Source organism: Balaenoptera physalus, assembly GCF_965194825.1.
Source record: "Balaenoptera physalus genome assembly, chromosome: 13".
Classification (NCBI taxonomy): Eukaryota; Metazoa; Chordata; class Mammalia; order Artiodactyla; family Balaenopteridae; genus Balaenoptera; species Balaenoptera physalus.
In genome coordinates this window covers 50,361,134-50,433,222 of record NC_138892.1, presented here as the reverse complement: position 1 = coordinate 50,433,222, position 72,089 = coordinate 50,361,134, and the positions used below count along the sequence as shown (strand labels likewise).

At 36.9% G+C, this 72,089-nt stretch overlaps 1 protein-coding gene across 4 annotated transcripts; it reads left to right on the top strand.

Annotated features, from left to right (window-relative positions):
- The first annotated feature begins 11,832 nt into the window (after positions 1 to 11,832).
- Positions 11,833 to 55,062, top strand: CAND1 (cullin associated and neddylation dissociated 1). 4 transcript variants are annotated; one of them, XM_082422680.1, is made up of 15 exons: positions 11,834 to 12,291; positions 26,991 to 27,134; positions 35,831 to 35,985; positions 38,128 to 38,251; positions 39,554 to 39,810; positions 39,933 to 40,038; positions 41,295 to 41,440; positions 44,655 to 44,947; positions 46,507 to 46,648; positions 47,009 to 48,502; positions 49,625 to 49,720; positions 52,094 to 52,263; positions 52,342 to 52,506; positions 53,636 to 53,743; positions 54,507 to 55,062. In XM_082422680.1, the coding sequence occupies exons 1-15, from the start codon at positions 12,224 to 12,226 to the stop codon at positions 54,729 to 54,731; spliced, it is 3,693 nt and encodes a 1,230-aa protein (XP_082278806.1). In that variant the 5' UTR covers positions 11,834 to 12,223; the 3' UTR covers positions 54,732 to 55,062. The 4 variants fall into 4 exon arrangements, with proteins under 4 accessions (XP_082278807.1, XP_082278806.1, XP_082278808.1 ...); XM_082422682.1 differs by lacking the exon at positions 11,834 to 12,291 and adding an exon at positions 31,157 to 31,286 and having other exon boundaries at positions 27,002 to 27,134; XM_082422681.1 differs by lacking the exons at positions 35,831 to 35,985; positions 38,128 to 38,251 and having other exon boundaries at positions 11,833 to 12,291.
- Positions 55,063 to 72,089: the final 17,027 nt, after the last annotated feature.

The following is a 72,089-nucleotide window of genomic DNA, read 5'->3' as shown; positions in this document are numbered from 1 at the left end:
GGCAATCCAGGCTCTCTTGGACCTGATGCTGCATCTGGAAAATGGGAGGAAGGGGGTGTGATGTTTCTCCATTTCACCCCCCATCCAGTGTTTTTAATTGCATACCCCTAACATGTAAAAATGATTGAGCACATCCCCCCAACATAGGTAGATGTATTTATTTACAAATTGTATACATACGTTATTATTCTAATAAATGATGCACATAATAAAACTTATACAAATAGAATTTTTTAATAAAAATACATAAACCAAATTTCTCCTATTTTCTGGCTGTATCTCAATGGGTTGTTTTCAGCAATCCCTGGAGTGCACACACCCACCCTCCTCCCACTGAGTGCACCACTGGCCTGGATGGGACAAGTACAGGCTGGTCTGTCCTTCCTTTCAAATCTACGAGTTCCCTGATTAGCAACTATCTTGATGGCTTTAATTGTTAAGAACAATATGAAGCAACATTTGAAAAAATTACCACACTTATTTATTCAGGAACAACATTTCTAGAGACTGTGTGCCATGGTGAAAAAGAATTTCCCTGGTATCTAAGCTATTGGTCACATTGTGAAACATTCTGCTCAAGACAGAGTTAAAGCCAGTTTGAGAGCAGCCAGTAAAACAGATTCAGGGCTATACAAGATTTTAATACAAGTTTAGTAAAAAGAATGTACTGGATAGAGAGATGGGACTAATGTGTGGAATTCCTCAGTTTTTACTTTAAAAGTAATTTTTGGCTAATTATATATTATAGTGAGTTTAAAATGTATGTATTTTGGGTTCTATCAGATCATAACTTTTTCACAGCATATTCATTTGGATATTTCACAAAATATAAACAGTAAAATGGCAGATTTATATATATATGTAGTCGTAAAATAACATTTATATTATTTAAATGTTTAAGTCAAATAATAAGGCATAAATATTTTTAAACTTTGAGTTTTATTCATAAACCAAACAATATTGTTTTTCTCCTGGCCCCGCTGCAGTTCCACCTTCTGTAGTCGTAGCCATGTTTCAAAGTTCCCCTCTAATTTTATTTCTTTATCAAGTACTTTGAAATCCCTCCTCACTATAGTCAGAACTAGCCACATCCCTCTAGTCCACATGTTGCATATTGTGGCACTTTTCATCATCAGCCTGAATAATATCAGCTATTTTGCTCAAGATCATAGTTTGTAAATGACAGATCTAAGAAAAGCTCGAGTCTATGTGACTGCAGAGGCCAAACCCCTCTGCATACAGCATCTTATGAAGTATAGTGACTATACTGGGATCCCCAAAGGCCTGGCATGGTAGTATTGCAGCATCTAACCATCTAACCACTAATGTATCATTAACCATCTACTGTGAATTGGGAAGAGTCAAAGAAGAACAAAAATTTTAGACATAGATTGTAAAATGAGCCCATTCTCTCAAGTAATGAATTTATTTTCTTTTCAGTATCTCCCCATCTAAATTGTATTCCCTTGTTGCCTAATATTTTTCTTTAGAATAGTACATTATTGTAATCCACTGATTTTCTCCCCATGTTCCTTTCCATATTCTTTTCCTTAAAAAACTAACAAGGGTGTCCCTGGTGGTGCAGTGGTAAAGAAACCGCCTGCCAATGCAGGGGACACGGGTTCGATCTCTGGTCTGGGAAGATCCCACACGCTGCAGAGCAACTAAGCCCGTGCGCTGCAACTACTGAGCCTGCGCTCTAGAGCCCGTGAGCCACAACTACTGAGCCCATGTGCCACAACTACTGAAGCCCGCGCGCCCTAGAGCCTGTGCTCTGCAACAAGAGAAACCACCGCAATGAGAAGCCCGTGCACCGCAATGAAGAGTAGCCCCCATGCACCGCAACTAGAGAAAGCCCGTGCAGAGCAACGAAGACCCAATGCTGGCAAAAGAAAAAACTAAGACAAGTATATTTAAGGAACAATATGCGTTTTAAGTGCCAATGCAATGACTTATTAAATTATACATTAATACATATAATTTGAATATATATATTCAAAGTAGTTTTTTTTTTTTTTTTTCAGTTATCATTTCAAATTACCAAACATTTGCGATTCCTCATTTTGTACAAGGTCCTATGCTAGAAGCTGCAATACCATGCCAGGCCTTTGCGGACCCAAATCTAGTCATTATATTTCATAAGTACTAGATATTAGTACTTGAACATATCTTTTGGGGGGATATAATTCAACCCAAAACAGTTCCCAACAGAAATGTGAGTTTAAGAGATGTTGGGTTTATTTACATGATTATTTTTATTATTATCATTTTTCCCTACTGACTGTAATGTGTATTATATATTTTGACCCCTCTCTGGCAGGGGCTGACAAATTACAGCCTGCACGTGAATTCCACCCAACCACTTGTTTTGATAAGACTCATCAGCTGAAAATAGATTTTTAAATGATTTTAAACAAATCAAAAGAAGAATATTTTATAACATGTGAAATGTGTATAAAATCCCAAAATAGGTGCCCACAAATATTATTCTATTGGAACACAGTCACTCATTTATTTGTGTATTTTCTATGGCTGCTTTTGTTCTGCAATGACAGAGTTGAGTAAATACAAGAGACTGCAGGCCCACAAAGCCTAAAATATTTACTGTCTTTACAGAAAAAGTTTGCCAATCTCTGATTGACAGTGATGAAGAAGAAAAGGGGAGGAATATAAAATGATGAATATGAATGCATAGAGAATTCTCCAGTGAGTTCATGAATTCATATTTAAGACTCCTGAAAAAATGTGAAAAGAAATATGAGGGAAAGGTTCATAAGAAGGAGGAGAGGAAGAAATAATTTGGAGAAGTAGCAGGAAATGTATGGAAATGTCAGTGAGGCTAAAAGCTCAGAAGATTCTGAAGCTTGTGACAACTATAAACAGCAAGAAAAATGACTCTTGTTTATAAGTTAACAAGAATGGTGTATAAGGCTACCACTTGGGGTGAATGGCACAATGCTACTGAATAGAGAAAATTAAGCTGATTACTTAACTCTCTAACTCTACTACCTCCCTAAGTATGTTTCTATCTTTTATATGATGATTTATCATCACCTGAGAAGAACAAAATTAATAGTAATAAGAAATGGAGATTAACAGAGTAAAATAGTGAAAAATACCCATCTTCTCTAGTTTACCTCAGGCTTGGGTGAACAATATCTCAAGATACCAAAAAGATATCATCATCTCAATCTACCAGAAAGCTATTGGTAATCTTCAGGAATTTGGAGAGAACTGAAAAGATGCTTAAAATATAGAGTTAGATTAAAAGTCTCATTAAAAAAAACAAAAAGATGCTGCAAACTATGGGACTGAGAGCTTGCTATGACTCCCAGTAAAACTGTACAATAAATTGTTGAGTCTTTAAGAACTGAGGAAGGAAACTTGTGATCAGGAAGAGGATAGGTTTATTAAGAAAATCATACCAGATAAAACCTCATATCAGTTTTAGATAGGATTATAATATATATATCTTGATTTTAGAAAATCCTTTGATAGGTTCTCTCAAAATATCCTTTGTAGAAGATTTAGAAGGGATGATGTTTGCAGATTAGGAAGTATCATCAGTGCAGTTATGTGGATTTGTAATTAAAGTACTTGATTAACGATATTCTCCAAAGTGCTGATTAATGAATTAATGCCAAGCTATGGAGAATTCTCCAGGAGTATGTTACTATTTCCCTCTCTCTCTCTGCCTCTCTCACACACACACACACACAAATGATTCGGTTAAGGATATTGCTGCACGATACCTAAATTTGCAGAAACTCAGTAGTAGCAAGGGGTAGCTAGCATGTCTCATGGTAAAATCAAGATCCAAATAAGATCTTCAGAACCTGACGCAAATCCTACAATTAGATCCCAAACAAAACAAAGCAAAACATGAACAACAAAACCAAAAGCAAACAAGCAAAACAAAATTGTGGTTCTCAATGCCAGTTGCACATTAGAATTAGAGATTATTATTTAATTGGTCTTGGGTGCAGCCTGAGCATCAATAATTTTTAGAGGCATTCCAGTTGATTCTAAGTTCAGCCAGAGCTAAGAATCACTTGGAATACACTAACTATGAAAGATGAGGAGGGCGTGGTAAGTGGAATAACCACAGTCCAGTGCAAGTATGGAAATGTTTAGAGGATTCTGTGGACCGTAAAATCAATGAAGCAATGGCGAGATGCGGCAACTGAAAAAGCTAAAATGACCGTAAGTTATAAATATTGAACAGAATTAGGAAATGGTAAAAGTAGCACCCATTTGTCAGGCAATTACTCTTGTATCAGGCACAGTAAAAAGGACTTTTAGTGCATTATACAGTCATCCCCAATTTACAGTGGAGAAAACTGAAGTTTAATGAGGTTAACTAACTTGCCTAAATCACCCAGCTAGCATCTAGTGTGGCTAGAGTTTACTGAATTACTATATAGTAATGAATTGACAGCCTGAAGAGACTAATTGCACTGGGAATTTATTAGAAAGGGAAAATCTAAGTGACATTTTAATGAAGAATTGGTATTAAAGTGAATATAGATAATGAATATAGAATGTAGAGAAATACAAAATTCAAATATTTTCCCAAGATTTTCAGTCTAGGAGATGGGAATATTTGTAGGACCTATGAAAAGAAATGTGGTGGTAGGCAAGAGGGTTCATTTCTTTGTAGAAAAATAATTTTGGTTTTTAATAATAGGTATTATTTATAAAGTACGTGTGCCAAGCATTTTACATTCATCTCATTGAAACCTCGTACAACCCTAGGTACTATTAGCATTATTCTATTTTAGGGAAGTTGTCCAGATGGAATAAGTGGTATAGCCAGGATTTGAACCTAGGTCTTTGTGAGTTAGAGCCTGCACTCTGAATCACCTGGCTATACAGTATCACACAGTGAGTGTAAGGTGACTGTGTAATATCTAAGCAGAAAAATGCCAGAACAGTTGGAAATATGGGAGTAGAACACAGGCAAAATGATTGGATTATATGTTCAGGTAACTAATAGTTTATAAATATATCTACTAAGTCCTTTTATTTATTTATTTACTTACTTATTTATTTAATTGAAGTATAGCTGATTTACGATGTGTTAATTTCTGCTGTACAGCAAAGTGATTCAGTTATACATATATATACATTCTTTTTTGTATTCTTTTCCATTATGGTTTATCACAGGGCATTGAATACAGTTCCCTGTGCTATACAGTAGGACCTTGTTGTTTACCCATTCTATATATAATAGCTTACATCTGCTAACCCCAGCCTCCCAATCCATCCCTCCCCCACCCCCTCCCCCTTGGCAACCACAAGCCTGTTCTCTATGTCTGTGAGTCTGTTTCTGTTTCATAAAAGTTCATTTGTGTCATATTTTAGATTCCACATACAAGTGATATCATATGGTGTTTGTCTTTCTCTTTCTGACTTACTTCACTTAGTATGATAATCTCTAGGTCCATTCATTTTGCTGAAAATGGCATTATTTCATTTTTTATGGCTGAGTAGTATTCCATTGTATATATGTACCACATCTTAAAAAACATTTTTTTGTTGTTTATTTTAATTTAATTAATTAATTAATTTATTTATTATTTTTGGCTGTGTTGGGTCTTCGTTTCTGCGAGGGTTTTCTCTACTTGCGGCAAGCGGGGGCCACTCTTCATCGCGGTGCGCGGGCCTCTCACTATCGTGGCCTCTCTTGTTGCGGAGCACAGGCTCCAGACGCACAGGCTCAGTAGTTGTGGCTCACGGGCCTAGTTGCTCTGCGGCATGTGGGATCTTCCCAGACCGGGGCTCGAACCCGTGTCCCCTGCATTAGCAGGCAGATTCTCAACCACTGCACCACCAGGGAAGCCCCTGGACCCTCCTTTATTAAGTCTATATTAGTGTACCACATCTTCTTTATTCATTCATCTGTCGGTGGACATTTAAGTTGTTGCTATGTCTTGCCTATTGTGAATAGTGCTGCTATGAACACAGGGGTGCATGTATACCAACACTTGGTATGATCACCCTTTTTGATTTTAACTATTCTGATGTAGTAGTGTCTCATGTAGCTTTAAATTATCGTTCCCTGATACTAATGATATTGAGTGCCTTTTCATTTGTCATCCTGTAGCTTCTTCTGTGAAGTGTCTGGTCAAATCTTGCTCATTTTTAAGCAGGGATTTCTGTCTTCTTATTACGGAGTTATATAAGTTCTGAATAAAAGTCCTTTGTCAAATATATGTTCTACAAATATTTTTTCCTGTGTTAAGTCTTGGTTGTACTGTTAAAAGAAATAGTTTGCCCCAATCAATAAACATTTTCTTCTAAACCAATTCTAGGCTGCAACATATCTTAAGCGTTAATAACTACATCCATTATAACAAAACTCTCACATTTAGACATTGATGGAAAAATATTATTGCATTCTCCATGAAGTAAAAAGAGTTTACCTGATCATACAGAAAAGTCTGTATTTTCCAAAATGATATAAATAGAGCAAAAACACATTTTATATAATTGGCAACTTTTTTCTAGAATGTGATATTTTTACCACTTTATCTAATAGTATAAGTAATAATGATGGACTTATTTCATTGTATAAATATTCATTGCTGAGGGAATCTCAGTATCACTTCATTAAATTTCTTTTCACTAAAGTTAGTATTTTTCCCCTGCCTCATTTTTTTTCATTTTTTTCCAATCCCTGATCCTGTGGGCTAATGATTTCTCTTTAATTAGTCTTTCACACCTTTTTTTCCCCCAATCAAAACTTTCACTTGGTGGTAAGCAGAATATCTTTGTAAGCAGTGCTTCAAGTCATCAGCAAACATCTGTATTTAAAGCAAAATGCAGCATTTGCTGAATTCTAGCCTTTTCTTCTGCCTCCTTCTGCCAAAACTGATAACCAGCTTTACATATGTAAAGTTATATTTTTAGTTGTTTGGAAATCCTGGACAGTGCTTTTATAAATTCATATCGGAAAATGTTACGATTTTAAAATGCCAGATGATGGTTAATACTACTATAAAAGTCAGAAGTGAGAATGAAATGGAAGATATTCCAAATGAAGCAACTTTGTGACTTTGTAATTTTCACTAATATGATGCAAATGTATTTCTAACTCTAAAAAAATAATTCCTTCATAGAGTAACAATTCCTTCATAGAGTAACAATTAAGTTTGATTTAGAGTGCCACTAAAAATTAACCAAGAGCTTCTAGCAGTTGTTTAGAAGAGAGTAAATCATAGAAAAACTCTAGTTGCTGGGCTGTTTTCAATCAAATGGAAATCTTCTTAAGATTAGTGTTATATAGCATTTACTTCCTTTAGCATCTAAGTTGAATTCAGTATTGACAAATGGTCTGTAACAGGAAGCATTTTGTGTCTGTTTATTTGTGTGCAAAGCTGTCTACACTGAAATGCAAATCAGAGCTGCCCTTTTCCTCCCTCATTAACATATCAGCTTTGACATTCAACAAAGAACTATGTTTCAGAAACTAATAACTAGTTGAATAAATAGCTCTATTTTATTTCCTTTAACTCAATTTATAGCAAATGTATGAAGTAAGCACAGTCCACATTTACTTTGCATAAGGCTGTGCTAAAGTGAACATCAAATAAACTTATTTTCTACCAAGACTCTCCTCCTCCACATCACCCATTCATCATTCAGTTCAGGAAAAAAAAAAAAAAAATTACCAATGGAACAGTGATTTCCAAATTATGTTTTATGGTACTCTCATCCTTTGAGATGATAATAGGTAGGACCTTTAAAAATTCTACACTTGAATATGTCAGGTAGCTGCACACTTGTATTAGTCAGCTTGGGCTGCCATAACAAAATACCATAGAGTTCTCTTCCTGGCTTTCAGATGGCTGCCTTCTTTCTGTGTCTTCATATGGCAGAGAGAGAGGGGGGGTGGGGGGGAACGCTCAAACCGAACTTACTTTGGAGGGAGTTGTCTACTTTGCCCGCTGGAGACCCATGCATCCTTGCCACACTAAATGGAGGGAGTTGGTGGTATGACGGTAACAAGTCATTTCTAAAAGGGGTGATTGGCACTCCCCTTGGTGTGTGTCTTTAAAAATAGGAGGGAGTGCAGCTGCTACAATGCAGTACCCCTCTCTATCCTCCATTTCTCTTCTTCCCTCCTCAAATGGGCACAAATCAGTAGGTGGCCAGCCAAGGGATGAATAATCTGAAGCTTTGAGGGTACCGAAGTGAAATATTTGTTTCTTGTTTTGTTTTCCAATTACTGCTTTCTAACACACTCCATCAAATATTTTCCTTCACCCGGAATAACATCTTGGGCAAACCTCAAAGCTTTCAAGGTCCTTCTCTTCCTATAGGGATTCTCATTTCCTCTGAGTGGTGGGTTTTTTTGTTTGTTTAGGGTTTTTTTTTTTTTTTTTTTTTTTTTTTTTTTTGAGTGGGAAGGGAAGGAAAGACCCAGCACCCAGCACTCTGCCAACTAATAACCATATTTCTCTTAGAATCCTCTCTTCCCACGGTGGTCCTGATATAGACAGGAGGGTGTGCTTGGCACAGTGTAGACACTCAATAAATGAGAAACAAGTTAAACTACTGGTTGATATTTGAAGAACCTCCCAACAGTTTGAAAGACTCCATTTTTTTTTTTTTTTTTTACTTTTATCAAATTTCTTATCTCAGTCTTGCATTATAACCACTAAACAGAAAGAAAATTCTTAGAGGATAGCCTTATCTAGACTTATTTCCTTTTGCACTTAACATTAATTTACCATTTACAGATCCTTAAAGGAAAACATTTTCCCACTGTTTAGCAACAAGCTATATTCAGTGATACACAAATCAAATTTCTAAGTGGTCAAGAATACAAAATAAAATTAAGTACTATTGAGTGCCTATTATGAATTTGGCACGGGCTAAGTACTTGAAAGAAGCAGAAGTGACTTCAAGTTGGTATAAGCTCTTAAGGAACTTAACACTGTAGTTGGAGACTAGCATATAAACACTATGATTGGTTCAAGATCTTAGAAAGTGAGATAGGGGAGGTGGGAGGCATTCCAGGTAGGGAGAGGCATTCCAGTTCAGAGGTTTGGAGTATGGGCTCTGAAGCAACACTGCCTGGGTTTTCATCCTGACTGCTCTTTATTGCTGATCTTTGGCAAGCTACATAACCAATCTGTGCCTCTCATACTTATAAAGCAGATTAAATGAGTTAATGCAGCACCTCACCTATAAGTAAGTGCTCATTATTATGATGACAATAATGATGTACAAAAACTTGGAGCTGGTTCTTTGAGGTACTCAAAAAAACTGACCCGAGCAATTCCTATACTGTATTAGAATAGTGGGAGAAAGATCAGAAAGGGTTAGGGACAGATGAAGGAGGTCACTGATTGCAAACATTTGGACTTTATTTAGTAGCAGAAACCTGCTGAACTTTTAAAATTGGTGAGTAGCACTATAAAAACAATGTTTTGGGAAACTCTAAACTGGCTATGTAGGATGGTTTGGGATAGGGACAAAACTGAGAATGTAGTGATAATAACAATAGCCAACTTTTATTAGATGCGTTCCATGACCTTTGTAAGTATGCAAAAAAATTAGTTATAAATATTATTATTATGTTCTGGACAATGTGCTGAGCACTTTATATGGGATATCTGTTACGGACTGAATTGTGTCGTTCCCGCCCCCCATTCATATATTGAAGCCCTAACCTCCAGTATGACAGTATTTGGAGATAGGGCCTTTAAAGAGGTAATTAAGGTTACATGAGGACACAATAAAGGCTAAATGAGGTTAAAAAGGTGGGGCCCTAATCCAGTATGATTGGTGTCCTTATAAGAAGAGAAAGAGATACCAGGCTGTGGGTGCATAGAGAAAAGGCTTTGTGAGAACAAAGTGAAAAGGTGGCTGTCTGCAAGCCAAGGCCTCAGGAGAAACTCATCTTGCTAGCTCACTGACCTTGGACCTCCAGGCTCAAGTGAGAAAATAAATTTCTGTTGTTTAAGCCACCCAATCCGTGGTATTTTGTTATGGCAACCCTGGCGGACTAAGACAATAGCTAATTTGACTCTTAAAACAGCCCTATGGAGAAATACTCTGATGATCATTGTGCTACCCGTGAAGAAAGAGAGGTTCAGAGAGCTTAAAATGAATGGCCTACAACAGCTAATAAGTGGCAGTAAACAGGATTTATATTTAAGCTAACTACAAAGATTATAGTTCAGTTGGAAATTGATAAATGAAAGATTTGTACACACAAAAGGAAAAAACATGACTTGGTTCTCATTAGATTCAGGCTAAAAAAAAGGGTTATCACTAGATGATTGAGACTTTAGGCCTTGGGGTTCACACAAGATAAATGACTGGCTTGTTTGTGTGTGATGTGTGTGGGGTGTGTGTGTATAGTTTATATTAAATACTGTGAAAAGGTTGTTCAGAGCAGAAAGGAATTGTGGCTGAAGCACTCATGGAACCTAATAATAGCTAACTTGGGTAAAGTAGAGGATACACGTGGGTAAACGAGTAATGAGGGGAAATTTAAATATGAATTACGAGGTCAGAAAGTGTTTCATCTACTTTGTTATTGCCTATAACTATGCCTGTCTTTTCTAAGACACTAAATAACATTTGGTGAATATAGGAAAGAACGGTAAAGAAATGTTGAGATTTAATACCTGGAAGAAAGGAGCTATTTAAATTCTTTTTTCCCCCAACTAGAGCAATAACAGATTTAGACTGAATTTTCCTCGTCTCTTAACTGGGCTTTCTCTCTCTCTCTCTTTCTTATTTTTTATTTTTAGGAAGGCCAGCTCCAATTCGAATGAAGGAGATAAAAACGTGGATACTGAAACACATGATTCGGTATTTCCGATTGCTGTGTGTGTATGTTTTAGGGAACAATAAAATAGCTGCAGGATTATTAATTCCACAAATGCTGAATACAGAGAGTAATCGTTTAGCTATTCCAGATAAAAGGAATAAGCCCTGAATACAATCATCGGTCATCTGCCCTTGGTCTTACTATGGTCCTTCTTGCTTTAGGGGGCTGGCTCTTCAATGCACGTGGGGAGTGCCCAGAAGAGGCTCAGCTGCCTTCGGAGGATGAGGTGACCATCACTCTCATGGATTAGTGCTAGGAAGCCGCTACTAGGCCTCTGCCAAGAACATCAACTCATCCGCAATGCGCCTGCCCAGACCTTAGCAGCCTAGCTCTGCAGACACCCCACAACAGCCAAAAACAACTGGAAGAGAAAATTCGAATCTGCTGCAGAAACCTAGTCCACCGTACTCCAAAGGATTTACTCAACACAGCTGCCTCGCCAGACTACCAGACTACAAATCCCAGCATTCACGACTCCCATGGAGCCAATGAGGAAGCTACAAGTTCCTTCAGCCAATCATACCTTGACCCAGTGTAACATGCGGGCTGAATTCTGGGATTTGTGGTTTTCACGTGGCAACATGACACCATCGTGGTTAAGTCAATGTAGGCCACGCGTCCGATTCAGAACGAAAGCTCCTTCTAATAACTCTTCTGTTGGCCCCGAGTCTAACCTGTTAAATAGCTTTACTCCTAGGCCTTATGCGCCTTAAAAATCGTAATCTTTTTCTCTTACTGTCGTACAGGAAAAACAAGTTATTTTCGGAAGAAGGCATCCTCGTCCCACTGGTCCCCAATCCTTTAACCGCCGCTTTCAAGGCTCGCGAGAATAGCGCCTTTTGGCCGTTGTCATACCTCCTGAAGGGCGGGTCACGCAAAGATTGACACAGGCTTCAGCCAACAGGACTGTCCTTTACCTAGCGTCTCCGCAGCGTGCGTGGGGAGACTTCCTTGAACCCTGACCTCAGCTTTCCGTAGCGTCCCGCGTCTGCCGCGCCCTCCCCCGGAGTGAAGGAGGCGGGTTTTGGCCTCTTGCCATAGGGAGCGAGTGCGGAGGGAGTGGGAGTGGGACGGCCCCGAGTGGAAGTGTCTGCCTCTCCGGAGAGAGCCTGCTGTACTCCTCGCTGCTCATGAGCTCGTTTTCCGGCGAGCAGCGCCGTCGTTAGGCCGGCCCCGTAGCCTCTGCTTCCCCCGGGACAGGCCCACGCCTCGCCGGGGAGGGGGCAGCCCGTCGAGGCGCCTCCCTTGTCAGCGTCTGCGTCGCGCTGCGACCCTGGAAGCGGGAGCCGCGGCGAGCGAGAGGAGGAGCCCCAGCGGCGGCGGCGGCGGGCAGCAGCACCAGCAGCGCCGGCGGGCGGGATCGAGGCCGGCAACATGGCGAGCGCCTCGTACCACATTTCCAATTTGCTAGAAAAAATGACATCCAGCGACAAGGATTTCAGGTGAGGCCGAAATCCGACCCTCAGCTCCCCTCGGGGTCCCCCATCCGCGGCCCTGGCCCTCACACAGGCCTTGCCCCACCCCTTTGGCCTTAACTGGTTGCTCGGCTTTGCGGAGGTCTCCAGGCCATCCTCCGCTCCCCGATCCCGGCAGGTCCCTTTCCTCGCCCACCTTCTAACCCCCTTCCCCCATTCTTTCCTCTAGGCCGTTGACCGTCTCCGGTGCTAGGCCTCTTCTGCGTCCCCCACCGCATGCTCTGCCCTCCCAGGACGTGACTTTCGCGTCCCAGGTAGCGTGAAGGGGCGAGATCACGCACCATTGTGGGCAAGGGAGTCGCTCTAGGCTTGGAGCCCCGGAGGCCAGGCCTACCCGCCAGCCTGCCCGAGGCGCTAGGCCGTTATGCTCCCGGGGCCAGAGCTGCTGTTGCTGCCCACTCGGGGTCCCAGCTGCCGCCTCCTTTCCCGCAGATGTGAGCGGGCCTAGGTGCATTCAGCTCGAACGATTTGCTTGCTTTTCCAGCCCTCCGGGGATTGGGCTATAAACTTTTCTTTGGATTATCCCTTTCGTCAAGGTGGGAAGAAGGTGGAGGGGGAACCAGGATGGTGGAAACTTGACTCGTAGGGTTTTCCCGCCAGCATTTCTTGTCATTTTCCCTCGTCAGGTAAAAACCCAAGCAGGATCTCGGGGTTTCAGTCTCGTTTCCTTATATCCAAAATTACTGTCAGAAAGGTGAATTACTGAACCTGAAACAAAAAGGTGCAACAAGCAAATGGGTCTTATTGAAAGGAGTTTTCTAATATGGGGATGGTGAATGTGGAGGTTTGTTATAAAGTTCTGTTCCAGGAGACTTGTACGGTTGGTTTCAAACCTTGGTCACATCCATATTGAAGAATTGTTATATTTTCACGGGTAATCTTGGTTTCTCTCCCTCTTTTTTTTTTTTTTTTTTTTTTGCACTACAGTAATTGTTACATTCCTTCCTTCCCGCCTTCTATCCCATCACAAAATCAATCAACTCCCGATCTAATTAGCTTTTTATAGCTTTGATACTTGTTTTGTTCTTTTGTGGTTTTATTTTCTGCATTTTAAAGGGAAGAACAAATAGTCTTCAATTTAAATTGTGGCTGACGGGCTTATTTGTTTTTTTTGTGTGTGAACGGTACGTTTTAACACCTGAAAACACGCCCAAACCTTATGTACTGGGGAAAAATTTTTTGATTTGTGAAAGGAGAACCAAGAAAAATGTAATAATCTGTTCCTAATTAAATTAATATGCTGGCATATTAAAATGGCCAATGAAATACATTTTGGTTCTGTGACTTCATAGCCAGAAATGAGTCTCAAAAAGTTTTGCTATCTAGGGAGTTTTTAAGGATTGTATTCAAAAGTTTTAAAATTAGTTTGCTAATAATAAAGGTTCGAGTGTTCGTTTTTGGAAGAGACGTGTTTATTTTGGGCATTAATATTTTTAGATTTGTTAGTTCTAGGGTCAAAATCAAGATTAAAATAAATAAAAGGTTTTGTTTTTAGAATGCTGTTTACTTCTCTTTGGAGCTTTGCTTGCTCCCAATGCAAGCCATTAAAATTTAAATAAACATTTGAATGGAACATATATAAAAAACTTTAAGTAGTGTAGAATGTGTGGTGTGATTTTACCCCCTCCCGTTTCTGTCAGTTTGGCTCATTCTGTAAAAGTACTGAATTTCATTCTGATGGTGTTCAGTTTTAGTCTAAAGATAGGACTTTCCGTATAATAGTACAGTTTTGTTCCACTAGTCAGACTTGTGTATGGATAATATGTTTAGAATAAAGAAGTCGAGTCATGTGATAATACTGCATATGTGATTATTGACTGAAGCTTCCTTTCTTATGTTTCTTCTAGAGGAAAGGTAATACGCACATGCTTGAGGAGTTTTTTGTTTTTGTTTTTTGTTTTTTCTAATTATATGGAAGAGTAATGCTCTGATGTTAAGGTATACTAGTGTTGAACTTGATAAGGATTATCTACTAATGTGGGCTTGAATAAATTAAAACATTGCTTGGAGGATTACTCCTAAAAATGTGATACTGATATATTTCTAATAGTTGATGAATATTATAGAAGATATGCCTAAGAACAGTAAGTGACTTCCAGTAGTTTGTCATTAAGATATTTTTAACAACTATGTTTTTAAGACTTAATACACTCAAGCCATTCAGTAATAGACAAGTCTTGGGAACCAAAGCACTATATATATTAAATTACTGACATTTAAGAGATTAATTAAAATAGCATTTGCAGTCAAGTATCTTGAAGATTTTACTGTATTTGAATACATGTGTTCTATTTTTAAATGATGCTTTCTAATTTCTCATTAGAAATTTATTTACTTGTTTATTTTGCTGTAAATATCATAGCTATTGTTACATGTTTTAAAATACCTAGTGCTAGAAGGATCTTGAGGACAAGATTAATTAACATTATAGAAAATCTAATATGTGCAGACCACTGTACCTTGTGCTAAGGGGAGAAGAAGATAGTACATGTAAAAGGAAGAAAAAACCATTTTTCTCATGGTGGAATCCAAAGAGAATATGACCTCCCGGTTACAAATATGGGTTCTAGTCCTGTAGGATTCTTTGCTGTGAACTATCTGATATCTTGGGCAGGCTACTTAGTTTGGGATTAAATTCACTTTCAAGAGACTTGTACATGGGTGATTACAAAAGGTCCCTTATAGGCCCAAATTTTCAGGTCTCTGAATAACTAAATAGTTTTTTTAATGTAAAGAAGGTAAAGAAATGGATTCAGACTTCAAAATTTTGGAATGTCAACATTTTTCAAGATTTTTTTTTTTCGGTAGGACTTAAATTATATAGTGTCCTTTTTTCTTTCATGTTTTAGTGTTCTGTGTTCTTCGAAGGTAGGATACTATGGTTTAGTGCCAGTAAGTAGTGATTCTGTAGATAACAGAATGAAAACTTTAATGTGTATAAACAAAGTGAATGCTGCACCTATAAATATTAATACTGAATATTCAGTGGGTTGAGGTAACTAATAAGGTTCTGCTTTTATTTTCATATGCCTCATCACCAGCTGAATTCCAGTACTCCAAGGAATCAAGAGCTAAAAAAAATTTTTTACCGTTCTTTTATTTCTCTGTACATAATTGTTAATGCTTTCTGTGGACTTTATACACTTGATCCTTACAACTTTAGTAAAGTGGATACTAGCAATCTCTGTTTCAGCTGAGGAAACTTCAATCTGGTGATGCTAAGTGCTTGCCCAAGGCCAGTTAAACAGTAGTAGATCAGGGATTTCCAGATACCCCCAGAGCATGAACTCTAAACTACCATATTCTACTTCTGCAAGATTTTGACTAGGGGACATTAAGAGTAAGACCTTAAATTTCAGTTCCCTCTAAGTTAGGCTTAGGGGGTATTTTGTGCTAGAAGATTAAATAATTCCCTGAGAGGGACTACAAAAAGTTGACGATAGTGCTTGCCTTCAGTATTGTCTGCATGCTTGTTGAGTGGTTAAGGCATTTGTAAAAACATAAATAACCCAGGGCAGTATGTAGTGTTCAGGCTTAAGTGGCAGAGAAGATGAAAGCAAGGAGATTCATTCATGTTCAAGGAGTGATCTGAGCTAGGTCTTGAAGTTCTAGGTAGGTGTGAAAGCACACAATACAAACACCACTCTCGCGGTGGGGTAGGAATGGGTAGGGACCTTGTCTTACTGAACTGAATCCTCCACTTTATTTAGTGCCTTGGCCAGGTGGGTTCTAAATAGATAACTTGTTTTAGTTGAATTTGATTTTAATTCCAGAGTTAAAAAAGCATGTAAGGATTGGGGAAGTTTAAGAAGTCATTGTAAAATCTACCAATCTATTTTTTTAAAATACCATTTGATACAATGTTAAAATAATTCACTGCATTGTAGAATTTCCTAGCTTGATTATGGTTTATGTCACCAAATATATTTATGTGTTTTGACTATTGGAAGGCATTTGCCCTTGGAAACTGTTTAAAATGCTAATAAAAATCTCGGGCCTGTTACAGAATCATCAGTTTTCAGAGTTGGAAGGGAGCTTAGAGATCCTATAACATAGCTGAAAGTACTGTGTGGGCACTTACAATAATGTAACAGGAAAGACTACATTATCTGGACTGCTTGTGCTTGAAGAAAAGTAAGTTTAACCAGAAGAAATAGGTTTGTAGAGATTAAGAAGGTGATTACTGAGCATTTTCTAAGTTCTTTGTGCATTGATGGCATTAAGTTACATGATTTCACTTGTGATTTGGTGGGGAGGGATACAGGTATAGTACTGCTAACACTCATTATCAGCAATGATTAGGGCTCACTACTGAAAAAGAGGAGAAAGGGACCTCACTGAGGAAACTGTGAAGAAGATGACTAAAAATTAGTTTTATTTATGTGAACGATATTAAGACTGTCCCAAGTTAATTCATAACTCTAAGAGAATAAATGAGAAAAAGTGAGACAGCAGTGGGGTGTGTACAAGATATATGAAAGATAATTGGTTCACTGGGTGATGCAGTTGGCCCATAGCATTTAGATTTCTGTTGGAAACAAGGGTAAAATTGTGTTTATATATTAGGGGAAGGGTTTTGGAAACCACTCATTGTGCAGTACAAAGTATCTATTTCTACCATTATTTTTTCTTCTCTAATTGGATTTACTAAAGATGAATAGGTTCTCTCCTCAGTGAACTTTCAGTCGCCAAGTGTGTGTGTTGCAGTCTGACTGTCTTGCTCATACCTTTTGCAGAGCCTGGCACAGTTTCTAATGATGGTACCCCCAAAATACTTGAATAAATGAATGAGATGGCACTGCCTGTAGGTTAATCCACCTGGGACTCCCATAAAAGTCTGAAAGTTAACATCTTAACTTTCTCCTCTCCCACCTTAAACCTCTTTTATTCTTATTTTGTTGTGTCACATTACCGTCTACCAAATGTCCCAGTTGGAAAGCTTGATGTCACCCTTTCCTCTTTACCTTAGTTCCCTGATGAGTATTTCTCAAATTGGTCTCTATCTCAGGCCTCTTTTTAATCCAATCTTTTGGTAATTCTTCCATTAGAATTTTCTTCCTAAATATCACAGCTGATCATTGCCTTCTGCACTAATTCCCATAGACTATGAGATAAACTCTAAACTTAGAGGTTGCCCGCCTAGGCTTACTGAAATTACTCTCCCTCAAATCCTTAACAATCTCCGGGTAACTAATTTAGTGGGTGTTTTCTTTGCTCTTTTATTTGGTATGTAATGATATGTAATGTAAGCACTGTTTACCACTTTTTTCTTCTTGATATTCTCTTATATGTATAGATGTCTCTCACACAGGTTTGGTTTGTTACCATTTAGTGAGGGAGAACACATACTATGGGATATCTTAGTAAGAGGGTGTTAGGACCTATTTGGGTAATTTTGGGAAGGAAGCAGAGGTTTGCTTTAGATTGAATGTTGTCAGAAAGGGGCAATTCTTTTTTTTTTTTATACAGCAGGTTCTTACTAGTCATCAATTTTATACACATCAGTGTATACGTGTCAATCCCAATCGCCCAATTCAGCACACCACCATCCCCACCCCCCCGGGGTTTTCCCCCCTTGGTGTCCATACATTTGTTCTCTACATCTGTGTCTCAACTTCTGCCCTGCAAACCAGTTCATCTGTACCATTTTTCTAGGTTCCATATACATGGGTTAATATATGATATTTGTTTTTCTGTTTCTGACTGACTTCACTCTGTATGACAGTCTCTAGGTCCATCCATTTCTCAACAAATGACTGGATTTCGTTCCTTTTTATGGCTGAGTGATATTCCATTGTATATATGTACCACAATTTCTTTATCCATTCGTCTGTCGATGGGCATTTAGGTTGCTTCCATGACCTGGCTATTGTAAACAGTGCTGCAGTGAACATTGGGGTGCATGTGTCTTTTTGAATTATGGTTTTCTCTGGGTATATGCCCAGTAGTGGGATTGCTGGATCATATGGTAATTCTATTTTTAGTTTTTCCAAGAGGGTTCTCTTTTCTCCACACCCTCTCCAGCATTTGTTGTTTGTAGATTTTCTGATGGTGCCCATTCTAACTGGTGTGAGGTGATACCTCATTGTAGTTTTGATTTGCATTTCTCTAATAATTAGTGATGTTGAGCAACTTTTCATGTGCTTCTTGGCCATCTGTATGTCTTCTTTGGAGAAATGTCTATTTAGGTCTTCTGCCCATTTTTGGATTGGGTTGTTTGTTTCTTTAATATTGAGTTGCATGAGCTGTTTATATATTTTGGAGATTAATCCTTTGTCCCTTGATTCGTTTGCAAATATTTTCTCCCATTCTGAGGGTTGTCTTTTCGTCTTGTTTATGGTTTCCTTTGCTGTGCAAAAGCTTTTAAGTTTCATTAGGTCCCATTTGTTTATTTTTGTTTTCATTTCCATGACTCTAGGAGGTGGTTCAAAAAAGATATTGCTGTGATTTATGTCAAAGAGTGTTCTTCCTATGTTTTCCTCTAAGAGTTTTATAGTGTCCGGTCTTACATTTAGGTCTCGAATCCATTTTGAGTTTATTTTTGCATATGGTGTTAGGGAGTGTTCTAATTTCATTCATTTACATGTAGCTGTCCAGTTTTCCCAGCACCACTTATTGAAGAGACTGTCTTTTCTCCATTGTATATCTTTGCCTCCTTTGTCATAGATTAGTTGACCATAGGTGTGTGGGTTTATCTCTGGGCTTTCTATCTTGTTCCATTGATCTATGTTTCTGTTTTTGTGCCAGTACCATATTGTCTTGATTACTGTAGCTTTGTAATATAGTCTGAAGTCAGGGAGTCTGATTCCTCCAGCCCCGTTTTATTCCTTCAAGACTGCTTTGGCTATTCGGGGTCTTTTGTGTCTCCATACAAATTGTAAGATGATTTGTTCTAGTTCCGTAAAAAATGCCATTGGTAGTTTGATAGGGATTGCATTGAATCTGTAGATTGCTTTGGGTAGTATAGTCATTTTCACAATATTGATTTTTCCAATCCAAGAACATGGTATATCTCTCCATCTGTTGGTATCATCTTTAATTTCTTTCATCAGTGTCTTATAGTTTTCTGCATACAGGTCTTTTGTCTCCCTAGGTAGGTTTATTCCTAGGTATTTTATTCTTTTTGTTGCAATGGTAAATGGGAGTGTTTCCTTAATTTCTCTTTCAGGTTTTTCATCATTAGTGTATAGGAATGCAAGAGATTTCTGTGCATTAATTTTGTATCCTGCAACTTTACCAAATTCATTGATTAGCTCTAGTAGTTTTCTGGTGGCATCTTTAGGATTCTCTATGTATAGTATCATGTCATCTGCAAACAGTGACAGTTTTACTACTTCTTTTCCAATTTGTATTCCTTTTATTTCTTTTTCTTCTCTGATTGCCGTGGCTAGGACTTCCAAAACTATGTTGAATAATAATGGTGAGAGTGGACATCCTTGTCTCATTCCTGATCTTAGAGGAAATGCTTTCAGTTTTTCACCATTGAGAATGTTTACTGTGGGTTTGTCGTATATGGCCTTTATTATGTTGAGGTAGGTTCCCTCTGTGCCCACTTTCTGGAGAGTTTTTATCATAAATGGGTGTTGAATTTTGTCAAAAGCATTTTCTGCATCTACTGAGATGATCATATGGTTTTTATTCTTCAATTTGTTAATATGGTGTATCACATTGATTGATTTGCGTATATTGAAGAATCCTTGCATCCCTGGGATAAATCCCACTTGATCATGGTGTATGATCCTTTTAGTGTTTTGTTGGATTCTGTTTGCTAGTATTTTGTTGAGGATTTGTGCATCTATATCCATCAGTGATATTGGTCTGTAATTTTTTTTTTTGTAGTATCTTTGTCTGGTTTTGGTATCAGGGTGATGGTGGCCTCATAGAATGAGTTTGGGAGTGTTCCTTCCTCTGCAATTTTTTGGAATAGTTTGAGAAGGATGGGTGTTAGCTCTTCTCTAAATGTTTGATAGAATTCACCTGTGAAGCCATCTGGTCCTGGACTTTTGTTTGTTGGAAGACTTTTAATCACAGTTTCAATTTCATTACTTGTGATTGGTCTGTTCATATTCTCTATTTCTTCCTGATTTAGTCTTGGAAGGTTATACTTTTCTAAGAATTTGTCCATTTCTTCCAGGTTGTCCATTTTATTAGCATAGAGTTGCTTGTAGTAGTCTCTTAGGATGCTTTGTATTTCTGCGGTGTCTGTTGTAACTTCTCCTTTTTCATTTCTAATTTTATTGATTTGAGTCCTCTCCCTCTTTTTCTTGATGAGTCTGGCTAATGGTTTATCAATTTTGTTTATCTTCTCAAAGAAGCAGCTTTTAGTTTTATTGATCTTTGCTATTGTTTTCTTTGTTTGTATTTCATTTATTTCTGCTCTGATCTTTATGATTTCTTTCCTTCTGCTAACTTTTGGTTTTGTTTGTTCTTCTTTCTCTAGTTCCTTTAGGTGTAAGGTTAGATTTGAGATATTTCTTGTTTCTTGAGGTAGGCTTGTGTAGCTATAAACTTCCCTCTTAGAACTGCTTTTGCTGCATCCCATAGGTTTTGGATCATCGTGTGTTCATTGTCATTTGTTTCTAGGTATTTTTTGATTTCCTCTTGGATTTCTTCAGTGATCGCCTGGTTATTTAGTAATGTATTGTTTAGCCTCCATGTGTTTGTGTTTTTTACGCTTTTTTCCCTGTAATTCATTTCTAATCTCATAGTGTTGTGGTCAGAAAAGATGCTTGATATGATTTCAATTTTCTTAAATTTACTGAGGCTTGATTTGTGACCCAAGATGTGATCTATCCTGGAGAATGTTCTGGGCACACTTGAGAAGAAAGTGTAATCTGCTGTTTTGGATGGAATGTCCTATAAATATCAATTAAATCTATCTGGTCTATTGTGTCATTTAAGCCTTCTGTTTAAGGCTTCTATTTATTTTCATTTTGGATGATCTGTCCATTGGTGTAGGAGAGGTGTTAAAGTCTCCCAGTATTATTGTGTTACTGTCAATTTCCTCTTTTATAGCTGTTAGCAGTTGCCTTATGTATTGAGGTGCTCCTATATTGGGTGCATATATATTTATAATTGTTATATCTTCTTCTTGGATTTATCTCTTGATCATTATGTAGTGTCCTTCCTTGTCTCTTGTAACATTCTTTATTTTAAAGTCTATTTTATCTGATATGAGTATAGCTACTCCAGCTTTCTTTTGATTTCCATTTGCATGGAATATCTTTTTCCATCCCCTCATTTTCAGTCTGTATGTGTCCATAGGTCTGAAGTGGGTCTCTTGTAGACAGCATATATATGGGTGTTGTTTTTGTATCCATTTAGCGAGCCTGTGTCTTTTGGTTGGAGCATTTAATCCATTCGCGTTTAAGGTAATTATCGATATGTATGTTCCTATTACCATTTTCCTAATTGTTTTGGGTTTGTTTTTGTAGGTCCTTTTCTTCTCTTGTGTTTCCCACTTAGAGAAGTTCCTTTAGCATTTGTTGTTTGGTGGAGCTGGTTTGGTGGTGCTGAATTCTCTTAGCTTTTGCTTGTCTGTAAAGCTTTTGATTTCTCCATCAAATCTAAATGAGATCCTTGCCGGGTAGAGTAATCTTGGTTGTAGGTTCTTCCCTTTCATCACTTTAAGTATATCATGCCACTCCCTTCTGGCTTGTAGAGTTTCTGCTGAGAAATCAGCTGTTAACCTTATGGGAGTTCCCTTGTATGTTATTTGTCGTTTTTCCCTTGCTGCTTTCAATAATTTTTCTTTGTATTTAATTTTTGCCACTTTGATTACTATGTGTCTCGGCGTGTTTCTCTTTGGGTTTATCCTGTATGGGACTCGCTGCGCTTCCTGGACTTGGGTGGCTATTTCCTTTCCTATGTTAGGGAAGTTTTCGACTATAATCTCTTCTAATATTTTCTCTGGTCCTTTCTCTCTTCTCCTTCTGGGATGCCTACAATATGAATGTTGTTGCGTTTAATGTTGTCCCAGAGGTCTCTTAGGTTTTCTTCATTTCTTTTCATTCTTTTTTCTTTATTCTGTTCTGTAGCAGTGAATTCCACCATTCTGTCTTCCAGGTTACTTATCCATTCTTCTGCCTCAGTTATTCTGCTATTGATTCCTTCTAGTGTAGTTTTCACTTCAGTTATTGTATTGTTCATCTGTTTGTTTGTTCTTTAATTCTTCTAGGTCTTTGTTAAACATTTTTTGCATCTTCTCGATCTTTGTCTCCATTGTTTTTCCGAGGTCCTGGATCATCTTCACTATCATTATTCTGAATTCTTTTTCTGGCAGGTTGCCTATCTCCGCTTCATTTAGTTGTTTTTCTGGGGTTTTATCTTGTTCCTTCATCTGGTACATAGCCCTCTGCCTTTTCATCTTGTCTATCTTTCTGTGAATGTCCGAAAGGGGCAATTCTATCATTTGACATCTTAATAAATGTTATAAGGAGGGCACAGTAAAGCAGAGGAAAAGCTATAATTGGTAAAGCAGTAGCAGTCACTCATTTAGTTAGGAGGATGTTTGGTATTTTATGTTGCTAAGTGAACTTACCTGAAATGGATGTTCTGTGTGTTTATGCCCAGGAAAAAAATATGCTTTCCCTGAAAGCATCAGATCTGTTTGGGTTATTCATTTGGATGTTATCATTGAAGTTCAGGTATGAGCCTTAGAACAGTTCCTGGACTGTAGGGGCTGCTGGGTCACCCCCACCCCCCCACCAGTCCTTACTTTTGGCCAAGGGCAGACAGAGTTGGTCTGCAGGGCACTAAGTCACATTGTTGATGTCTTCACTTTGGCTGGGATTTTGCTGATCAGGATCAGAGGAGTGGCCATTCAGTATAGTCTGTAGTTGAATCAGGCTTGTTAAATCTCTCTTCCTGTGTTGTAAGATGAGTGGTTGAACCGTCTAATGTGTGACAGTGGTTATTCAATAACACTAAGACTGGACAGGATGTATACCGACTATAACACCCAAGTCCTGTGGTTTCCCTTCTACTTCTTTGTCCTTTTCCTAACTCATCCTTTACCATCTCCATATCTAATCCATTTCAAAGACCTATAAACTTTAACCTTGTAAATCTCAAATAGGGTTTGTTCTCATTATATTATTCGCAGTAGTTACTTATCTAACATGTATTTTTTCTGGAAGACACATCATGGCCTTCGTGTATTTAGGAACACTAGATAGCACTTCATCACCACGCTTGAGGGTCATTTTAAACAGCACAATTACCAACAAAAAGCACAAACGTGCAAAAGAAAAAACAACAAAAAACGTGGCACCAGATAGACTGAGAAGAGGATGCTTGTTTACAGTATGAGAGCTGAAATAGGCAGAGTGTCACCTGGTGCAGTGTCAGCTGGGAGTGTGTGCGGAATGTGTGCTTTGGGTGATTCAAATATTTCCTGGTTCTTCGCATGTCTGCAAATGTCATGAAAGCGCTGGAGAATTGATTTGGGGGTTACAACAAATTTTACTCTGCTAATAATGAGAACTGACTGTGTGTCCATTTTTTCCATCTCCATTTACTGTCGTAACCCTTATTCTGGCTACCATCATTTCTCACTTAATCTGCTCCCATAGCTCTCCTAACTGTTCTCTATCCAGTCTGCTAAATGAAGTTTGGTTCTCTCAAACTGTTTTCCACAGTGTAGCTGGAGTAATACTTCTGAAATGCAAATCTGATCATTCCATTTACCCCCCCATCTCTACCTCAGATGAGTAGCTTTCCATCACTTTTATTTTATTATTATTATTATTTTTTAATTTTAAAAAACTGTCTGGCCACGCTGCGCGGCATGTGGATCTTAGTTCCCGGACCAGGGATCGAACCTGCTCCACCTGCATTGGAAGCGTGGAGTGTTAACCAGTGGACTGCCAGGGAAGTCCCTCCCATCACTTTTATTTATTTATTTATTTTAAAACATCTTTATTGGAGTATAATTGCTTTACAATGGTGTGTTAGTTTCTGCTTTATAACAAAGTGAATTAGCTATACATATACATATATCCCCATATCCCCTCCCTCTTACATCTCCCACCCTCCCTATCCCACCCCTCTAGGTGGTCACAAAGCACCGAGCTGATTCCCTGTGCTGTGTGGCTGCTTCCCACTAGCTATCTATTTTACATTTGGTAGTGTATATATGTCCGTGCCACTCTCTCACTTCATCCCAGCTTACCTTTCCCCCACCCCGTGTCCTCAAGTCCATTCTCTGCGGCTGCGTCTTTATTCCTGTCCTGCCCCTAGGTTCTTCAGAACCATCCTCCCATCACTTTTAGAATAAAGACTAGAATCCTAGTAAGATCTTCAAATCTCTTTAATCTTTTGGCCCCTGCCTACTTGGCCATAACCTCCCCACTCCCCACACACAGTTCCTTTTCATGCTTAAGATCTCAGTCTTCCCTGATACACAACTTTCATTCCAGTCTAGGTCATGTTACTTTGTTATCCCATTATCTTTTCTTTGTGCCACATTCCTTTCCTTCATAGCATTTATCTCAGTTCATAACTACATATGTAAGTACTCATATATGTAGTTTTAAAAAATCAATATGCCTCTATTCAACTGTTATGTAAGTTCCAAGGTAGCAGGAAGCAATTGTGTTTGCTTTTGCCAGCCCTTGTATCCATAGCACCTAGCACAGTACCTGACAAATAAAAGGTTCTCAGTACATAGTGAATGAGTATATACAACCTTTCCCATCTTGACCTCAGCCTACATTTCCATCTTCCTGTTAGGTTTCTATTTCCCTGTGCCTCAGACACGCTGAATTGCTTCACTCTGAGGTATTATGCCCCTCACCACCACCACCACCATGCACACAAATACACTTAAAATCCCGAACTAGCTTTCCCCATGCAAGCCCTGGTAATCCTTTGAGATCCAAACTAACTATCGGTTCTTTGGTGTGATCATTGCCAAACACCCTTGAGTGTTTTAGAAAATTTGTGTGAGATTCTTCCATTTACCTGTCTGCTGTGTTAGATGAATAAGTTAAGAGGAGGGGACTGAGTATAAATTTATCATCTCAGTCCTTAGCCCCATACCTAAAGCAGTAAATGCCTAAGAGATGTTTTACAAATTGACTTTTGAATCTTCCATAGACAGCTTTCAAACTGGTCAAACAACTTCCTTATAAGATTTATAGTGCAAACCTTTTAACACATGAACAGAAGGAACTTTCTGGTTTCAGGGTCACAATTAAGTTCTTCTTATAACCTCATAGTATCTCGATCCAGGTTTTCTGAGTTTTAAAAATATTATCTATTGCTAATTTTGCTGGTGCTCATTTCAACTTTTAAAAAATGTTTAACCGTTAATTACTGATTTTTGAAAATCAGTAGACTTCTTTATTAGAGTATAAGCTCTCTGAGGCTAGGAGTCAAGAGACTCCTATCTTATCTGTTCTTTGCTCATAGTCCAGCCTTCGTAGCATCATTACAGGCAGTGAATAAATAAATGGTAAATAAAGGAAGGATTCTGTGTACCGGTATAGTTTCTTCAGAACTATAAAGTAACTTTTTTTTTTTTTTATTGGGATTACATGCTTTTTTTACTTAAATTGATGATCACTCTGTTTTCTCTTCAACCAGATGATTAACATTTCAGGGGTTCTTAGAGGTCCTAACTGGTATGGTTGTTTAATGGATTTTATCTAAGTAAAATAGTTAAGGTGCTTTTCATGCTTTGTGTGTAGAAGTGCCTGTATTAGTGTTCTGTTCAGTTTGTTTTTTTAACTTTCTGGAATATTGTGTGGTTTTAATTTCATTTTGTCATCATATAAAATGGGGAGCGGCTTCCAATTAGGAGAACAATGTTAGTTTTTAAAAGTCCCATGCTTAATTTACCTTGTATTATCCCAATTGGAACGTATGCTTTTCTTTATAAGCAGTTAAATAAGACTTGATAAGAACTGTGCTAGCGCATAGTTTAAAACTTTGTCCTTTGGTAGTGGTTCTTAAGGAAAGGGGGCTGGATGTCAGTTGGAATAACTTTTTGGAATCACCATTTCATCGTTTTGAAAATACATTTGATCCTGTTGGTGGGAGTTGGGGTGGAGGTGAGAATTTGCATTTTGGAATTTTCCCAGTGATTTGTAATATGTAACCCCCAATCCAACACAACAGTATTACACAGGAAGGTATTCTTAATGTTAGTTAAAGACTTCTAGATAAAATTCAAATCACATGCAAAGAAAAAGTAAAGAGAAGCTTTTCTTTCCCTAAAAGCAGTGATGCAATTACAGCTGACCCCTGAACAATGGGTTTGATCTGTGTGGGTCCACTTATATGGGAAATGTTTTCAATAAATACGTACTACATGTACTACACGATCTGTGGTCAGTTGAATCTGCAGATGCGGAAGTGCAGATGTGAACGGTGACTGTAAAGTTATACATGGATTTTTAGCGAGGTGGGGGGAGGGTGACCCCCTTGACCCCCACGTTGTTCAGTGGTCAACTTTATTAGAATGAAAGAGCATTCATTGAAGGTCCGGTCAGTAAATTTGAAATCAAGACTAACCCGGGGAAAATAATTTTAGCCATGATACCTTATTTAGAAGAGTAGATCAGGACTTAGATATGAATGATAGCATTGGATTTGAAAACGGTGATTTTTTTTATTAGTGCTTAAAAAATTTTAATTACCAACAAATTTTAATTTTTTCGTAGGTTTATGGCTACAAATGATTTGATGACAGAACTGCAGAAAGATTCCATCAAGTTGGATGATGATAGTGAAAGGAAGGTAGTGAAAATGATTTTGAAGTTACTGGAAGATAAAAATGGAGAGGTACAGAATTTAGCTGTCAAATGGTAAGTTGTTTTTTACTTGCTTCCTACCGCCTTCACTTTCCGTTAAAAAATTCAGTATAACTGGTAAATTATCTTAGTCTTGTACTATGTCTTTCTGGAGTTTTTCTTTAGAATTTGTAGGTGATTTGGTTTAGTATTTGTACTTGGTACATGAGACACATTTCCTTATATGTAGTTTCTGTATTGGCTGGACATGTTATTTTAATTCTTATGAAATACATGTAGGAAACTCCAGAAAGAGTAGTTCTCTTACTTGTTTGGCCAGGTTTTTAAGCTAGGTTAAAAGGCCTGTCCATCTCTGCATTAGTTAAAAGGCTCTCCATCTCTGTATTCCGGGGAGGAGGGGTGGTTTTAAGAACCAATGACAAGGAAGTAAAAAATAAGACTTGATAAAGGATAACAACAGTTAAAACCATAGTTAAATTAACACTGATGATACAATAGTTAGAAAGAATCTTTCCTAAAAATTGAGAATTTCAGTTACCTTTGTGTGTATGGGGGAATTGATGGCATCTTGTTAGGTGTGATTTTGACAGCTGGACTGTTATTCTTAGTTAAAGGTACAGAATTTGAGTTCTTGGTAAATTGTATTAGTGCATCTATTTAATTTATGCGTACCAAATATTAGAAACCCTTAAAAATTTACAAGTAAGTTATTAGTAAGTATAACTTCTGGTTTCATATAAAAATTAAAGTATAGAATTTTATGTCATTTTGTATGGCATATAATATCTGGTATCAATTTAAATAAAGTCTTGTCATTATTACCTTTGTTGGATTTTCTTTTTTTTTTTTTTTTTTTTTTAAGAAATTCACGTTCTTTTATTTATTTATTTATGACTGTGTTGAGTCTTCGTTTCTGTGTGAGGGCTTTCTCTAGTTGCGGCAAGTGGGGACCACTCTTCATCGCGGTGTGCGGGCCTCTCACCATCGCGGCCTCTCTTGTTGCGGAGCACAGGCTCCAGACGCGCAGGCTCAGTAATTGTGGCTCACGGGCCCAGTTGCTCCGTGGCATGTGGGATCTTCCCAGACCAGGGCTCGAACCCGTGTCCCCTGCATTGGCAGGCAGATTCTCAACCACTGCGCCACCAGGGAAGCCCGTTGGATTTTCTTATAAAGGTTTTACATTTATTTTAGGCTAAGGTTTTACATATCTGCTGTAAAAACAGGCAAAAGTATGAGAAATCATTGGTCAGCATAGAATTTCTAGACATGTAGTACAACTTTCTTTAACTTGGGACATTAGCAAGTTTAAAATCAAACGGGTCTTCAGAAAATGGTAAGTTGCAGAATAATGCGAATGAGTCTAGTTTTACTTAATTATTTTTCATCTTCTGTTTCTTTTGCCATGTGCTTATTAATAAACAAAATTGTTTGGTTCAAATTATGTGCTGAGCAATAAGCAGCCTTTAAAAATGGTAATAAAATGTAGGCTTTGTCCCAGATTGAGAGGTGAGAGGTACGAGGTACACAGGTCTTCTTTATTCACTTGAGTATGAATCTTGTTAGAAACCTGAGCGTTTGAGCTTTTGATGATCTTTTATACTTAAAATTTAACAGGTTGGGGGGAAAATGACGTATATTCAGGAAAATAAGAAAGGAATTAAGATATTAACAAAAGTAATATATTAGGTGATAAAACCCAAGAACTGATTCTTGGAGGAGGGAAAATCCTAATAGATAGAAATTGGAAAATTTATCAAAGACTCATCACCCAAAAGAAACTCATGCCCAGAAATCTTTCACACAACTCTTTGAAACCTCAAAGAGCAGATAATTCCAGTATAGATAGTTTTTGAACTATTGCAGAACATAAAGTATGAAAACCTTGCAGTCTTTTTTTTAAACCAAATACTGATGATAAATTCTGACTAAATACAATACTAAAAAAGAAAACTACACACCAGTTTCATTTAATTGTTCAAAATAAAATCCAACAAAGTATACTTTGACCAAGTGAGGTTCATTTATCCCAGGAGTATAAGGACAGTTTAATATTATGTGCTTTATTAATATTTTTATTCCATCATGTTAGTAGATCAGAGGAAGAAAAATATAATGTAAACAATAAGAATTCAGTGAAGGAACTGGATGTAAAATTAATGAACAAAAATAAGTAGCCTTCACATAAGCAAATAACCAGTTAGAAGATATGGAAGCAAATGTCCATTTATTATAGTAACAGAAAGACAAAATGCCTAGCAATAAGTGTGACAAGAAATGTTACATTGGTGACCTTGGGTGAGGGTGTTGCGTGGTTTAAGGTAAGGTTATAATTTTCTTTTTAAAAACTTTCTTTTATAGAAGAAAAACTTTACTCTTGACCAATAACAAAAACGTACTTGCAGAAAAATGTACTTGGAACCAATGGAAAGACATCTCAGGTCCTTGGATAGGATAACTCAACAGGGTTGTCAGTTCTCTCCAGGTTATTTTAATGCTAACTTAATTCTAAAAATCAGTAAGTTTTTTCCACAAGCTAGACAAGTTGATTCTAAAGTATATTTTGGTGGAAGGGAGAAGAGGGACAGGGTATTTGCTCAAGATAGACAAAAAATTCCCTGAAAATTTCTGGAGTTGGAGGTGTGTTGGCTAGCCCTACTAGATACGAAAACATACTCTTATGTTGATCTAAGGAAAGCAGTGCGGTAGTGAGGCATTAATAGACCAGTAGTGTAAAATGGAATGGAAAGTATTCGATACATGATGCAGTTGGTGGCATCATGAGAAAAGCTGGACCTTTTTTCAAAGCACTGGATAACCATTTGAGAAAGATAAAATTGTGTCCTTACCTCACAACTTCCCTACTTAAGGTCAACATTGTTCACCTTAAATTGGTTTTATGTTGGATGTATTAGTGTTTTGTGACTTTTTATTACTGATTAGTAGTTCATTGACAGCACAATGATATCTTCCTAGGTTTGGCTATTGTGAATAAAGAGACAGTGAACATTCTTGTGTGAGTCCTTTTCAGGACCTGTGTCTTTATTTCTTAGGAAGAGTGAAATTGCTGTTGTCCATTTAGATTTTTAAGAAACTGTGGAATTGTTTGCCAAAGTATTTTTACCATTTTACATGAAAGTACCAGTTTTTCCACATTATCATCAGCAGTTGGTTGTGTCACTCTTCTTTTTTTTTTTGGGCCGCGGCATGCGGGATCTTAGTTCCCCTACCAGGGGTGGAAGCGCGGAGTCTTAACCACTGGACCACCAAGGAAATCCCAGTTGTGTCACTCTTTAGTTTTAGCTATTCCAGTTGGTGTATAGGTGTAGTTTTAATTTACATTTCCCTGATGACTAATGATGTCTAATGTTATTTTGTTTATTGGCTATTTATTTATTTTTTTTGTGGACTTTTCACTGTTTTTAAAGTTGAGGCTGTCTTTTTACTGTTGAATTATAGGAGTTCATATATTCTGGATATAGGTCCTTTGGCACATATATGTCTTATAGTATTTTCTCCCAATTTGATGATCTTAAGTTTTTAATTTATTTTAAAATTTAGTTTGGTTTGATTTAATTTATAAATTAATTTCAACTTTTATGGTTATTGCTTTCTGTGCTGAAGAAATCTTTGTTTATGTTGCAAAGATTTTTCTCTTGTGTTTTCATCTAAAAGCTTTGTAGTTTCAGCTTTTATTTTTAGTCCTGTGATCTAGAATTAATTTTTGTCAAGTGGGAATTGAGCTGTTTTTTTTCCATATGGAAATACAGTTGTTGAAGTACCAATTTATTGAAAACATCTTCGTTTTGGTACTGAATTGCTTTGACATCTCTGTCAAAGTCAGTTGACTATAAAAGTGTAAGTCTATTTCTAGACTCTATTCTGTTCCACTGATCTATTTGTCTGTTCTAATGCCAGTACCATACAGTTTTATTAGCATAGCTCAGGCTTTTTCAGGCTTGGCGCTGTTGAGTTTTGGGGCCAGATAATTCTTTGTTATGGTGAGGTATCTTGTGTATTGCGTGTGTTGTTGGATGTTTAGCAGTATCTAAGCCTTTACCCACTATTTTTGCCAGTAGCATTCCTTCATCCTCCAGTAGGAACAACCAAAAATGTCTCCAGACTTTGCCAAATGTCTGTTGAAGGGCAAAAGTCATCCCTGGTTGAGAAACGCTGGTGTAGATCTATAGAAGTCTGAAGTAAGGTAGTGTAAGTTCTCTAGCTTCATTCTTTTCTCAAGAATATTTTGATTTTTTAAGTTCTCTGTATTTCCATGTAAATTTTAGAATGTTAATTTCTGTTTTTAAAAGTAAGCTTGCTCAAATTTTGATTGAGATTGTGTTGACGCTATAGAAATATTAGAAGAGAATCAACAATTAACAATACTGAATCTTTTAACTGCAAACCGTAGTATCTCATAATTATTACTGTAATTTTTGTTGATTCCTCGGGATAGTCTGTCTAAACTCGTCATCAGTGAATATCCCCCTCTTTCGATCCTGATTTTGGTAATTTGTGATTTCTCTTTTTTTTCCCCCTCAATTCATTAATCAGGGATTTATCAACTTTACTAATCTTATCAAAGAACTGACTTTAGGGTTTGTTATTTTCCCTATTGTCTGTTGCCTTATTTAACTGATTGCTTCTCTTTTATTATTCCTTCCTTTCCACTCATTTTTTTCCTTTCTAATTCTTAAACATTTAAAGGTATATATTCTCCTCTAAGTAAATTGTGGTATTTTTATTATCATTCAGTTTGAAATATTTTTAATCTCCATTGTGATTATTTAGAAGCAATTTTCAAATACTTGGAGGCTATCTAGATCTTTATTTTTATTTTTAATGGTTTCTAACTTAATTGCATATGGTCAGAGAACCATACTCTCTAAGGTTTCAGGGAAGTTTATTTCTTTGTTTTGGTTTCTTTTGTCTGCTCATTGAGATTGGTTTTATGGTTCAGCATATGATAGGTCTTGGTGGACGTGGACGTTCCCTGTCCACTTGACAGCGTATTCTACAGTAGTTGGGTATGGTATATTATAAATGGTAGGTCAGGGTAGCTGGTAGTGTTGTTCAGATTTATATCCTTTGTGATTTTTTTTTCTTTTCTTAATATTAAATACTGAGAAAAGAGTGTTAAAATTTCCAACTATAGTTGTCAATTTATCTGTTTTTCTCTTTAATGCCAATTTTTGCTTCATGTATTTTAAAGTTGTATGATTAGGGGCATACGCATTTATAATTATGTCTTCCTAATGTTTGATGTTTTTATGAGTATAAAATGTTTCTTTTTAAATACATTTGGAATATATTTTTCCTTGGAATATATTTTTTCTTATGTTCATATAGCTGCTCCAGTTTTTTTTTTAAGATTAGTGTATTCTTCTATTTCAGTTTTTAATCTGTGTTTGTATTTGTTTATTTTTTGGCTGCATTGGGTCTTTGGTGCTGCTCACACGGGCTTTCTCTAGTTGAGGCGAGTGGGGGCTATTCTTCGTTGCGGTGCACCAACTTCTTTCTCATTGCGGTGGCTTCCCTTGTTGCGGAGCACCGGCTCTAGGTGTGCGGGCTTCAGTAGTTGTGGCACGTGGGCTCAGTAGCTGTGGCTCATGGGCTCTAGAGCGCAGGCTCAGTGGTTGTGGTGCATGGGTTTAGTTGCTCCGCAGCATGTGGGATCTTCCCGGACCAGGGATCGAACCTGTGTCCCCTGCATTGGCAGGCGGATTCTTAACCACTGTGCCAGCAGGGGAGTCCTGTGTTTTAAAATTATGTGTCTTGTAGACAGCAGATGGTTGGGTCTTGCTTTTTTTCCTTCTATTCAGTTTCATAATTTCTTCCCGTTGATATGAGTGTTTTAGTCCATTGTTGTTTATTGTAAGTATTGATGTAGTTAGATTTAGGTGTGCCATTTTACTTTTTTTCATTTGTTTCTTTTGTTGTGTGTTTTTTTGGGGGGGGTGTTTTTAATTGTTTTTTTCATGCCTTCTTTTGGGTTAATCAGATATTTTATAGCAGCAGTTCTCAAAGTTTGATTTGGGGGTCCCTGGGACATCTGTGACCATGAAGGTTCAAAACTGTAATATGAGTAATACTAAGGTGTTATTTACCCTTTGATGCTCTTTTTCCCATAAGTATACGGTATAATTTCCACAGGCTACGTGACATGTTATATCACAAAAAATTGAATGCAAAAGCAGATGTGAGAATCCAGTTGTTTTAAGCCGAAACATTAATTTGCAAAAATGTGAAACAGCTATTTTTCTCATTTTTTGTTATTTGGAAAATATAGTTATTCCTTAAAAATGTTAAATTTATGTTAACATGTGCCTTTATTATTGTTACTTTTAATTTTTAATGTGGTAAGCATTGACAGATACATACAGCCCACATAAAGAAAAATTCTTTGGGGTCTTCATTGATTTTCAGAGTGTTAAAAGGGTTCCTGAAATCAAAAGTTGGGAAGTGTCTTGTTTTATAATATTTAATTTTGATTTCGTCTTTTGACTTTTCATATACATCATCTTTGTGTTATTTTTAAAATTGTCACTCTAGGCTATGGATTATAAATTGCATCTTAAATTTACCACAGTCTTAAAAGTTAATATTGTACCACTTGATATAAATTATGTAAACCTTGAAGTAACATTTTTCCATTTACCTTCCTCCTGGCTATGTGCTACTATTGTTTTTTAAATTTGTGTGTGTGTGTCCATAATACAGTATTATTGATAGTTGGGAGAAAAAATATATAGTCTCTTAAATGTAGCCTTTTCTACACATTTACCATTTCTAGTGATCTTTATTCCTTTCTGTAAATCTGAGTCATCATCTGGTTTAATTTTCCTTTAGCCTAAAGAACTTCCCTTGTCAATTTCTGTAGTATAGGTCTGGTTGCCATGTAGTCTCAGCTTTTATCTGAAGTTGTCTTTAATATAAATTTTTATTATTCTTCATTTTTAAAGGGTGATTTCATGGAATATGGAATTCTGGGTAGACACTTTTTATCCATCTGGTTTTTTTCTTTTTTTAAATTAATTAATTAATTTATTTATTTTTGGCTGTGTTGGGTCTTCATTTCTGTGCGAGGGCTTTCTCTAGTTGTGGCAAGCGGGGGTCACGCTTCATCGCGGTGCGCGGGCCTCTCACTGTCGCGGCTTCTCTTGTTGCGGAGCACAGGCTCCAGACACGCAGGCTCAGTAGTTGTGGCGCATGGGCCTAGTTGCTCCGCGGCACGTGGGATCTTCCCAGATCAGGGCTCAAACCCATGTTCCCTGCATTGGCAGGCAGATTCTCAACCACTGCACCACCAGGGAAGCCCCATCTGTTTTTAGTTCCATCATTATGCATTCAAATTGTTGTTTTCTAAAATACAGTTTTAGAGATTTTGTAATTGTTATCTGCAGGAGGTTTAGTCCAGCAGAGCTATTTTGCCATTTTAGAAGCTAGAAGTCTTTAAATTCATTTTTGGAATTCCTTTTATTTTCAATCCCAATTTGTATTATTTCACATTAGGTCTCTACATATATGCCGTGTCCCTTATTATCATTTCCATCCATTTGGATTGAGCTGTTCATGGATTTCTCCAACTTCTCTGTTTATTTTTCTTCTTTCTTAATTCTCCAAATCATACTGCCTTCTACTTTTCTAGTCAAGCAGTCAGCTGTTATTTATTGAGAATCTGTATGTGAAACATTGATCTGAGCATTTATCAAATTAAATTATTTTCATCATGTCACTAATGCTTGAGAAAATGCATTGGCTCCCAACTTTACCATATCACATTTAAATTCATTGGCCTAACTTTAAAGATTCTCCTTAATGTCCCAGGTGTTTGCCTTTCCTATTTTGTGTTTCATCTGTCTTTTGCATCAAGCAATTCTTTTGACTTCTCATTTCTTTCAGCATGTATTCTATTCATTCTAGTCTCTCATTTGAAATGCTCTTTTTTTCTAACTATACCCCATAAATACAAGTACCTAAAAACTTGTCTCCGAGGTGCAGTCTCCTGTCTGTAAATAAATACTAACATTGAATTTAAAAGTTTTTTTTATTTTTTTTAATTGTGCAGAGTAGTGGATGCCTGCATAATTTCTAAAGTAGTTATGTGAGTTCCTTACCTCACCAACCAGATGGTAAATTTTTGAAGATGGGGGCCATACTTTTGTTATTCAATACAGTCTTGAATACAGTGGCTCCTCAATGAATAGTCATGCACCAAACATTATCTCCGATGTGCTAAATTCTGTGGAAAGGACACAGTGGAAGAGCTTTTCCCAGTTACTTGATGCTTTTAAAATTTAAACAAGAAAATAAAAAGAATATAAATTTTTTGATTCATGAGTTGGAGTTGGTGATAGATGGTAGGAAGGAAGGGTCACAGTTGGCAAAATGTGATATACTGGATGGAATTTCTATTGCAGGTAAATCATAGGATCCTTGTTAGGAGCAGACTCCTAATTAGCCTTTTTATTATTAAAAGATGTTGTGTGTATTTGAAGTGTTTGGCGGGAGAGGGTGAAAGCATCCTGAGTTTCATGATACTGTGATGAAAGTAAGTGGGAAAAAAGTGGGAACTGCAAAGAGCTTATTAAGAATTTTTTTAACACTCTTATTCGTATACTATCTATGTTACAGGCATAGCATTTATTTCGTGTTGACAGTTGCTAGGCAGAAAAGTTAATGTTTTCACTCATCTGTTTTTCTGTTTTTGTTTATCTAGATTAAAAAAATGTTTTTTCTTTTTTATGTTACAGTCTTGGCCCTTTAGTGAGTAAAGTGAAAGAATACCAAGTAGAGACAATTGTAGATACCCTCTGCACTAACATGCTTTCTGATAAAGAGCAACTTCGAGATATTTCGAGTATTGGCCTTAAAACAGTAATTGGAGAACTCCCTCCAGCTTCCAGTGGTAAGCAAGAATGCTTTTTTCTCCTATTTCCCTTTTATGAATGGAGGTATTTCTCCTCCACCTTTTTTTTTTTTTCCTCCTGACCAGGGAGGGAGAGAGGTATCTATCCCTAAAAGATCTTTGTAAGCATCCCTTTGAATAGTGAAGAAAAAAAAGTCTGGAGTCTTATTTTTGCTTAAAAATATTATTTTGATTGAATTTAAGTATCTCTTTGGAATACCAGTTCTGAAGGATTTTTATGTTGGAGCAAGATTTTATATTGTATTAACGTGACTTGCAGAATAGAGTTAAGCTAGCCTATGCAATGAGAGAGAAGATAACCAAAATCATGAGTTATTTCCGATTAGCTTTCTATTTTCAGTGTTAGTTTTGCTTTGCTTTAGAATTTATGATGTAAAACTTAGCACCATTAAGACAGCTGTGAAAGAGTTCAGTTTACTAGTATATTTAATTAAGGCTGAGCCTTTTATAGCTACTTATAATTTTTTTTAAATTTAAAACTACAATTAACGAATTTGTCAAGTAATTAGCTTTTGACCTCTGACAGATGTTTATGTAATGTAAGTTTTAGAATTTGTCTTGACTGCTAAGCTATAGGCTAAAATTGCAGGCTAAAGTTACTGTCTCATCTGCAAATGGGGTGAAATTACTCTCTCTTTCATGGAAAGATATATATTGGTAATAATGTAGTCTTAGTATGTAGTTTTCACTCATTTACTTAATAAATATTTATTATTCTCTATGCTAGGTATCATGCTAGATAGTGCGTGTATATTATTTCACTTTGTCTAAAAATGTCAGTCATATGGGAGGTCTTAATGTAGATTGTTGATAAGGGAACTGAAATTCAGAGATTAAGTTAATTCATCCAAAGTTTTGATTACCTGGTTGGATGAAGATTCATACCCATTATCTTTTTTTTTAAAATTAATTAATTTATTTATTTTTTGGCTGTGTTGGGTCTTCGTTTCTGTGCGAGGGCTTTCTCTAGTTGCGGCAAGCGGGGGCCACTCCTCACCGCGGTGCGTGGGCCTCTCACCATCGCGGCCCCTCCCGTTGCAGAGCACAGGCTCCAGACGCGCAGGCTCAGCAGCCGTGGCTCACTGACCCAGTTGCTCTGCGGCATGTGGGATCCTCCCAGACCAGGGCCCGAACCCATGTCCCCTGCATTAGCAGGCAGACTCCCAACCACTGTGCCACCAGGGAAGCCCCCCATTATCTTTTAATGCAAAGGTGATGGGTTTTTTTCACTATATCATGCCAATGTTACTTTATTTCACCAACTCTGAAGTATGTTATTTATAGTTGTATTAGCTACATTGATATTTTCCTCATTTTTTCCCTCATTGAAACATGTTTGTTTTTAGCTGATTTCTGGCTCTAACAAGAATTCTATTAACCATTCAGATTTTTACTTTCACAGTTTCTTGTTTCCTTTTTTTTCCTCCCTGGTCAGTAACAACACAGATCTACTTTAAAATAGTCATAATCTTTATTGATGAGTCTCCTGGAACAACATTTCTACTTTGTTTGGATTGGAAAGGATCTTATTAGGTTATTAGTAAAGAGGACTTAAATAGAGAAAAATGTCATCGCTGCTTTCCAACCTAGAGGTGTAAGCACTACAGTTACTATTAGCTCCATAGCTGGCATTTGTGCCAGTGCACAGAAATAGTTGTCCAGTAGAGTTTACTGAATCGATACTGTTTTCCCTGTGTCATGTACTTCTGCAGCGGGGTCTAATTCTTACTTATGTCTAGTAAATTATTTGATTGAAAAACAACGTGTTTTGAAACATATTTTTCTTTTTTAAGATTTTTTTTGATGTGGACCATTTTTAAAGTCTTTGTTGAATTTGTTACAATATTGCTTCTGTTTTATGTTTTGGTTTTTTGGCCTCGAGGCATGTAGGATCTTAGCTCCCCAACCAGGAATCGAACCCTTGCCACCTGCGTTGGAAGGCGAAGTCTTAACCACTGGACCGCCAGGGAAGTCCCTTGAAACATATTTTTCTGACATGGATCTCTTGAGTCAGTTTTAAAATCAAGTTTAGAGTTGCTGAATATTTGCTAACTAGCATGAATATGAGGTGGAATTCAACATACTTGCCTTGAAATCATAATCGGTTTCTTATTCATGCAGGCTCTGCATTAGCTGCTAATGTATGTAAAAAGATTACTGGGCGTCTTACCAGTGCAATAGCAAAGCAGGAAGATGTCTCTGTTCAGCTAGAAGCCTTGGATATTATGGCTGATATGTTGAGCAGGTAAACATGACTATTGTTTGTATTACTTATAATACAAATCTTTGTGCATTTGTTAAGAACCCTTTCTGATAAATATAATAAAACTTGGTCTAAAATTATTCATGTTTAAATTGTGTCTGTTTTATAAATGTGTGTGGTTAGGAGTGAGGGAAGAAAAAAGCTAATTATATTATCATGTAATGCTGCATAGCAAGCATATTTCTTGTAGTTTTGAAAAATAATAAAATTTGTGATTTAAATATTTCAGCAGAGTTTTTATATTTTGTTTTACTCTTTGGTATTCTTGAATACAATGATCTACTTGGATAAGGAGATGTGCTGGTAGGAGTGGCAAGTTTTCCAGTTAAAATAATGCTGGTATTCTTCAGCAACCATGTTTTTAGAGCATGTGTTGTGAGGGTGGAAGGAACTTGGCTTTATATATTTGTTGCTTTTCTACTTTTCCTTTGGAAGTCAAACTTCGGAAGATAGAAAGAGATCTAAGCAAGTCCAAGGGGGAAGTAACCTTAAAAGACCTGTCAGCTTCAGTTTGTCCCTGATTCTTATAATCATTATATGTCATCATTATTTGTCTGTTATTTGTGGCTAATTCACTTGAACTTGAAAATAATCAAGTGCCTTCATGTGGTACAAATATATAGTAAAAGTGAAGAGCTATCATCCTAGCACACAAAGAGCTTATACTTTGCTATAGGAGGTAAGAACACAAATGGCTATAATGTAAGGCAGAATTGGACTAAATATTAACGGAGAGTATAGTGTATTTGGGGGTTTAAAATGGAAGGATCCAAGAAAGTTTGTTATGGAAACAGTGGCGTTTGAATTTAGTTTTGAAAAGTGGGTAGGACACTGGTGTCTATGCTTAAACATAGAATATATCAGAATATGTAAGTAGTCTTGAGTTGGGAAACATTGTATTCTAATTTTCCAGAATATAGAATGAATAGAAAAGTGGTAGGAGATCATTTTGATATATTGGAGTCTTGTTGAGGAGGGTGAGGAATTTATGCTTAATTTGATAAATAGTGAAAATTCAGTTAGACTTTGTCCTGTGTGTGACTTGATCACTAGCACTATCCTGGCAGGACACAGATGTTTGACTGCTGTTGAGTCATTGAACTGCACATGTGAAATGATTTGAAAGAGAGGGTTGGACCAACAAGATCGTTGAAACTTAGTGTGTAGATTTGTAGAGGAAAGACAATAGGGAGAAGGGGTAATCAAGAGATGGTCAGAGGGCCGACATTTCAGTAGTACTTGGACATCTTGTATTTATTTGTTTTCTTTTTATTTTATTTTAAGGCAAGGAGGACTTCTTGTTAATTTCCATCCTTCAATTCTGACCTGTCTGCTCCCCCAGTTGACCAGCCCTAGACTTGCAGTGAGGAAAAGAACCATTATTGCTCTTGGCCATCTGGTTATGAGCTGTGGAAATATAGTTTTTGTTGATCTTATTGAACATCTTTTGTCAGAGTTGTCCAAAAATGATTCCATGTCAACAACAAGAACCTACATACAATGTATTGCTGCTATTAGTAGGCAAGCTGGTCATAGAATAGGTAAGAAATATTTATGTATTGAAAAGTTTTCTTTAAAAAATATTAACAAATATTTATATATTGAAAAGTTTTCTTTAAAAAATATTAACAAATATTTATAAGAACTAATATGTTTTTCTTAGGTGAATACCTTGAGAAGATAATTCCTTTGGTGGTAAAATTTTGTAATGTAGATGACGATGAATTAAGAGAGTACTGCATTCAAGCCTTTGAATCATTTGTGAGAAGGCAAGTTTTTAAGATCTATATTTTTCAAATAAAAATTTTTCTTAAGAATAGAGTAATAATTAAGATCTAGATTAGGTGGGTGAGGAGAAATGGGTTTTACTGACAGCTGGGATTGAGTTTTGGATTTCAAATGTGTTTTAATTAAGTTTTTATTAAACAATAACTGATAACCAATACAGTATTTGAAGCGAATATCATCTTTATTTTAAAATAAAATCCTTACATTTATTTTGAAATGTTTCCTTCTTATTGTTAGGACTTTTCTTAAAAAACTTGGGAAAGGTATTTATAATTGTCTTTCAGTTTACTTTAATGATGTAGTCTTTATCCTGAGAGAGTTCCAGGATAAAATTAATCTGGTCAGAATTAATTAATTTGGTCAGAAATTAATCTGGTCAGTAATGTATACTAGTGAATTTCATATCTCTTCAACAGTTTTTGAGATGTGTTACAGCCATTTTGCTAGGGCAGTGATTCTCAGTTTTGGAACCTTGGTTCTAATAATAAAAACTGTATTTATGTACAAGAAGGCCATACTGGCTAAGTAGTGAGATTTGGGGTTTTTTTTTTTTTTTGCTTTTGGCTAGAATTGACAGTGTAGTAGCACAGTGTCTTGAGACTTCACTGTTGTTATTTTCAGTAATTATAAGTAGTTATTTGCCACTCATGGTTTTTGATAGGGAGCTTTTATAGTCATATCAAATTGTTAAAATCAGAAATTGTGGGATTCATTTCTGTCCTTTTAATTGAGAAATACAAATTATTTATTGTTGGGCATTTATTTATATGTTCTGTCTTTTCTCAACATAAAGTTAGAAGACCAAGCCTAGATGAATGTACACTGGCATTTTCACCAATAATCCTAGTTACTGAAGAATACATTTATCTGGACTTGGTGTTCTAGTCGTGTGTTGAGAAGATGGAGCATATTCAGATTTCTCTCTGTAGGACCCCACACTAACTACGTCATACCATTTATTATAGGAATCATCTGACTTCAGAGATGTTAAAGTGTGTGTGGGGGGGTGGAGTTCATCTTAAAATTGATTAAATAAGAGTAATGTGAAAAGTAAATCTTTTTTAAAACCTGAAGTCAGTGGGAGGGAAAGATGAAGGATCATTGGTGTTGAGGGCTGGAAACCACTTTACTATGTTAAAGGGAAGGGAAAAAAATCTGGTAATAAAGCAAAATTGGCAGATACTGAATCAAGGAGAAAAGTATAATTATTCAAGGCAGCTTTTGTTTTTTTCTTCAGATGTCCTAAGGAAGTATATCCTCATGTTTCTACCATTATAAATATATGTCTTAAGTATCTTACTTATGATCCAAATTATAATTACGATGATGAAGATGAAGATGAAAATGCCATGGATGCGGATGGTGGTGATGATGATGACCAAGGTATTTCAAATTAAGTAGAAGGAATTTGTTACATTTTCATGAAAGACCCAGTGTTATAGATGGAGGTGACTCTTACCCAGATTGTACTGTGTTTGTTTGTTTGTTTGTTTATGATAGTGAAAGTGGAAGTAACCACAATATTCAACAAGAGCGAATTGATTTAAAAAATTATGGTGCATCCATGTATTGAACTGCTATGCAACATGTTCAAAATCATGTTCTTGTTAAAGCAGTTAATAAGTTGAATGAAAAGTGGGTAGCAAAAATTACTCTGTCCCAGTTTTCTTTTTTTAAATATGGTGAAAAAAATGTTACTAGTGTTTTTCTCTTGGCAAGCAATTATAAGTGACTTTTGTTCTTTATTTTTCAAATTTTCTACAGTGTTTTTGTAAGGAGGGAAATGAATGTTATTTTAAAAATTATACCTATAGATAACATATTCATAGCAGTTTGGTTGGTTTCATACATAGTTACTTTAATGAGAAATCCTAAATATTGTTTGAGGCTCCATTTAACTTTCATGAATAATTTTAGCATTTCTGAGGCTCGTATGATTGATGTCATTGTGCTGTGATTTGTGGTATTTACTCTGGAAAGGAGTAGCACTTCAAGGACACAGGGTTGCTCATGTTTAGTTGTTTCTGCTAGTATTAAAAGAATCATAATAGAAATATTTAAGTTATTGGGTACATGCATCTGTGGATTTCCTGTTAATTATACTTTTAAGTTTGATTCTTTGAATGAATTTAGGTGATGACTTTGCTCTAAAGTCTGTAATTTCATCCATCTTTTTTTTTTTTAAAAAAGGTGCAAAAAACCTCTCTTAATCCCATTTTAGAGTCAAGCAGATACTGCCCAATTTCTTTCCACTACAACAGAACTCTTCAAAAGAATGAATGCTCTCCAGCTCCTTTTTTCCCCTTTTCTCTTAAATCCAGTCTTCCAGTGATTGCCAGTGACCTCAAATGTTTGAGTCTGCCTATTCCTCAGTTCTCAGCAGCATTTCTTTATTTAACTTCCAGGATACCGCACCCTCCTATCTTTGTGATTACTCCTTTTCAGTCTCTGTGCTGGTTCCTCTTCATCACCCTGACCACTATACTTTGGAGTATTTCTGGGCTTAGTCCTTGACTTCTCTGTTATGTTCTTATGATCTTGTTGATCTCATCTAGTCTCTTAGCTTTAATATCAATATGCTGAAAAGCCAAATTTTACCTTTATCCCAGACCTTTCCTGTGAATTCCAGGTTCATATATGCAACTGCTTAATTGAGTTACTGCTTAGATGTCTAAAATATCTTCTCTCCACCCTTCCCCCACTGCCTGCCCGAACCTGTTTCTTCTTTAGACTTCTCCATCTCAGGATGGCACCTCCATTCTTCTTAGTTTTTCAGGCCAAAAACTTTGGGGTTATACCTGATCACTTCTTTTACACACCCTCCTCATCCAGTCTCCCATCTCAGGGCTTTCCCCTTACTTCATACTCATATCTATCTCCCTTTGCAGCATTTTTATTTTCTTCATTACACCTAATCATTTTCTGATACACTGAAATTATTTTCTACCGTACCAGGTTGTAAGCTTCATGAAGGAAGAGATTTTAATTTTAGTCTTCTTTATCAATTGCTTTATCCCAGTGCCTGGGACAGTGCTTGACACACATTAGACACTCAGTAAATGTGTTATATTAACGAAGGGAAACCTTAGCTTATAATAGGAATATCCTTTGAAAAAGGAGTAGCATTTTATGTTCCGGATTTTTTGATTGTTGGTTTTTTTAGTGTGGTAAGTACTGATGTTGAATAACAAACCAGGTCCTTCGGCTGCTTTATCAGGTACGTGGATTATACCTAATATCTTTTTATCATAGTGTTATTGTAACTTATAAAACCAACATAATTTTCGTGATTAGGCTATTTAATTTTTTATAACCTTTAAGTATATTTCTGTAAAGTAATTCCTATAGTTGGGTTGCTATTGGAAATTTTTCATTTATTTATGTGCTTTAAAATAATCTATTTGGTAGTACCCTATAATTTTTCTTCAAATAGGTATTGGTGAATAAATCAAATGCCTTGGTTTAGCAGTATTTGGTTGGGTTTTACTATAAAGTGCTAAGATGAAATTAAGTAAGCCTTCTGGAGATTGGAAAATTTTCCAAGGCATAGTTGGCTACATTTAGCTGTCACTAAGCTAATTGGAATATAAGCCAAAGAAGTGATGATATCTTTTTTCCCCCACTGAGGAATCATTTCAGGACTATAGTTCTTACATCTAAGAATAACGAAATTATTGTTAGTAATTTTAGACTGTCCTGAGAACTGCTAATATGTAGGCCATCCTCCTGACTTCATGTTACCCAACTGATTCGGCTTGATGGTGTTAGAAGGAAATAATTTTCAGAGATTTCACACACACAAAAGTTAGCAAGAATATGTAAGTGAGAGAGAATTGTTAATGCTTATGCTTGGAATATTGTTTTAAATGTTTAACAGGAGTTTGGAGAAGCTGGTGCTCTGTTATGTGGGCAGAATTTTCTTGTTATAATTGAGAAAGTATAGTTTATTTAAGCTATATTAAGATAATATCTTGAAAGGTTGAGAATATGCATATTTGTTCCTAATAGCCCATCAACAAATTTAGTGAAAAGCCTTGTAGTCACAGAGAAAGCTGATGTCAGGATTCTTTTTCTCCCCTGAAAAATTAGTTTCACAGCATGACCTGGGATTGGTGATCATTCTTTTTAACACATCATCTATACCACAAATCTATTTTATAGTTTATCTTATAAACTCCCCAGTTGTTTGTTTGATTTTCCTGTAGTGTCAAGTGAATCTTTTGAATTGAACTTCTATTCACATTATTTTAAAAGGCTGGGACATTTATGATTTTATAAATATTTATAATCTGAAGAAGTTTCATGTGTTAATAAATGATTTTAAAGAGTTAATAAGCAGCTCATTACCCATAAATAAGAAAATGTTTAACAAATTAAAAACACAATCAGATAATTTTTCTTTAGAGGTTTGTTTATGTGTAAATTTTTATAAGTAAATTCTGCCTACGATTTAAGTACTGGTTCTTTTTAAACCTATCTATTGCTGTATATCTTAGTGGAAAGTTAGAAAACTATCTTAGTTATGAATATCAGTTCACTTTCTATATTAAACTTTTCTTATGATTAATAGCCTGTTAACATTAAAACTTCTCTTTAGGGAGTGATGATGAATACAGTGACGATGATGACATGAGTTGGAAAGTGAGACGTGCAGCTGCTAAGTGCTTGGATGCTGTAGTTAGCACAAGGCATGAAATGCTTCCAGAATTCTACAAGACCGTCTCTCCTGCACTGATATCCAGATTTAAAGAGCGTGAAGAGAATGTAAAGGCAGATGTTTTTCATGCATACCTTTCTCTTTTGAAGCAAACTCGTCCTGTGCAAAGTTGGCTGTGTGACCCTGATGCAATGGAACAGGGAGAAACACCTTTAACAATGCTTCAGAGTCAGGTCAGTTTAAAAGTGTGTTTTAAAAGTCATGCTAGTAAATGTGATCTTTTAAAGTGGCGTTTTTATATGGAAATATGAGTTCCAGAATAGCTTTAGAGAAACAGTTCTGGGATATGTTTGTATAGTAGTTTATGGATGCTCATATTACATTACTTGTAAATAATTTATTCTGATTGAAGTTTTCTTGATTTTTCCTGGCTAAACAATATTAGCTTTAAGATTCAGTGAAGTAGTCTTTATCTTTGATTAATGGAGAAATCTTAGGGCGGTGGAATTAGACTACTTGTGTTCATAGCTTCCTTCCCTCCTAATTTAGCTGTGTGATCTTGGACAAGTTATTTAGACATTTTATTAAGGCTCACTCTTCTCATTTGTAGTTAGGGTTTACTTAGAACTGTCTACCCAAGGTAGAGATGATATGATCTATGTAAACATACAATGAAGCCTGCTACATAGTATTTATATATACCAGCTATTGTTATTGATAAAATACATATTTTTTTCACTTGAGGACATCTTTTCTAAGATCCTAAATGTTAGCTCTATATAGCCCCCATTTGTTGAATATTTAGTACATGCTAGGTATTTTCCTATCTTATATGCAGTCTCTACAGCAGCCCTATGGGGTACATATTTGTCCATTTTTGTAGATTACAAAACAGATCTTAAGAGGGACTAAACAACTAAACCAGAGGAGGAGGGGATGTACATGCCATATCTATCTTGTTTTCAAGTAGTAAAAATTTTAAAAGTTTGTGGTGAACTTAAAGGTGAACACTGAAGATTAATTGTAGAAGAAAAAGATAAAGTGTATGGAGGACATAAGCAATTGACTAAGTATATGGAAAGCAGATAAAAATCACAGGAAATTTTGATGATGCTGTGGTGAATTAATTAGATAGATGTTTTCTTTTGCCTCTAGTTCTCTCACATCATTGTTTGATATGGTATGCGTCTGTATCCTGGCATCCATAAGATTTATTGGTAAATTCCCTGTTTAGTATTTCCTGCTGACATTAGAAAGTTTAGAAGCAGATGTCTTTGAATCTTATTCCTGCCGCTTATAACTACGTTTGAAGTGAGGTTGATTTCATTGTAACAGCCAACAAAAAGCAAACACAAGGACCCATTTAATGGTTTCTTTTCCATAATTTGTCTTTTTTCTTTAACTGCTTGTATGTGCTATTTCAGTTTCAAAAACCATTTATAAATTATGCTCCTAAAGTTTTGGTTGAAAATTATTTTATTGTTTAGATCTCTATTTAGTCTTGTGCATTTCATAAGTAAAATTAATCAAGGAAGACTTTTGTTGCTCTGTAGAAAGCTAATGATAGCTTTTCTCTGCTCTCTTATTTATCAGTATCAAGCTAATATAGTTTCAAGAGAACATATATAGTAGATGCAACAAAGTTTGTATTGTACAAATTGTTGACAGTTAGTGGAATTAGGAATTTGACCAAAAAAATTCTTCCATTTGTCCCCATCCCCTGTAATTTGTGTTAAGTGTACTGAGGAAGTACCAATAGCTGAACCAGCTAATGAGCACTTGATAATTACAGGTTCCCAACATTGTTAAAGCTCTGCACAAACAGATGAAAGAAAAAAGTGTGAAGACCCGACAGTGTTGTTTTAACATGTTAACTGAACTGGTAAATGTATTACCTGGGGCCCTAACACAACACATTCCTGTACTTGTACCAGGTATGAAAGAAATAGTAAATCACTTCTGGGACTTATTATGGACTTTATTAAGACTTAGATAAGCTTAAATAATTGTTTCCTTGAAAAGGATAATTTGTGACAACTTTGCACATGGAACTAACTTTTTTACAGAACCATTGAATACCTAAAGTTAAAAGTAAAAAGTTTAAAATCGTACCCTAAAATTTTTTACTTTAATATTTATCATAGCTTGTGGAATTTCAACTGCTTTAGAGATAATATATAGTGGGAACTTTAGCAATCTTTTAGGGATTAGTTTTAAATTTTAAAACTAGCTTTAAATTCATAAAGGTGCCATGGATAAAAATACTGGATTTTTCTTTTTTGGTTGGGTTTTAGGAATCATTTTCTCTCTGAATGATAAATCAAGCTCGTCAAATTTGAAGATTGATGCTTTGTCCTGTCTATATGTAATCCTCTGTAACCACTCTCCTCAAGTCTTCCATCCTCATGTTCAAGCTTTGGTCCCTCCAGTGGTGGCTTGTGTTGGAGATCCATTTTACAAGATTACATCTGAAGCGCTTCTTGTTACTCAACAGCTTGTCAAAGTAATTCGTCCTTTAGATCAGCCTTCCTCGTTTGATGCGACTCCTTACATCAAAGATCTATTTACCTGTACCATTAAGAGGTTAAAAGCAGCTGACATTGATCAGGAAGTCAAGGAAAGGGCTATTTCCTGTATGGGACAAATTATTTGCAACCTTGGAGACAATTTGGGCTCTGACTTGCCTAATACCCTTCAGATTTTCTTGGAGAGACTGAAGAATGAGATTACGCGGTTAACTACAGTGAAGGCGTTGACACTGATTGCTGGGTCGCCTTTGAAGATAGATTTGAGGCCTGTCCTGGGAGAAGGGGTTCCTATCCTTGCTTCATTTCTCAGGAAAAACCAGAGAGCTTTGAAACTGGGTACCCTTTCTGCTCTAGATATTCTAATTAAAAACTATAGTGATAGCCTGACAGCTGCCATGATTGATGCAGTTCTAGATGAGCTCCCACCTCTTATCAGCGAAAGTGATATGCATGTTTCACAGATGGCTATCAGTTTCCTTACCACACTGGCAAAAGTGTATCCCTCCTCCCTCTCAAAGATAAGTGGATCCATTCTCAATGAACTTATTGGACTTGTTAGATCACCTTTATTGCAAGGGGGAGCTCTTAGCGCCATGCTAGACTTTTTCCAAGCTCTGGTTGTCACTGGAACAAATAATCTAGGATACATGGATTTGTTGCGCATGCTGACCGGTCCAGTTTATTCTCAGAGCACAGCTCTTACCCATAAGCAGTCTTATTATTCCATTGCCAAATGTGTAGCTGCTCTTACTCGAGCATGCCCTAAAGAAGGACCAGCTGTAGTGGGTCAGTTTATTCAAGATGTCAAGAACTCAAGGTCTACAGATTCTATTCGCCTCTTAGCTCTACTTTCTCTTGGAGAAGTTGGGCATCATATTGACTTAAGTGGGCAGCTGGAACTAAAATCTGTCATATTAGAAGCCTTCTCATCTCCTAGTGAAGAAGTCAAATCAGCTGCGTCCTATGCATTAGGCAGCATTAGTGTGGGCAACCTTCCTGAATATCTACCATTTGTCTTACAAGAAATAACCAGTCAACCCAAAAGGCAGTATCTACTGCTTCATTCCTTGAAGGAAATTATTAGCTCTGCATCAGTGGTGGGCCTTAAACCATATGTTGAAAACATCTGGGCCTTATTGCTAAAGCACTGTGAGTGTGCAGAAGAAGGAACCAGAAATGTTGTTGCTGAATGTCTAGGTAAACTCACTCTAATTGATCCAGAAACTCTCCTTCCACGGCTTAAGGGGTACTTAATATCAGGTGGGTACCTAGATTTTCTTATCTAAAAAATTTTTGTTTATTAGCAGTTGTTGCCTGGAAAGATGGGCCGAAGTTAAAACATTTCTGTATCTTGTTATATGTAGAATCTATTGCCTTATGTTACGATATGGAGCCATATTCAAATGACACCTTGTTGTTTAAAAGGATAAAGAGAGTGTAGTTAGATAATGATTAAATAAATCTGTTGTAGTTTCTAGTGTTTAATGTATTTTAATGTTACTCTTGTCTTAATGTGGGACAGATGTCTCTTGAATTAATATAGCCAGAGGAGCTTGCTAGAATTAATTACAGTACTAAAATTGGTGAACTAACCTGGTTCAAATGAAAGATTCTAGAAGAGTTTTCAGATTACCAGTGTCAACCCCTGTTGTCCAAGGAGAAGGTAATAAAGGCCATTCACTCTTAGAAATTGCTTTCGTTTTTAATAAAAAACTTGACAGTCATACAGGGGTTTAACCAGTTCCCTTTTGTGAGGGATAGATCCTCCACTGCTGGTCTCTCAGGCCGCCTCCTTCCTGGAAGAAATTGTTCCTTTTGAAATCTAATGGGATTATGTTTCATAAGATGAGTAAACCTTGCTTCATTAGTATCCTGGAAGTAATAAGAAATACCCCTCTTGACCAAAGAGAGGTTTTTTTTGTCTTTTATTATTTTTGGCTGTATTGGGGCTTCATTGCTGTGCATGGGCTTTCTCTAGTTGTGGCAAGTGGGGGCTACTCTTTGTTGCAGTGTGCGGGCTTCTCATTGCGGCGGCTTCTCTTGTTGCGGAGCACGGGCTCTAGGCACGTGGGCTTCAGTAGTTGTGGCACATGGGCTCAGTAGCTGTGGCTTGCGGGCTCTAGAGCACAGGCTCAGTAGTTATGGCGCACGGGCTTGATTGCTCTGCGGCATGTGGGATCTTCCCGGACCAGGGATTGAACCCGTGTCCCCTGCCTTGGCAAGCGGATGCTTAACCACTGCGCCACCAGGGGAGCCCAACCAAAGAGAGTTTTAAGGAATTAAAGACCCTGGTGTTATTTGAAGTGGTTTGAAAATGATAAAGGTGTCCATGGATTTTAGTTGACTTAAATACCAATAGACTTACAATTTATTTTTAATTAGGCTCATCATATGCCCGAAGCTCAGTGGTTACAGCTGTGAAGTTTACTATTTCTGATCATCCACAGCCTATTGATCCACTATTAAAGAACTGCATAGGTAAGTGGAAATGAAGATGAACATACTGAATAACTAGTTAACTGTCAAAAACCGAATCATTTCAATAGCTAAATATATCACCAAGGAACTAAAATGCTTTTAAGGGTCTGGTAATTCTTTCATTAAAAAAAATAATTTTGCAAATAGCTGAAATTAGTAAATATGCTAGGATGTCTTTAAAGTCAACTACACATTTGATAATCATATTTTGGGAATGACCTAAAGTAAACTAATGGGTAAAGGAAAAAGATATATGATCTATCTGACTAATCTGAAGTTCTTCCCAGTTGTAAATGAATCTCATTTGAGCTTCTGATGGCCCCAGTTCTTCATTATTACTTGTATCCCTCCAGCTCCCAAGGGGATCTTTGGAGGCTTTTAAATTTAAGGTAGAAATTTAAGAATAAAAAAGATAATTCGTGTGGTAATTAGTTCTACCAACCTAAGAGGAGCTATCCAAGAAAGAAGAGGGCCATCTCTTTCTGTGAAGACAAGAATTAGCTTTTAGTGTTATTTTTCATGATTTTATAACTTCCCTGTGTTGTTTTCATCATCAGTTTTCCTAGAGCTTTTAGTAACCAAACTCTCTGGTGTTTTCTTGAGGACAGAAGAATGGGGATACCAGCAGAGAGGATAGAGGGATATGGCAAAGAAGCTTTGCAGTTTCATGCCATTTAAAAAACACAGTCTAAAAGAAAAGAACTACAGCAAGGGGTTACCAATTCAGAGTAAGGGGGACACGGGGGATAAATGGGTGCCAATGCTGAGACCTAGAATTAATTCAAAGAAAGTCTCTATCAGAAGATTCTTGCCTTTGTTCCCCTCCCCTTTTTGCTTTGATATATTTACTCACATTTTTGTCATTGTACAAGATACAGCAAAGGAAGAGACCTGTGCCAGATCTTTAGAGACATCTTTCTAGGTTGACAACAGTCAACCAGTGTGCATCGTTGGTATAGTTATTCAGTCAGATGATTATCATTCTGTTTGTTTAAAATTGAAATTCCTAGACCACGTCACCATTTGTCTATCATAATAGCAATACTTTTTGTGCTTTACTGAAAGCAATTCACCATGATAGTAATTCTAAGCAAATAGAGGTGAGGAGGTTTAGTCTGGTACATTTAAATTCTTTTTGAACCCAAGCTACATCTTAACCTTTTTTGTAGTCAGAACTTTCCTGGGTGGTCAACCTTGAGTTTACCAACCTATGGTATCTGAAGTATTTTTTTTTCCCTCCCATTTCTTCAAATTGCTGTTGTGATACATTTAAGTCTTCTCATACCTTTTTTCCCCTGTGTATTCTAAAAGATTGCTTATGGTAGGGTTGAGATTACATAATGATGAGTAGCTCTGTGTGAATATCACATGTGTACCAGACACTGTGTTCAGTAATGTTCGTATAAAATTCTCATTTTATAAACTGGGAAACTGAAGCTCTTGCCTACAGTAACTTGCCAGAAGTCGGTCATACAGTTGACAAGTGAAGCAGTGTGGATCACCGTCTGTATGACTCCAAAGATCTTTGCACTATAATTTCTTTCCCGCGTGTGGAAGAACAACCAGACTTACATCTGTGTTTAAAGTGGCTAGGTGCTTTCTTTAGCTTTTTGTCCTATGGTAGGTTTCAGTTTCCTCCTTTTTGTATTCTTAGACCTCTTACCTATTTCTTGTTAAAGGTAAAAATAGGCTTTTGGAGGCACATTTCTCCGTCATCTGATAGATTGTATACTTGTTAACAGTATTCCATCTTTATCAAGCAGTGGATCTGTCTCCACCTTGCTTATCTTTTGAACTCAGGTTTTTAAATTTCACTTTTGGAATTTAAAATTTAAAGTAAATATAATGTAAACTTCATCTGAGCATAAATTTATTTGACTTGTCCACAGCTGTATCCCCACTGCTTCATGCCATAAATGCTCAATAAATGTTTTTTGAATGAGTGAAAAAAAGAAGATTCCACTTTTGTTGGTGCTTTTTTAGTGCGAGTACTAATTTTGAATTTTAAGGAGAATCATTCAAGTTACTAGTTCTTGTGGTTGCTGGCTCCATCACTTTCTATGTCACCCACCTGTTAAATCAACTATCTATAAAAGTAATGGGGAGCTTTTGGGGCTCTCACTCCTTACCTTTTGCATTTAAAGGTGCTGAGAATAGGTTTATCAATTAAGTCCACTCACATTCAGACGTAATAGTTTACCTGTTGTCAAAAGAAATTATATAGCTCACTTAGGATTTCATCATATTCCATGACCCACATTGAAGAAATAACAATAATACCAACAATAATAAACTATCAATTTAGGAAAATAATATAATGCATATTTTATTTTAAGCTTACCATAACTGTGTTGTTCTCTTTTAATTTTTCAGGTGATTTCCTAAAAACGTTGGAAGACCCAGATTTGAATGTAAGAAGAGTGGCCTTGGTCACATTCAACTCAGCAGCACATAATAAGCCATCATTAATAAGGGATCTTCTAGATACTGTTCTTCCACATCTTTATAATGAAACGAAAGTTAGAAAGGAGCTTATAAGAGAGGTAAGTTAGATTGCACTGTTTACCTAAGCTTGTCTTTTACTTTCTAGTATATCTGCGTATTCTGTTTTATTTCAACAGGTAGAAATGGGTCCATTTAAGCATACAGTTGATGACGGCCTGGATATTAGAAAGGCAGCTTTTGAGTGTATGTACACACTTCTAGACAGTTGTCTGGATAGACTTGATATCTTTGAATTTCTAAATCATGTTGAAGATGGTTTGAAGGACCATTATGATATTAAGGTAAGATGTTTGTGCCTGTTTATAGAATGTTTTAGAAGAAGACTTTACTAGTGACTTTCACCTTTGTAATTTACTCTTGTTATTAAGTGAGAAAGATTGGTTTGCTTGTCATGATTTTAGTGTGTTATAAACTAATATGCAAAAGTAATAGCGTTGCAATGTGACATCAGTTGACAAACAGGAAAAATCCAGAAACCTTTTCATTGGAGGAGGAAGTGAATATCAAGAGTTTTGTTAAAGGATAAGAGGAAGAACTGTTTTCAGATACACAAAGCAATCTGTAGAAGCAACTATAGAGAAATTATACTGCTTCTTGGTTTAGAGCATGAACTTTGTTCATAACTGCTTTTTGTTTCCCTATTTGCTTAAGTCCGTTTAAAATGTGAACTATAAAAGGGTGATTTGAAAAATCTTTTTCTTCTACTCAGGACCTTTGGTCAAGCAGGGCAAAAGTGGTAGTTGAGCAGTAATTCATCCATACTATCAGAACTCCAACTTTCATGTTTCCATAATGTAATATGGAATAACCTGACCCCTCCGGAACTCAATGAAAAGAGCCCTGAAAGAATAGGATCCTTTTATTTCTACAGTTTATGGTCTAAGAGAAAAGATTATGGGTTACTGGACTTTATATGGATTAATCTGAATAAGCAGGCTTTTTGTTTTGTTTTTTTAGTGAAATTTGCAAAGACAGTAGAAACTTCTTATAAAGCTTTTCTTCTAGTTCAATTATTTTCTTATTCACTGATTGTTCCATCTGGTGCACATGAGCTTTTTAAAAAATACTGAGTCTGTGGCCCTATCCCGATGAGTGAAGTAAAAATAGATATATTTGTAAAGCTCCCCAGCTGTAATGTGCGGTCAAGATTGAGAAGCACTTTTTTAGTTCTGTACTCTAGGACCGTGACCATCTATCAATCATGATAGATAAGGTAACTCTAGTACTTGTAGGTAAAATTCCTTAGACAAGATTTGAGGCAATTCTGTGTGATTCCAATGGCAGATTACATTAAAATGAAACTTAATGGTACAGGTTAGTCATTTTCCTTTCAAAAGCTTTGTCAGAATTTGGGATTTATCTTTAGAAAATAATGCAAAATCTAAATTTTGTCTCTTTTATTCATAATAGATGCTAACATTTTTAATGTTGGTAAGACTCTCTACCCTTTGTCCAAGTGCAGTACTGCAGAGGTTGGACCGACTTGTTGAGCCATTACGTGCTACATGTACAACTAAGGTAATATTGATGTCATTGATTTAGGCCAGACTTAGTATGTTCAGGATCCCTAGTTGACTCTATACTGTGGTTTTCCAAATTTAACTATGCTAGCACCCTTATGTAGCAGTTTGTTTCAAAAGTTAACTTATTATTCCTATTCCTCACTTCCTTCAAATGTGGATGTTTTAGAAAGCTTAGCACTGTTAAATGCTATTCTTAAAAGTTTGTTAAAACAATCTGACACATATTTTTAAAGTACTGATATGGGTTAAAGTGTGATAGGGCCACAAAGGAGGAGGAAATGTTTAATTCTGGTGGAGGAGGGGGGTGGGGGTCACAGAAGACTTCATATGCACATGACAGCATTTAAAATGCACCTTGAGAAGTCAGGATTGTTTTAGGTCCAGAAGGTGAAACAGGACTTTTCATACAAAAATAATTATATGAATTAAGGCACAGAGATGTCAGTACATGACATGTTTGAAGAATAATGAATAAACAGGGTAGCTAGAGGGGTAGTTTCTTGATGGAGGACAAAGTAGGACTTGCTAATAAGCAGATCCCACTCTTGGTTTTTATAATGGGCCTTGTATAGAATATTCCCTTAAAAGGAGATACATAGCTACTACTAAAAAGAAGTTTCAGAGCAGCTCTGCTTGAAGAATAATGTGCCTTTTGGATCTATGAAAGAGTAGCTTTGCTTTATTTATATGTGCTTAAGTTTTGTTTGTATAAGAACTGCCTTTTATAGCATGTAATATAAATTTACTCATTGTTACAGGTAAAAGCAAACTCAGTAAAGCAGGAGTTTGAAAAGCAAGATGAACTAAAGCGATCTGCCATGAGAGCAGTAGCAGCACTGCTGACCATTCCAGAAGCAGAGAAGAGTCCACTGATGAGTGAATTCCAGTCACAGATCAGCTCCAACCCTGAGCTGGCAGCCATCTTTGAAAGTATCCAAAAAGATTCATCATCCACTAACTTGGAATCAATGGACACTAGTTAGATGTTGGTTCAACCTGGGGACCATTACATTGACCATATGATGCACTGAATTGACAGGTTAATCATAAGACATGGAAAGAGAAGTAAAGCTTCAAAATGTTCCACTTTTTTTTTTTCCTTCATGGAGACAGTTTGACTTTCTTCCATTGTTGTTTTTGTAGCATTTATTTCAGAAATAACATATTTCCATAATCCAGAGGTTGTAAAACCACTAATGTTTTAGTGGTTAGGGCAACATTTAAAATGACATCTAAAAGTTAGGATTGATGGAGATAGGGTCCAGTATCTATTTACCCTGTAATGTTTAGGATTAAAATGTTAAAATTCTGTGACCATGAATTTTCTTTCTTTTATAAATTTTCTCTTATTTAAAAATCAAAAATTCTGCAAGACAAAAACCATGTTTCTTTTTCTTGTATAACAACTTTTTGTTTCAGCAACACAAATTGAGTTTTAGCTGGCAGACAAGAATATCTGTGTAAGATTTGTTACATTTCGGAGGGGTTGGCAGTTTAAAAGAGATAATAAGATATCATTTTTTTAGGTATGGGGATTAACAGTATCCCTGTTTGCGCACACTAATTTTGCATGAGCAAGTTTACAAATATGTATTGTCTGTAAAGCAGCATGTGCAGATTATTCATAATACAAAAGTAAAAATAAGTATTACTGTATTAGTGCAATTTTCAGATATTTATTTTTGCACAGAAAACATATCTGGAGGAAAGAGAGGAGTAAATTTTTGAAACTTTGGTTTTCTTAATGCCAGTGTGAATTTGCAGATGTTTTCAGCAAATCAAGTCATAATAACAATTCGCCACTTCTTTTTCTATTATAAATTTTCGTATACATTTAAAATTTGAATATTTACGTACTCAGCTTTTCTCAGTTACCCATTTGTGTGCGTGTGTTTCCACTTAGAAATTCTTAAAGCCAGATTTTTCTTTCATTTCCTTTGGATCTCTACATTCCTTATCGAAAGAGTCAAATAACTATATGCTTTTGAATTTTACTTTTAGGACAATTCTGAAGCTGGCCATCACAGGTTTGTTAGCTAATAATAGTATTTTCTTTTAGTTGAGTTAGTTAGATTTTCCCCCTTTCTTGTAGAGCTAACTTACATATTGTATTCAGTAAGCGTTGACTACTTTTCCTGATTAAAGGGTCTGTGCTTGGGGGAACAGTACCTTATATTGTAGTTGAAATTTTATTTAACATATCCTTCAGTGAGCTCATTTCACACTGTAGCCTCTTCCTTCAAATTTGTGGTGCTCCTGTAACAGTAAGAACTAATTTCTGAAATAAAAGACATCTCCTAATGCTGTGCAAACATAGTTTACATGTATTGAAGGAGGCAGTTGTTAAATTGAGTGACCGATTTTAAGCATTCAGATATTTGAAAACTGCACCCTTTATTTTTGAAACTGTGAATTAGAAATATTTTTCCTGCTGTATTACTTAACCTGCTTTAACATCCAAATATGCGGTGATTTTAATTGGTAACATAACTGTGGTTATTAGATTAACAGCTTGACTTCAGATATTTAGATGATAATGCATAAGACATCATTACCAGTAAGGATTTTGATTAGGACATGGACATGGACCATTACATGAAGTTGGTGCCATTTCAGAATGTGGCAGGTGATAATCATACCATAATTTGCATAAAACTGTAATAGAAATTTATTTTGAGATGTTGGTATATTATGTACTATGCATTACCGTGATATAGATGTTGTGGATATATTTAAGTATTTGGTTACGTGGTTTCACAATAAATTACAATACTGCAGGCTCTAGGACCATATAGGAGACTGACATGCATATGTTGTGTGAATGTCTTAGTTCAGTGTCCGAAGTTAAATCCAAATACTTTTCATGTATTTGATTTCTCCATTCTTTAACTTCTAAAATGCTTACAGTTTTTTTTTGTTTTTTTGAGTCTTGCAAAATGGCTAACTTTTCTAATATAGCTGAAATTCTATCTTCTAACAAAAAAAAGATTCTGCTCTTTTCTAGTAGTAGATATGGTTTTAGTGTTTATATATGTATAATATATATTATATGTATATATTCACATGTATAACAAAATTAGTAAAAGTAGAATACTCAGATTTTAAATACTGAGTCATACTGATTAACTTCATACTTCTAGTGGTAATGTCCTGATATTGGAATGGAAGTTGCAAGGTGTGGCGCTCAGTCATAATCTGCCACTCATACTGCTTACTGGTCTTTAAAATATTATTAGGAAGTTCTGCTTAGCAATTCTGCATATGTAGGTTCCTCAGGAGATCTACAATAGTAAGAGAACAGCTGCTCTCTGATTTTCTTGAGAATGTTTAAATTGTTTAGATCTACCCAATTTCTTTTTAAAGAAAGCTCGGTATGGGGTTGTGTTTTTAGGTTAGGTTATTTTATGAAACTAAGGTAGAAAGGAAATTTGGTATGGCAAAGCCTAAACTAAAAATTTAAAATCAGCACTGAATGATTTTTTTAAATGTGGCCATGTATTCATTAATGAATCTAAATCTGCTTAACCCCTGGGAATTAGAATTCTTAAAAAACTGGAGTATGGAGACTTCAACAAATGTTTGAATATTTATATAATTTTTATGTAACCATAAGTAACCAAATCATGGTTTTTTTTACACTTTTGTTGGGTAAATGGTAAAGAAATAACATATGGGCATATCTAATTTAACCAGTTTTAAGGGATGTTCTGATATCTTTATATCTAGCTCAGTCTCAGATATATGAATATGATTATATAGGCATGATTGAAGTTTAAAATGATGAAGTATACAAAATCCTCAGTCACTGAAAAATTCAGTTAACTGGTTAACTAATAAACCTTGTAAGGTGTGTTTAGCCACATGTCAAAGTATGTAGTAATACTTGACAATTTTTTAGAAGTTGAGATAACATTTTCTGCCCAAATCAAAAATTTTACCAAAAATTTCAGTTGTTAAAATTAACTGCCAATCTCTAGATATATTATGCTTAGTAAATATTTTGATATTAAAGAGCTTAAAAATTTCAGTAAATGTTGATTCTAGCTCTATCTTAAATATTGAATCCCAATTTTCAAACTACTGCCACCCCAGATTCACATCTGTTTTTGAAATCTTAATCCTCTGTGAAATGGAAAATGGACAAGAACAACAGTTCATTTTACTGTTTGGGAAACGGATATTCTGGTTTTAACTGATTTTCTTCCAGTTAATTAAGTAAAACTCCTCTGATGCCTTTGGCTGCAAAATGCAACACACTGGAAGTATTACGTGGCAAGCTGCCAAAATCTCACCAGATATGGCCATTTTCTTAAGAAACATGTACAGTGAAATTACATATTTTCCCTTTACAATACAGTAAGTTGCTTATTTTCCTATTAATACTAGAAAAATAGGACTTTGTGAACACCTACACTGTAATTTAGGACAAGAGTTACCAGCAACATGTTTTTGGCTCTTTGTAACAACTTTGGAAGTTAGCACTTTCCATAAAAACCAACTTCAATTAAAACGAAGGGGAGTATTGCAGATAATTTTACTTTGTTAGACTCTGTAATGTTAATGTGTCAGAATGCTTTTTTAGTAGAGGGAGTCTTAATACCCTGACCTCTTTGTACTTTTTAGTTCTGATAAGTGATTATCAGTGATTTTGGCAAATTGAATTGTTTCACTTAAGTCTTAGATGAGAAAAAGCTATCTGTGAACTGAAATTCTTTCTAGATTAGGATGTATTGGAATTAGTGTATTTAGCCATTATCAGTAAATAATGGCTGACGCACACTGAGTGATTTTATTCTAGAATGCTCTCTCACAGGAAAAATCTGAAGAATTGTATTTTAGAACTGGTTAATATATGATAACCACGGTAACCTCATGATTTAGTAGCCTGTAATAACCCTGTTACTTTGAAAAACTATTTTACTTGTTTCATAGACATTTCACTTTTAATATAAACCCAACTGCTTACTTAGGTAAGAGCAGCTAAATGTGTGTGATGGTATTTTACTGTAATCCTAATGTAGTATTTTTAAGACACCAAATGTGTACTTTACTTGGAATCCTTACCATCCATGAACTAAATTAGGCTTTCCTAAAAGGTCTGGAAATAAACACCTAGTTTCTTATGCTAGAAATAAAACCCATGCTTTCCTCCAGACTTTAGACTTAAGTAGGAAAATGCATGTTCTTTTTAGATCAGGATTTCTTAACCTAGCACTATGACATTTTGGACTGAATAATTCTGTCATGGCGGCTGCCCTGTGCATTGTAAGATAATAACATCCCTCGCCTCTACCCACTTAGATACCAGTAGTACCATCACCACCCCCAGTTGTGACAACCAAAATTGTCGCCAGATATTGCCAGATGTCCCCAGTGGAGTAGGGGAAGAGGGAGAGAGTACAAAATTGCCCCAGTTACGAACCATTACTCTAGAGAGCTTTTTCTTGTTTCTTGTTAGTAGGTAAAACCAACTGAGATTCTATATATGCAGAAGTTTTCAGACATTCTTAGTGTCAGTTCATCTTCCTAACTAAATTTAAGTACTGTTTTTTTTTTTTTAAGTACTGTTTTTAATCTGTTTTCTTCCACCAGTTAATTAGAACTATCATGATTTAGTGAAAATAGGTTTCTATTCTATATATTACCTCCTCTGATTTAAATGGATGGTCTTTATTAAATCCCTTAACATACTTTTTTTTTTTCTGGCTATAAAATGCTTTCTCTTACTTAAAGAAATATGAGTATAAAGGGGGCTTCTACTACACAGGGGAATATGAGGCAATGTGAGTGCTTTGCAATTGGTGTACTATATAAAAAGGCAACTAGTACATTTTACTTGAATTCTTGAAAAAGAATAAGTGGATTTTCAAAATTACTCATTTACATTCTCTTCAAGAGAACAGTTTGTTCATTAATTTACTTTCTTGAACTAAAGACTTGCTTTCAGTACAGGTAATTTCCTGTTTAGCTGTAGTATTTAAAGACATGCCAAATAGTGATGGGGGGGTATTAGGTATTATTTCAAAACTATGTATTTGAACTTTGAAAGTAAATTGTAAAAGTAAAGGTGACTCTAGCAGATTTTTACTGTTTTTCTAGGATTAGTTGATATTTAGAGACAATAAAATCCTTCTTATGAATCTTGATAACCACCCATGAGCTTTTGAAGACTGAATGGTGGTAGGCAAGTGGCAGAAAAACTTACCACAAATCAAATTGCTTACTCTTTGAAACAAGACCATTGAATGAGTCATCTTTCAAGCTTCTGAACCATTTTAGTCCCACTTAGCAGAATCGGCAAAAACAAAAATAAAAGTTAATTTCCTTTTACATGATGTTTTTTGAAGTATTAATGAGGCTGATTGGTCAGCAGTTTTAGTACAGAATGCTGAGCTTGGAAACCTTGAAAAATCGTAGTCTTTAAAACCTACATTTAAAAGACTTTGAAATTTGTTTCAGCATCAGTTGCCCTCTGAAGTAGAGTCAAGCACTGTCAGATGACCACGTGTGTACGAGAGGCCCCCCTGCTGATGTGCATTGCCGTAGCCCCTGCTCACAGTGCTCTACGTGTCAAGCTTTCTGTAAAACTTACTACCATGCCTCCATCCTTGTAAACGGATCAAAGGCAAAGCTAATTACCTTTTTCCCTCCTTCCTTCGGTGCCTCTCTACTCTTTAGTACTATGTGCTTATCACTGGGGACAGTATGGGGGAAACACTACATAATTACTATTAAGTAGTGTTTCAATAGGGGAAATACTGTTAGGGCTCTGTATGATTTGTGGCACAGATTCCTGGTCTGGGGATCAGGACAAGCCTAAGCCAAGGATGTCGTGTGCTCCATGTAGTGGGAACAGAATTAGCAAAAGCATAGAGACAAGAGGTCATGCTGTATTCAGAAGCTGAATATGGCTGTAGTCTGGAATATGAGGGAGAACAGTAAGAAGCTAGGAAGGGCAGATTATAGAGGGCCTTGTAAACATTTTGGATTTAATTTCAGGGATGATGGCAAGCCTAGAAATACTTAAAAGCCAGTCATGTGATCAGATTTGTAATTTTGAAAGATGAGCTGCCGTATAGAGAATGGACTGGAAGGAAGGAAAGACATTTGTTGGTGAGTTCGGATGTTAATGGAATAATATATGTGAAAGGGAATGTTGTGCTGAACCAGTGTAGATTCGGAGGGGAAGTCAGGGTGTTTGAGATAAAACTGACAGGACAACAATTGATTGGGTGTTGGAAATACGGACAATTATGCTGCAATACATACAGTCCCCCAAATAGGTGGTTTAGAATACATTATTCTACACAGCTATGGTGGATAGCATGGGGGTCTGCTTCCCACCTCACTGGGACCCTGGGTAACGAAGCTGCCACTGGGAATGTGGTCAGTTGCTGTGGCAGAGGGAAAGTGAGAAGTGAGTCACATCTGTCAGTGCTTTTGCTTCACAATGACACACACCACTGCTGATCACATTTTGGTGGCCAAGAAGTCTTATGGTTATACCTAACAGCTGAACACTCATTCACGAGGCATTGGTAAGAATAGTCAGCTCAGTTGAGCTGTGGAGTGGTCCTTTTTTGAGAGGCGAAATGTGGGCAGAAGAGTTAGATCACATTGCACACCCCACTGCAAACAACTCAAAATTAGACGTTCCCACCTATTCTTACAAGTTCTTTTCAACCACCCTGCCACTGAGTTTCTCCTAAGCTCCTTCTCCACTCACTGGCTCCTCTCCTTCCTTCATCTTTTCTTTCTTCCATACCCTCTACACCATCCTCACACCTTCCAGAGTAACAATCAAATTTTGTTAGCAACTTTTTAAGCTGTGGTACCCAGGGCCATGGGAAGTGGCTCATCTACCTCAAGCATTTCCCCCCACCCCGAGTTCAGCTGTATTTTTCCAAACAAAAACAGTCTCCTAAAAGTGCCAGCAATTTTGATATTTTCTGAAATGTACTTATGTAGGTATCATTCAATATTCCAACCCCATAATTCTTGCTTTTATCAACCTTTATCTCTGCTATTTCGACCAACCACTCTGAAGGCTACAAGCTAAGATACTTTCATCCAGAGCTGTTTGAAACTCTAATATCCTACTCTAACTATAACATCAAGTTCTGCCCTCACTTGCTCTAAACTGATTTTTGACCTCACAGAGTCCTGTGATCGATATTTCCCACCATTTTCTCTCAGTTTCTTTCAGCCTTCTGTCATTACCTAATCTGGATCTCCTGGTTTTTGTAAATGATTTATGCATGAAATTACTTGTCCTTTTACTGCATCTCGGGATGCTCCCTCTCTCACTCCCTAAATCTTGCTTTAAGTGTTACGCTTAACCCTGCCTCCACACCCAGTGGGCTGCCATTAACATCATTTTGTCAATAAAATTAAGGCCATCGTTCTTGTCCCTCCACCTAAGAATCTCCTATCCATTCCCATCCTCATGTCCTCATCTCAGAGGCTGAGTTGGTTGTTCTTTGCTCAAGTCCAACCTTTCTCCCAGAGCCCAGCTTCCTCTAGCCTCTCCCAGGTTTTGGTTAAATTGGTCCTCCATCTCTTCCCTTTATCCTCAATACCACTTCCCCTAGTTCCATCCGCTGAACTCTCAAAAATACATTGAAGTCTCGTCTAAAAAGACAAAAAAAAATTTTTTTATTGCATCTTCCACAAGATGTCATCTCTCTGTAGAGAATTAGATATGCTTTCCCAATTTCTTGCCTTCTTTTCACTTCTTAACCTATTCTAATCTGGCTCTCATCCCTCTGTAGGTGGTCATAGCAAACCAATTTCAGTGAAGTCCTTTATGCCAAAATGGCCTTCCGTCTTTTTCTTACTTGAACTCATTGATATCAATACTGCTGGATCACTCCCTCCATGAGACTACCTGTTGCCTTAGCTTCTAGGATGTTACCGTCTAGGGGTTTCCTTATACCTGTGAGACCACTGCATCTTAGTTTCCCTTAAATATTGTTCACTAGGGCCTTCAGTTCACATGTCTTCTCATTTATAATCCTTCCTGGATCATCTCATCCATTTCTCATGGTTTATATGTTGATTTCTAAATCTGTATACCCAGCTCAGTCCTGTATTTCAGACTATTATATCAAACCACTTGCTGGACACACCATAAATATATCCCAGACACAGCATAGCTAGAGCTGAACTCAGCATCTTCCCCTGGTTTTTCCCTGTCTTTATGTCTTTGCTGATGACACCCCATTTACCCAATCACTCAAGCTGGAAATCTTAACACAAATTTGGAGGCAGAAACTGTAAATAACAAAGAACATAGACACGTCTGCTGCCAGACATCGTCTGGGTTTGAATCTCGGCTCAATATTAGCTATTTGACTTGGGTAAATTACTTAGCCTCAGTTTCTTCATCTAAAACATGGGGATAAACGTAGTAGCTACCTCATAGGATAATTGTGAGGATTAAATAGGAATACTTGTAAAGCACTTAAAACTGCCTGGTACATAGTTTGTGCTATATAATTGTTAGCTCTTGTTAACATTCTGCCCATTTTATTTCCTAAATATTTCTCATGTCCATCTCCAGTACTCTTCTGGTTCAAGACCTCATTTCCTCGCCTATTGACTGGACTACTACAAATGCCTCCTAGCTGGTATTTAGGTTCATTCATCCAGGAAGCTAATTTATTAAGTACTTTGCTAGGTCCTGCCAGACCTGCAAAGCCAGGTGAGAGGCCATACCTGACATAAAGAAGTGTGCTGGTTACCAGGAGAGACCTGACATAGGAAGCACCATAGAGTTCTACTGTATGAGAAGTATATTCAGGAGACAGAGTAGGTGACAATGGAGTATATGATCCATTCTACAGTGGTGGGGCAGGAAAGGTTCTTGGAAGAGATGAAATGTCTTGAGATAAGAGGTATTCTACCTTAGAACGGTTGTTTTCAAATGCTTGTGCAGGGCCCAATAATTCGCTTTTTTTTTTTTTTTTTTTTTTAACGTTCCCAGGTCCTGATGCCTTCCCAGACCACACTTTGGGACCCGCTGCCTTAGGATACCCAGAGAGCATGCATTCCCAGGTCCTCTCAACTGCCAAAACGATGGTCTTGACCATTTCATATCCTTGCACTACATCCTTCAATGGCTCCTTTTTGCCTATAGGGCAAGTACAAGCTCTAGATCTGGCTACTGTTTCCTCCTCTAGCCTCAGCATCTGTCACACCTAAGACTGACCTTTATCCTCAGGCAAGAGTGAAATATTTTCCTCAGCCACCATGCTGCTCCTAACCTTTATACCTTTGCTCAGGTTATACCTTTTGCCTGGAATATCTTGCTTTTTCTTCCCTTTATGTAGCTGGCTGCTATCTTGTAAGCTGAGTCAAGGATTTCAAAGCCTCCCATGATGCCAGGTGACAAGAAGGACATAACCTAGGGGCCAACTCCCATCTTTAAAGCCTGTCCCCTTTTCATGCATGTAATATAGTCCAATTTCTTTAAAAATCACCTCTCTGTTAACATTGTACAGATATTGCCGAGTGGGGGAGGGTAGGTGGGAAGAGCTGACTGGTCCAACTGTTCACAGACAGCCCTTGAAGTAAAACTGAGTACTGCCAGCAACCCTGTCCCTCTCTGTACCTAATGTCTCACAGGTTGGAGTCCTTTCTGGGGCTTGGCTGGACTAAAAGGATCCCTGCTTTTCTGGTTTGTGACTTCTCTAATGCCTCCTGCTTCTTGTCTTCTAGGAATTTGTCAGAATTTTTGAACTACGTGGGCCTTCCCTTCTGCTCTCTATATTATTTTGGATTTATTTCCATTTATAGATGTTTACTGTCATTTCAGTAAAATTTGGAGACTGAATAAATAGCACACTAAATTTGTCTGCCATCTTGGAGCTTCTGTTATTTTTTGATCTTCTCTAATGCTTTAATGAGAAACATTATAATATGGTTGTTAAGCGTTCAGGCTCTAAACCTGGGTTCAATCCTACCACTTCTCAGTTGTGGGACTTCGGGCAAATTGTTAATGTCTTTAGATCTGTTCTCTCATCTGTAAAATGCAGTTGTATGTACCAGCCTCAAAGAATTAAGAAGGTTAACACACATACACACAATAAAGAGGATGGTACATAGTAAGCACTCAAATATATCTGGAAAAATATATAAATTCATGAATGACTGACTACAGGAGCTTAATAGTCCACTCAGATTTTTCCTATGTTATTCTCGATGATTAATTTGGCTTTTTCTAGAGGGGAGAGAGGGATGTTATGAAATGTACATCGAAAGAAACTTTTTACCCTATATTTTGAGAATGCTAGGATGACTCAATGTTAGAAACTATCAGCATAAACTTATATTAGTAAACTAAAATAGTAAAACTATGAAGAAGGGTTATCAAAAATCAATAAATAGTATCCTAAATGGTGAAACATTAAGCTAATTTGATTTAAAGCCAGATGCTAGACTGCCAGCATTATTATATACCATGTCTTGGAAGTTTTCAAAAAACAAAACAAAAGGTAATGAATGACATGAATTAGAAGAGGTACAGGAGGGCAGTCCAAGATGGCAACACAAGAAAATCATGGACTTAGCTCCTCCCACTGACACGCCAAGTCTACAGCTACCTATGGAACAATTTCCTTAGCGGAGCAGCTCCTTCACATGGGCAAATGAGAAAAGGGTCACGCTGAGGTGGGTAGGAGAGGCTGAGACGTAGTCTAGCCATCAACCCTATCCCTGGTATGGTGACCTACAGTGCGGAGGGAACTCAAACCTGGAGCTCTTCCCTGGGCCACCCCACATCAGGCACCCCAACTTTTAAAGACCTGCACCTGAGACAAGCCCCCAAAACACCTGGCTTTGAAAACCAAAGGGGCTTCACGAGACACAAAGGGCTGTCGTGAACAGAATCACTCGCCTCAGGGCCCAGCGAAAAAGCAGCTGTTTGAAAGTGCCTAAACTTTATGTGAAAGAGAATCATTAGCTAATCTTAAAGCAACCACCAGAGGGGCAGGGGCCTGCAGGGATACTTTTCTAGGGACAGAGGCCCTGGCAGCTGCCATATTTTTTTTTCTTTTTCCTCAGTGGGTGCCATCCTCACCTTCTCCCTCTGGCCCACTCCATGGCACCAGTATCTTCCAGAAGGGAGCCTTTACACATGTCTGGTGCCCCAGTTTTTGTGGCTGGAACTCAGAGAATGCCCCTGATCACCTGGCTCTGGAGGCCAGGGTGGGGCTTGCATTCCTGAGTCCCATGAGACTGTGACAACAGAAGAGACAGTTCTTGGGAAACTACCATCCCCAGGGCACTCTGCAGACTGAAAAACACCCTGTCTTTCTGAGAAAGAGGCCCAAGGGGCAGGCTTCTGGGCTGACACTTCTAGAGGCCAAAGAGGTGCTCTCAGGGAACAGAGGCTGGTAGACCCAATCTTTGTGCTTTACCTTGGCCTTGCTTCAGCTCCCCAAATTCAGCTTAGGCCCTTATCTGGTGCCCTCATTTTTGCAGCTGCTGCCCTGGGACACCTCTGCATGGCCCGGCTCTGGTGGCCAGCAGGGCTTATGCTCGTAGGTCCCACGGGACGGTAACAAACAGAGAGAGAATTCTTCAAAAGCTACCATCCTCACGGCACAGCATGAAGCAAAGGATCCAGGGGTTCAGTCTTTCTGTGAAGGAGGCCTACAAGCTAATCATCATGACTGCGGCCTGAGGGGCAGGCTTCTAATTGAACGCACATCAAAGGGCTGACTGTAAAGCTTTCCTGAGACCTTGGAAGGTGAGCGCTATCTCTGTACTCTCCCTCTGCCTGGCCCCAGAGCACAAGCATCTCTTGGAGGGGAGCCCTCACACATGTCTGATGCCCTGGTTTTTATGGCAGGGACCTGGTCTGTGTGGCTGCCGCCCAGGAGCCACCCATTGAACAGCTGGATCTGGTGGGCAAGGGGGTTGGTATTCCTGGGTCTCATGGGGACTGCACAGTCAGAGAGATAGCGCTTGTCAGAGCACTGCACAGATGGCAGACTGAAACACACCCCTAGGCTTTCTGTGAAAGGGGCCCATTGGCTTGTCCTAGAGTTTTGACCTGAGGGGCAGACTTCAGGTTTGACAGACATCTAGAGGTCTACAGAGGTGCTCTCAGGGAACGTAGGGCGGGGGATGCCATCCTTGCACTCTCCCTCTGCCTTGCTACAGCTCACCGGTATCTCTCAGAAGGAAGCTTATCTACTCACCTGGGGCCCCAATTTAGGCGACTGTAGCCCAGGGCCCACTTCCAGATTGCCTGGTCTTGTGGCCAGGAGGGCTTACACTTGTGGTCTCACAGGACTGTATTTATTTGCATAATTTAAAAGCTGCTGCCTGAGTGTCTGGCTTCCAGTCAGCCTGAATCTAGGTGCTGACTGAGAACCCTACCCTTTTAGCACATCCACAAGTGGCAGTGATTAAAAATAAAATAGACTGCTTGGACAATCACAAAGGTTCTAGAGACAACCAAGAGCTAAGGTGAGGTTGAATAAGTTCAACTAATACATATGACCACTCCTTCAAGACTGGGAGAGATGGCTGTTTCATCTAATACATAGAAGCCAAAACAGAGACTCAAGAAAAATGAGGACATAGAGGAATATGTTCTAAATGAAATAACAAGATAAAACCTGGGTGTGGGGGGAACCCTTATGATACAGAGATAAGTAATTTACCTGATAAAGAGTTCAAAGAAATGGTCATAAATATGTTCACTGAACATGGGAGAAAAATGGATGAACACAGTGAGAAATTCAGCAAAAGACAGAAAATAAGTATCAAAGAGAAGTCACAGAGCTGAAGAATACAATAACTGAACTGAAAAATATGCTAGAGGGGTCCAATACAGGCTAGCTGAAGCAGAGGAAAGGATTAGTCAACTTGAAAACAGGGCATTGGAATTTACCTAATCAGAGCAGCAAAAGGAAAAAAGAATGAAAAAGTGAAGATAGCTTAAGGAACTTACGGGACAACATTAAATGGACTAATATTCATATTATAAGGGCCCCAGAATGAGAAGAGAGAAAAGGACAGAAAACTTATTTGAAAAAATAATGGCTGAAAGCTTCCCTGACCTGGGGAAGGAAACAGACATCTAGATCCAGGAAGCCCAGGGAGTCCCAAATAAGATGAACCCAAAGAAACTCACATCAAGACACATTATAATTAAAATGTCAAAAGTTAAAGACAAGGAGAAAATATTAAACTGCAAGGGAAAAACTACTTGTTACATACAAGGGACCCCTCATAACAATGAGCAGATTTTTCACCAGAAACTTTGTAGGCCCTAAGGGATTGACATGATATACTCAAAGTGCTTAAAGAAAAAAATCCTTCTAAGCAAGAATACTCTATCCCACAAAGTTATAATTCAGAAGTGAAGGAGAGAGTTTTTCAGACAAGTAAGGGCAAAGGAATTCATCACCACTAAACCAACCTTATCATAAATGTTAAAGGGACTTTAAGCTCAAGAGCACTAATTAGTAACAAGCAAATATATGACAGTATAAATTTCACTGATAAAGGTAAATAAATATATAAAGCTAGCATTAAGGTTAAAAGACAAAAGTAGTAAAATAACTATAATTACAAAATCAGATAAGGAATACACAAGATAAAATAATGTAAAATGTAACATTGAAAACAAAATGTGGAGGGGGAATAAAAATTCAGAGCTTTAGAATGCATTCAAACTTAAAATAGACTGTTTTAAATACAGGTTATATGTAAGCCTCATGGTAATCACAAAGCAAAAACCTATGGCAGATACGCAAAAGAGAAAGGAATCTAAGCATACCACTAAAGAAAGTCATCAAACCACAAAAGAAGAGAGCAGGAGAAGAACAAAGGAACACAGAGGAATTACAAAACACCCAGAAAACAGTTATTAACAAAATGGGTATAAGCACATACCATCAATAATTAAATATAAGTGAACTAAATTCTTCAAAAGATTAAGCAGCTGAATGGATTTTTAAAAAACCTGTCTACATGCTGCCTCCAATAGATTCACTTCAGATTTAACAACATACACAGACTGCAAGTGAAGAAATAGAAAAAGGTGTTCCATGCAAACAGAAACCAAAAGAAAGCTGAGGTAGCTATAATTATCAGACAAAATAGACGTTAAAACAAAGACTCTAATAAGAGACAAAGAAGGGCATTATATAATGATAAAGTGTCAATCCAGCAAGAGGATATAAAATTTGGAATATTTATGCACCCAACCTAGGAGCACCTAAATATATGAAGCAAATATTAACAGAACTAAAGAGAGAAAAAGGCAAAAATGGTAGGGAACTTTAATATTCCATTTATGTCAATGGATAGATCATCAAGCTATAAAATCAATAAGGAAACATCAGCCTGAAATGACATGTTAGACCAGATGACCAGGTTAGACCAGGTTTCTATGTATGTATTTTCTTGCCATACATAGAAAATCCCACCCCAAAGCAGCAGAATACACATTTTTCTCAAGTGCACATGGAATATTTTCCAAGATAGATTATATGTTAGGCCACAAAAAGTCTAAATAAATTTAAGAATATTGAAATAATATCAGACATCTTTTTCAACCACAACAGTATGAAAGTAGAAATTACACAAAGGAAACTAGAAAATTAACAAATAAGTAGAGATTAAATGACATGCTCTTGAACAACCAATGGGTCAAAGAAGAAATAAGAAATTTAAAAAATACTTTAAGGCAAATGAAAATGGAACTAAAACATACCAAAATTTATGGGATACAGCAAAAGCAGTTCTAAGAGGAAAGTTCATAGCAATAAATGTCTACCTCAAGAAACAAGTCTCAAATAAACAACCTAGTTTTACACCTCAAGAAACTAGAAAAAGAAAAACAAATGAAGCCCAAAGTTAGTAGAAGGAAGGAAATAAAGCTTAGAGCAGAAATAAATGACATAGAGACTAAAAAGACAATAGAAAGGCTCAGTGAAACTAAGAGCTGTTTCTTTGAAAATAGAAAAACAAAACTGACAAACCTTTAGCTAGACTAACCAAGAAGAAAAGAACTCAAAATCAGAATTGAAAGAGATGTTACAGTGGATACCACAGAAATACAAAGAACCATAAGAGACTACTATGAACAATTATATGCCAATAAATTGGACAACCCAGGAGAAATAAATTCCCAGAAACATACAATGTCTAAAGACTAAATCATGATGAAATAGGAAATCTGAATCAACTGATAGTAAGGAGACTGAATCAGTAATCAAAAACCTACCAGTAAACACAAGTCCAGGACCAGACAGCTTCCCTGGTAAATTCTAAAAAACATTCAAAGAATTAATACAAGTTCTTCTCAAACTCTTCCAAAAAAAAGAAAAAAGAAGAGGGAACCCTTCCAAACTCATTTTATGAGGCCAGAATTACCCTGGATCCAAAACTAGACAAGGATGCCACAAGGAAAGAAAATTACAGGCCAATATTCCTGATGAACATAGATTTAAAAACTCTCAGCAAAATATTAGCAAACCAAATTTGACAGTACATTAAAAGGATCATACACCATGATCAACTGGGATTTATCCCAGGGATACAACAATGGTTCTACATCAGCAAATCAGTCAATGTGATATGCCACATTAACAAAATTAAAGATAAAAGTCAGATGATCATCTCAATAGATGCAGAAAAAGTATTTAACAAAATTCAACATCCATTTATGATAAAAATTCTCAACAAAACAGGTGTAGAGGGAATGTACCTCAACATAATAAAGGTCATATATAACAAGCCCATAGTTAACATCATATTCAGCAACAAAAAGCTGAAAGATTTTCCTCTAAGATCAGGCACAAGACAAGGATGCTCACTCTCACCACTTTTACTCAACACAGTATTGGAATTCCTAGCCAGAGCCATTAGGCACAAAAAATAAAAGGCATCCAAATTGGAAAGGAAGAAGTAAAACTGCAGTATTTGCAGATGACACGATATTATATGTGGAAACCATAAAGACTCCACCAAAAAACTGTTAGAATAAACATATTCAATAAAATTGCAGAATATAAAAATCAACACTCAAATAAGTTACATTTTTATATACTAATAACAAACTATCAGAAAGACAAATTAAGAAAACAATATCATTTACAGTTGCATCAAAAACAATAAAATACCTAGGAACGAATTTAACCAAGGAGGTGAAAGACCTGTATATATTGAAAAGTACAAGACATTAATGAAAGAAATTGAGGAAGACACAAATAAATGGGAAGATATTCTATGCTCATGGATTGGAAGAATTAATATTGTTAAAATGTCCACAATATCCAAAGCAAACTATAGATTCAATGTAATCCTTATCAAAATTCCAATGGTATTTTTCACATTAATGGAACAAATAATCCTAAAATTTGTCTGGAACCATAGCTAAAACTCTGAATAGCCAAAATAATCTTGAGAAAGAAGAATAAAACTGGAGGCATTATGCCCCCTAATTTCAAACTATATTACAAACCTATAACATTTAAAACTGTGAGGTATTGACATAAAAACAGACACATAGATCTTGAAACAGAATAGAGAACCCAGAAATAAACCCACACATGTATATCAATTAATATTTGACAAAGTAGCCAAGAATATATAATGGAGAAAAGACAGTCTCTTCAACAAATGATGCTGGGAAAATTAGACAGCCACATGCAAAAGAATGAAACTGGACCACTATTTTACACCATACACAAAAATTAACTCAAAATGGATTAAAGACTTGAATGCAAGACCTGAAACCATAAAACTCCTAGAACAAAACATAGGCAGGGCTTCCCTGGTGGTGCAGTGGTTGAGAATCTGCCTGCCAATGCAGGGGACACGGGTTCGAGCCCTGGTCCGGGAAGATCCCACATGCCGCGGAGCAACTAGGCCCGTGCACCACAACTACTGAGCCTGTGCGTCTGGAGCCTGTGCTCCACAACAAGAGAGGCCGCGATAGTGAGAGGCCCGCGCACCGCGATGAAGAGTGGCCCCCACTTGCCGCAACTACAGAAAGCCCTCGCACAGAAACGAAGACCCAACACAGCCATAAATAAATTAATTAATTAATTAAAACAAAAAAAAAACCCCAAAAAAACATAGGCAGTAAGCTCCTTGACACAGGTCTTTGTGATGATTTTTTGAACCTAAAAAAGCAAAGGAAGGAGGAGAGAAGATGGTGGAAGAGTAACACGCGGAGATCACCTTCCTTCCCACAGATACAGTAGAAATACATCTACACGTGGAACTGCTCCTACAGAACACCCACTGAACGCTGGCAGAAAACGTCAGCCCTCCCAAAAGGCAAGAAACTCCCCACGTACTTGGGTAGGGCAAAA

Excerpts from the sequence above, each read along its gene's own strand:
- CAND1 (XM_082422680.1), top strand. The coding sequence starts at position 12,224 with ATGGCGAGCGCCTCGTACCACATTTCCAATTTGCTAGAAAAAATGACA. Across the intron at positions 48,503-49,624 it reads TAAGGGGTACTTAATATCAG|GCTCATCATATGCCCGAAGC; the intron begins GTGGGTACCTAG and ends ATTTTTAATTAG. Across the intron at positions 53,744-54,506 it reads GTGCTACATGTACAACTAAG|GTAAAAGCAAACTCAGTAAA; the intron begins GTAATATTGATG and ends TCATTGTTACAG.